The sequence below is a fragment of the Mytilus trossulus genome, chromosome 10 (genome assembly GCF_036588685.1).
Source record: "Mytilus trossulus isolate FHL-02 chromosome 10, PNRI_Mtr1.1.1.hap1, whole genome shotgun sequence".
Taxonomy (NCBI): domain Eukaryota; kingdom Metazoa; phylum Mollusca; class Bivalvia; order Mytilida; family Mytilidae; genus Mytilus; species Mytilus trossulus.
The window spans coordinates 39,880,858-39,952,946 of NC_086382.1; the positions used below are offsets into that span (position 1 = coordinate 39,880,858).

The window sequence follows — 72,089 nt, forward strand, 5'->3', positions numbered from 1 at the left end:
TTGACAACATATTGCGTTTGTCAGTGAATTTTGCATGTATTAGATTATACGTTGCATGTTAGAAAAAAATAATTTACAAACGTTGCATGCAGACAGCAACCTATAATAACCGTTGTATTGTTGGAACACTCGTAGAGGCATTTTGTGCATGTAAAAAATCCTTATGTATACGAAAGTGTAAATTGGTAGCAATAAGTAAAATCACAAAATTATTGAACTCAGAGGAAAATCAAATTTGAAAGTCCCTTATCACATCGGAAAATCAAATGGCAAAACACATAAACTAGAGGCTCTAAAGAGCCTGTGTCGCTCACCTTGGTCTATGTGCATATTAAACAAAGGACACAAATGGATTCATGACAAAATTGTATTTTGGTGATGGTGATGTGTTTGAAGTTCTTACTTTACTGAACGATTTTGCTTCTTACAATTATATCTATCATGAACTTTGCCCATTAGTAACAGAGAACTATATTTGGTAAAAATTTACATAAATTTACCAAATTAATGAAAATTGTTAAAAATTGACTATAAAGGGCAATAACTCCTTAAGGGGTCAATTGACCATTTAGGTCATGTTGACTTATTTGTAGATCTTACTTTGCTGAACATTATTGCTGTTTACAGTTTATCGCTATCTATAATAGTATTCAAGATAACCAAAAACGGCAAAATTTCTTTAAAAATTACCAATTGGAGGGCAGCAACCCAACAACCAGTTGTCCAATTCATCTGAAAAATTCAGGGCAGATAGATATTGACTTGATTAACAATTTAACTTCTTGTCTGTTTTGCTCTAGATGCTTTGGTTTCATAGTTATAAGCAAAAAACTGCATTTTACCCCTATGTTCTATTTTTAGCCGTGGCGGCCATCTTGGTTGAATGGCCAGGTCATCGGACACATTTTTCAAACTAGATACCCCAAAGATGATTGTGGCCTAGTATTTTCAGTGGAGATTTTGTAAAAGATTACTTAGATTTATGAAAAATGGTTAAAGATTGACTATAAAGTGCAATAACTCCTAAAGGGGTCAACTGACCATTTTGGTCATGTTGACTTATTTGTAGATCTTACTTTGCTGAACATTATTGCTGTTTACAATTTATCTCTATCTATAATAATATTCAAGATAATAACCAAAAACAGCAAAATTTCCTCAAAATTACCAATTCAGGGGCAGCAACCCAACAACCGATTGACCGATTCATCTGAAAATTTTAGGGCAGATAGATCTTGACCTGATAAACATTTTTATCCCATGTCAGATTTCCTCAAAATGCTTTGGTTTTTGAGTTATAAGCCAAAAACTGCATTTTACCCCTTTGTTCTATTTTTAGACGTGGCGGCACACTTGGTTGGTTGACCAGGTCACGCCACACATTTTTTAAACTAGATACCCCAAAGATGATTGTGGCCAAGTTTGGATTAATTTGGCCAAGTAGTTTCAGAGGAGAAGATTTTTGTAAAAGATTACTTTAATTAAAGAAAAATGGTTAAAAATTGACTATAAAGGGCAATAACTCCTAAACGGGTCAACTGACCATTTTGGTCATGTTGACTTATTTGTAGATCTTACTTTGCTGAACATTATTGCTGTTTACAGTTTATCTCTAACTATAATAATATTCAAGATAATAACCAAAAACAGCAAAATTTCTTCAAAATTACCAATTCAGGGGCAGCAACCCAACAACCGATTGACCGATTCATCTGAAAATTTCAGGGCAGATAGATCTTGACCTGATAAACATTTTTACCCCTTGTCAGATTTGCTCTAAATGCTTTGGTTTTTGAGTTATAAGCCAAAAACTGCATTTTACCCCTATTTTTAGCCGTGGCGGCCATCTTGGTTGGTTGACCGGGTCACGCCACACATTTTTTAAACTAGATACCCCAATGATGATTGTGGCCAAGTTTGGTTTGATTTGGCCCAGTAGTTTCAGAGGAGAAGATTTTTGTAAAAGTTAACGACGACGGACGACGACGACGACGACGGACGACGGACGCCAAGTGATGAGAAAAGCTCACTTGGCCCTTCGGGCCAGGTGAGCTAAAAACGAATGGACAACAACTATCATATTCCTGACTTGGTACAGGCATTTTCAAATGTAAAAAATGGTGGATTAAACCTTGTGTGATAGCGTTTAACCTCTCACTTTGTACGACAGTCCCATCAAATTCCGTTATATTTACAATGATGCGTGATCTAAACAGACATAATAAATAAAATAGTCCAAATATGGGAACAATAGTCGTGTTCGTGTTACTATTTCAAAAAGAAACAATTTAAGAGAACACAAAAGCATCTATCAAATTAAAAACTCATTCAAAACTCGACAGATCCATAATATGGCTAAGCAGACATGTACACACGTCCGATTTCTAATTGGATACAATTTTTGAAAGTGTATACGTGACAGTCAATATACGGGTAGGGTGGTGGGTTGGGTGACCGCTAACATGTTTAGTCCCGTCATATTCTGTATGTGCCTGTCTAAAAACAGGAGCGTGTAATTCAGTAGTTATATATATTTGTTATTCACTATTTTGTGTATAAATTAGTTTTCTCGTATGCATTGTTTTTAACTTGTAAGTTCGGTGTGTTTTATAGCTGACTATGCGGTATGGGATTTGTTCAATGTTGAAGGCCGTACACTAACCTATTGTTCATTTTGCGTCGTTTGGTCTTTTCAAAGGCGAAGAGTTGTTTCAATACCACATCTTCTTTTTAATATATACAGCGATAAACAACCATCAATGGATTATAGACTTTTGGTCTAAATCTCAAAGGCGAATCCTAGTGGGTTATAGATTACAGTAGAGTTACATTAAGGCTACAGAATATGTGTATACAATGACCACGCAACTTATAGCCACCAATAGTAATACAGTTTCTTTTATGTGAAGATGTAAAGATTAAGAGATAATTTTTGATATTCAACTGGTTTGCTTTTTTCAATTATGTTTTTTGTTTGTTTAATTTTTAAGGTTTAAAGATTGTGCTTAATTTGCTCGAACATTACAGTCTTTCTACTGTGATGGCAAAATCTAAACGATTCGTAATTCTTGTTACTTTTAACACCTTAATATCTACCCACCCATATGCATTTCATTCAAATTTTGACTTATTTTGGAGAAGACAGAAGGGACCGTATTTATATTCCCAAGTTACCCTTTGCGTCATCGGTAAATTATGCGGTTGAGCTAAGCATCAATCATCAACTTAAACCTTAGTCATTTGCTTAGTTTCTTCTTTCATGTCTTAAAAGTTATCAATAAAAAATGAAACGTTTCACAGATGGTACTGACCAATTTCTGCACCCCATTTTTTGTTAATGACACGCGTACGTAATGGCTGAATTTTGGTTGCTTACATGAAGTTCACTTGCCAATATGTCATGCGTGTTCAGGATAATCACATAAGTAGCAACACATATTAAATGTAGGTCCTGGAAGGAGGCCCTCCGAAATTAAGCCAGAGAAGTTTGGACTGCCACTGGATTCAATGAGGTAAATTGAATAAGGACACAAATGTTGCCTTTCAACAGGCCATTTATGGACCTCTCATAAAGTTTTTGCAAGGGTTTGCATTGGACATTGGATCTAATGTTCCCATTCGGATTGGACGTGACTGCGTACTTTTACATCCCACACAACTAAACGGTTGGCCAACTTCAGTCAGGTTTTACTGCCGGTCGGAAAAGAAGACCAAAGTGTCCATATCTAATAGTATATATCCCAGTCACCATTCACAAAATTCTTTCATTAAATGAAATTAAAAAAATAAAATTTGGCTACAATATAGAAAGTTTTGCTGTACCTGTTAAATTAAAACATTACTTAACATTATTACAATATCAGCATACTTATGACAATTCATAAGATCGTACATTCTCTTGATACTGTTTACTTATAACTATTTGGAATTGCACAAGTTCATGCATTTTATTACGTTTTGACCTAAAACCGTTAGATATATACTGACTGTCGATATGTAATGTATATGGTTTTTGTGCATTGTACCAACATTATGAGTTGAGTTAATTGCAACTGTACAGGTTGTTTTGTATCGTGTTGTGCTGTTACGCGAGTGTCCAGTGTAAAGAAGATGGTTGGGTGCTCGCTTGTTTAATCCCGCCGCATTTTTTTTGTGTGTCGGTCCAACGTAAGTAGCCTGTAGTACATTGGTTATACAGATCTGTCATATTTTTTTTCTTCTTTAATACATAATTTTTAAGTTATCAATATATAACCGTTAGTTTCCTCGTTTTAATGCTTTTTTTTTTATATCGGGCCCTTTTTTTATCAGACGATATGGTATAGGTTTTCCTCATTGTGAAATGTTTTATAAAAACACCCATTTCATTTAAACTTAGGTGGAAAGTTGTCTCACCGGCCATCACACCACATCTGCAAAGCTTTAGATGTGAAAAATAAATAAGTTAAGAAAAATGCTTTCGTCTAGGCGAATTTGGACAAACATCGGTATTTGGAAGAGCCTTAAATTGTGAAAAGTAAGTCATTAAAGTTTTATTGACTGTACTTTACTTTCTCTGGAATATATTTTTAACTGTTCATTTCATCTGGAATAACGTTGAAAGTCCCAATTTTCAATAGAAAAATTCCTATCTGATGTAAGTTGGTTTAACATTGAAATTTTAGCTTTGTATGACTGATATTTTGAGTTCAACTAATTTGACTAAGTAAACAGATAAAAATTTACAATAAAATACAGAAAAAGAGTCGTCGAAACTATCTCGAATACCTTGACAAGAAAGTGATTTGTGAAGGTTTTTGTCAACGAACTGTACAGTGATTATTTAAAAACGCACAACGAACGCGACACATTTGTTGGAACGAACAATACAGTTAAAGAAAACTTATTTAGTATGATATTGCGTTTATTCTAAGTTATACGAAACATTTGAAGGCATGGAGTAATGCAACGTACAGTTATTTATTATTGCCTAAGGTATAAATACGCAAATGTGTATGTACGAAAAGACATTCAGCATTGTTTGTCTCATTAAACGTATGAAATTGCACCATATCTGTGCGTTTTGCATCGAGCAGTTTTATCAAACGTTCTATGCACTATATAAAACTTACAACAAATGTAAAATTGAATAAATAAACTATCATGCACATTGACATGTTTATATTTCATCGTATAAGTTCTAGAGAGGCAATCGAAATTGTTGTCATCCCAAATGTTGTCCTGATTATCGCTTCGAACGCGTCAACGTCCGGATTCATTTGTATCGGGGTTAAACGGGGTGATAACTGTATATACGCAAATTTGCAGATCTAACAATGTTTCGGTATACGTTATTAATTTCTGATGTTGCCATGTATAACTGCAGTCTATAAGATTGGGAACTGCTGTCGTTAAATTGTCACATATCTAAATGTATGTAATAAATATATAACTACATCACATGTATGTTTTATCAAATCCGTAATTTTTATTGGTTGACAGCATTTGTGAGGCACCTCCATTTCAAATAGTATTTCCGTATGAAATATGACATGTTCAACATCTCTAACCGCACGTACATTTTCGTGACATTGTTAAAACAATGCACAGAAAAAAACACACAGCTTTATAACTCTCAATTTCGTGGTTTTAGTTATGAAAATTGAATGCATCTGTTTACAAGTTGAAAAGATCGAGAAGGCGTTTATCGTCTGCACTTTGTAAGTAAACGCAATTCCGCATTTCATACATAATGTTCGTCCGTCAATGCCATTACACCGAAATAAACATAATTATGTATAACAAAATTTAACATTCAATTTTAACAAATTTTAATAAAAAAAAGATAAAAAAAAACAACCTACGGAACGTTTACCTATATATTTATGTATAGGACATGTGTAATGTTAATTTAGTTTAAATAAAAACAGAAGGTTTATAAAAACAAAACGTAAACATTCTTAAAACATATGGATTGATTTTGATCAAATCTAACAAACAGTAACAAAATTAAAGATAATATATTTTATAATTGAATACCGTTACCGTAACGGTAACAATAACAATAACAACAACGACATAAGAAAAAGCACAAATTTGGTCAATATTTTCAAATTCACTGATTGTTATAATAAACTGTTTATATTAAACTGATAATCTTGGCCTCACAACTTTTTAATTATTTTGGTCCTCGTCGATCTTCAACTTTGTAGTTGTTATGGCTTTCAAACTTTTTACATCTGGCGTATAAAAATATTTTTTTAACCTGTTACCTTTTGATGGCTATTTTTCGTTTGTTTCTATGTACTATATTTTCTCTCGTTATCTGTTTATTTATTGTAACCCTGTCGTGTAATGTTGTCATTTTAATGTTAATTAACACTGCCATTAAAGCGGGAGGTTTTGCATGTCACAAGACCAGGTTCAACCCACCATATTTTCATAAGATGCCCTGAACTAATTAAGTTTATCATATAAGGATAAACTGTTTTAATAAAAGTTTAACTACATTTTCCGGAATCAATCCTAATTGATTCTTAATTTAATCACATCAATAATACGTCATTTCGTGACGTCATTCATGCGTTATCATTCGAGTGCAAAACTGTCAACATAGCTAACGAAAATTCCTACCTCCCTCCCCATCCACCACCAAAAAATAAAGATAAGAAAAATTCTGCTGCTGTGTTTGTATTGTTTCAGGTTTTGTTGTGAAAGATGCAGCTATGCAGAGGAGTTGTGCTAATATACTTGCCACTGGACTATAAACAGCTAAGCTTGAAAAGACGGTGCCTTATTGTCCGTGGATGAGAAACCAGTTTATCCGCATAGAATACTTGTTTGATGGACTTATTTTCAAGATTATAAACATTTGTTATTTAACTATTTCTACAAGACATTAACTTTTAATTCAGAATTTTATCATTTAAAATTTATTGTAAATTTGAAATAAATAGTCGTTACAGTATAGCTGGCGGGATATGGCAAGATGAAAATGGAACATGTCCCCACATTGTACGTTAGCTTTTATTTGGGGTTATTTTCTTCTGTGTTCCCACAGAGATTAGATTAGGTCTTCTTTGAATGTACCAAAGAGACCGGTTCCTGAATTGGTCCCAGTTTGGAACTTAAGGTGTTCTCTTTGAATTTAATAATTAATAAGCTGCAATGGAAACCAAAGAGTTCTTGGGGGGAATATTTGCTACGTATCGGGGTTCATTTTTCATACGATCTCTCTATTTAGCATTTAACGTAGAGGATTGTAGCTTTCATTGCCTACCAGTGAAGCACAGGCTTGCCAAAAATAATGGTTCGGCGGTTTGTACGTTCATCTTGCCTTATCTTGTCTGCGCAAAAAATTTAATACTGTAGCCATATCATTCCACATTCTTTGTTGATTATTATATTTATCTTTGAAAACAAAAGGAGCCGATTTTACATTTCACACATACTACTACTATGGTAAAGAAAGGGTTTGATTGCACATGAGACATAATTAAGTAGAAAACAAAAAATGGTTGATCGCCCATGAGACATGTATATAATATGAAGCAGTTCGGATCTTTGATTAAGTAAGGAATATGGCCATTGTTACATTATAGTTCGTTTCTGTGTGTGTTACGTTTCGGTGTTGTGTCTCTGTTGTGTCGTAGTTCTCTTATATTTCATACGTTTCCCTCAGTTTTAGTTTGTCACCCTGATTTATCATTTCTCTATCGATTAATGAATTTTGAACAGCGGTATACTACTGTTGCCTTTATTTACAGTCACGCATATTTCAGATAATATTTTAGCCAAACATGTTTTGCATTTTTTAACACTTTAAAGCATACGACGATTGGAATATTGTCCGTACATAATATGTATTCCATGACTTCAAATTGAGGTAAACAATCATCGTAACCTCGTCACAGCGCCGTGTAGTACTTGTAGACGTTGCGTTTAGAATCGGTTGCGATTGAATGCTGTACTTTGCTTGATTATATTTGAAATATTTACCTATTATGTCTTTTTGTTTTGTACTCATACTATTGTCAATACGTTTAGAATTTTCGTTAGGTTTTATTTTTGTTATTTAACTTTTATGCGTATTCACATTTATAATTCGGGAAAATGTACCTGAACATTCTAATAGACAATTTATTAATTACATTTATTCATGTCCAAGAAATATTTAAGTGCAAGATAGTCTTCCCTTTTACCAGCAGTTCGATATGTCTTTTTTTTTATTTTTAGACATGGCGTTGTCAGTTTGTTTACGATTAATGAGTTTGACTTTCCCTTTGCTATCTTTCGTCCCTCTTTTCTTTGACAGAAAACAGTTACACAAATTTAACGACATCGACCTTCAAAAATGGTAATGACAGTTTAACATTTTTGTGATTACTAGTTCGATTCCACTGCTGGTTGGTCCGTTAGTCCGGACATCTGCGTTATAATAAATATCGTTGGAATGTTAATTTCTGTTAATTAACTGTATATTGATGTATACCGAATATTAAGGGTTTTTTCAATAAGTTATAGATAAAAATATAGGATTTTAAGGTCTACAATTTTGTACTTAATTCAGCGTTCTATCTGTTTCAATTCAAGTGACCTATGTACACAATTGCAAGCCAGGTATCGTTGATAAATTTTTAGTTACGATGTATATAGCTTTCTTATTGACCAATCGTGATCTAATGATTGCGCCGTTACACTTGGAAGAGACTACTTCGTTTATTCAATATTTTCCTTGTACGTAGAATTCACTGACACAGTACATTCTGAAAAAAAAATAAAGCTCTATGCCAATACATATATACGAAAAACTGCATTAAAGTACTAATATGTTTGAAATAATTTTAAATTTGATGAATAAGACGACAACAAATGGTCATAATTTTAAAGACCGTTATTATGGTTAAGAAAAATCTGTTACAAATGACCAAAAATATGTTCCAGTGGTTATAGTAACAATTCCATGAATTCAGTCGTCATTTCCACATATGTTCCAGTGGTTATTGTTACAATTCAGTCGTCATCTTGTAGATTATGAAATCAACAATTGATTTCTTTGCATAACCATCACGAGGGGTTCTACCACGTGGAGCAGGATATGCCTTAACATTTGAAAAACTTGACAAAATTCGCAAATGGTCCGAGAACACAATTAATTCGTAGTGCATTTCTCTTAGAACATAAATGAAAATAAAAAAATCCCACCTGCGCTTTATCAAAGAAACTTTTACAGTGTGTTGTACTACTTTTGGGACAAATAATATCAAATTTATAGAAAACTTCATCGCCTCTAACTCAAAATATGGACAATTTTATGTTTAGGGCGTCTTGAAATCTTTTGACAGCTTCCGAAGTGCTCATTTTCAACCTTTTTCAGCTGGACCAAATCACTACTTTCCTTTAAAATTCTGGACCCAAATTTTTTTACAGTGTAATTTCATCCCCCTACTTGCAATTTGAGGCATTGAACACGGAGAAATAAATTTGGAAGGGGTATAAAAATTAATGGCTAGTAACCCACTGTCAACACTAGGGACTATATTTGTAAACAACGAAAATCAAGGGACGACAATGGTGGTCTCGGACCAAATGTTGACTGGGTATAAGTTATCAAATTTCTGCATAGTTTGTTGTAGATTGCTGTTTGTCTTTTCGTCGATTCCCTTCACCATGAAATTGTTATAATTCAACTTTAACTCGCCCTTAGATATAACTATCTGATGGCCGGTAAATTGCTACATCTTCCAAAAAATAAATACACATATAATGAGACAACTATCGATTTTACTAAAAAAATAACTAGAATCTTAAAGATGCCATACGTTATCTAATAAGTTTTGCTTAAATTTATCTTAGGAAGTATGGAATCTAACAGAGAACATAATGTTCAAAGCTAACTTCTCGAATATACTTTTGTACAATTCTATCATTAAGATAACGTTTTTATCGATGACGTCTAGATATAAAAAGTGTACTTGCGATTACTTTAATTATGTACATTTGTCATAGCTTAATATACGAAGCTAATTTATGATAAAACAATTAACATCGTAAAAGTAGGACTAACATACATTTAATTATGCAGACTTGCTTCCTACAATTGAAAAATCTGCTTACATATAGTGTTTATGTGTTATATGTACGTACGTTTGATTAATTACATATTACATCATTTCACGATGACGTCATGCAAATTTTACAATGATTAATATTATACGAATTCCATATTTTTATTAAGATATCTATTCTAGTCTACCTTTTCATTTGATACAAATAAGTAAATACACAACTTATGTGATCATTTAAGCACCGATCTCAGTGGTTTTAAAATGCCACAATATCCACCAAAAGAAGTCAGAGATCTTAATAAAAAATATACTTATAGATGCATAGTATATGTATTTATAAGGTGTGTGTGGAATGGGTGAGAACGAATTGATCAAATTAAATTGCATTGAAAGTACGATAACATTGATGAATATCTAAGTATTGTCTACTTGATATAATGACGTCAACAAAACTTATGGATAACATAATATGTATATCTCATATCATATGACTAATTTTCTCATATTTCGACACCGTTTTACTGCAAGCCCTTTTCTAGTATAACAGCAGTTATGTGACAAGTGGGTCCTTTTCATTGAATATATAGCAGTTGATTTTAGGGGGAGTTTAATGGATGATTACAGATTAACACACATGATTTAACTGCAATGGTGTTATTCTTATAAAATTTCGAGGAAAAAATTAAAACAGAGAATATACTTCTATGATAAATATCTGTTTATAAATAACAGTAAAATCACGACCCTGTACTTGTATAGTAACTACTAATTAAATTAAAATACGATTACAGTGTAAATTTTCCAAATTAACATAACATTTTACTTGCAAGATGGTTTATTACATATAAGCATGTAAACATACAGAAGTTGAATAACATGATAAAAGCTGTCAGAGGCATATTAATAGGTCCTGTTTATTGTTGAAAATACATTGTTTCATAATAGTTACAAATTAAATATACATCATCATTGCTCACCTGGTGAAAAACAAAGAGCTATAATGTGTATTTGTTTCTTAACCAGGATCATTGTCGTAAGGTGCACTATACGACATATAAAAATGAACAATCCATAGAAATCTCCCATCCAGACAGTCAAATATTGTTTTGAAAGTTTGGTGTCCGTTTTGCTTTGTCATATTTATTAATCCACTGTCAAATCCGATCGAAATTAAGTCTGATTTTTCGTGTTGGACGATATTTACGCTCTATATATGTTAAACAACCCACGGAATTTACACTTCCCCTGTCCATCATGTTTAGTGGCAGTCCAAATATTGCGCCCCAGATCCCGTTCAGGTTTTTTACGGAACGGATATTTTGTTTTAGTTGTTCATTTGTTTAGCATGTTTAGTCTTAAATATGCACGATACATTTCTGCCAGACGTTAAACAACAAAATCCATTGATCTTCATTAGTTTTCGGTTTGTATGCCACCGTTATGCCTTTCAAAAGCACGGCAATAATGGCAATCCTTTGGTAGACGAATTTGTATGCACATTGCATAGACGAATGGCAAATAGATTTATAATACTTTATTTTTTCCACTGGTATGATACCACTTCAAATGAATGATTATCTTACATTCATTTAGTTTTTGGCCTGGAACGTTCAATCCACCATTTTTTTCTGAAAATGTCATGTACCAAGTCAGGTAAAGGGCAGTTGTTATCTTGTAGTTCTTTTCTGTGTGTTGCATTGTCTTTGTTTTTCACTTCAGTGTTTCTGTTCCTTCGTTGTTTTCTTCTTATATTTGATGTGTTTCCCTCGGTTTTAGTAACACGGACTTGTTTTTGTCCCAAACGAACAGTTGAATACTACTGTTGCCTTTATTGATAAGGTAAAATCGAGAGATATATTTAAGAAGGCCGGAAAAAGTTTGCATTCCATGTTAAAAAGGTGTTTTTTTTGGCAATAACTAACATTATAGTAATAGTTTTCGTTGTATAGTATATATTTTTTGGTTAACAATATCACAAAATTTCGAAACATCTTATTATCCATTGGTGTTTTAATTTACAAAATCTGTCAGTGATGCCTTACAATTTCAGAGTTAGGTAATGCGTGTTTGCTAAACACTGAACAAAACAAGTATAAATATTCTGGATAAAGATATTATCAAAGGACATGCCATTTATAGATTAGTTTTCTGGTAATCCTACGAACAGTAGCACACATAATTATTTGTACAGCAGAGTGATATTTAAAGGTTTCATAACGATTGAAAATGGTATACCGCTTGATATACACTCGAGTTGTTATCTAAATTTGTTTAAAATGGTAACCAAGCATAAAATAAGTTTATTATCAGTATGAAAAAGTCAATGATTTATTGACAACACCATCATGACCATGACAGAAAACCAAAACGTAAAATAAACCCAAATAAACAACAGTATAAAACACCACATACACAATTGAAGACTGAAGAACACGACCGTCATATAAAAAAGACTAAGATGATATATGTTGCTCTAGTAAGTGAATAAAACAATGAAAATTACATAAAAAAATCAATTCCAAGTGAACTTGTTGCAAGGTATGCGAAAAGAACAAGGATATACATTGTTTATAATATGATAATTTGTTTATATTAGCATAAATGAACATTTTAGTAAAAAATACTTTATAATAGCTTTTTATCTGTTGAAATTGATGGACGCTTTGACATTTAACATTTAATAGGATTCATTGTGTTAATTAAGATGTATGCGTAATGCAAAACAAACTAGGAAACTTAAGAATACAAGAGAAATTCTCGCGAGATAAGGAAATTGTACAAATATAACGGATATAGCATGAACCGGAAAAGGAATAAATAGCTTGAAACAAATCATACTACAGCATTATTGTGGATAATTCTTTCTTAATTTGAACGTAAGTTTAAATTATATTGTCAAAACAATTGAGTTTCTTTTTTATAAGAATTTATAATATATGTTATGGTAAATCTTTGTGTTTTGATTTATAAGATCTTATTTCAAATCAAATTCTACGTTTTGAAGGAAGAAGATTTAAGGAACCCATATTTACAATTTTTAACCATGTTTATATTGTTCGGAATATTCTTGTATGTCCAACATTATACTATATAACGATGCATAGATGTATGAAACTTCATTTTATTCCACTGGGATAACACCACGTCAGATAAATGGTTATCCCAGACACGTTAAGTTTGGGGCATCAAACGTTTGTGATAAAGTGAAATCGTGAGTTGAAATTCTAGAAAACAAGAAAAATGGTGCGTTTTCAATTGTTTGCATTCACTGTTTATTGTTTCTGGGTTTTTTCCTGTTTTAACAAACATTAACATATTGATTTTTGTTTGTATATGTTCCGGACCATATGAGTATTTGGACCATACGCGTATGGTCATGACCATATAGGTATATACTCATATGGTCCGACCATACGCGTATGGTCCGACCATACGCGTATGGTCCGACCGTACGCGTATGGTCGGGGTAATTAACACTCTGTTACAGTTTACTTTTTATACTTCTAAACTATTTATATGGTATGACTGTTAATCAAAAAGACGCTATCATATAGGAAATTTTATTATTATATTATAATAAAAAGATAAGCTAAATAAAATTAGAAGTTTCATCTAGTTAATTTTTTACCAGTCTTACTTTACTATAATAAATTGTATACTTATGGTCATTATCGATGGTCAATACCGATTTGTTATCACGAGTGAATGGCAATATTTCGACTTAAAAAAATGAACTGAACAACATTACACAATTAAGAAGTTATTGGAAAGTAACATAGTTTATTTGAATGGTTTGTGAATATGATGTGTTGCAGTCATGTCATTTTTTTGTATTTAATTGAAACTTTGATAAAATTATTTAAAAAAAAATATACCTATATGGTCAAAATACTCATATGGTCCGGCCCGTTAATGACCAAACGAGTATTATACTCATATGGTCCGACCATACGCGTACGGTCGGACCATACGCATATGGTCATGACCATACGTGTATGGTCCAAATATTCATATGGTCCGGAACATATATAATATCACAGATGTAGCAGAACTTCAATTAATATTGTATCTTTTGGTATCGTAATTTATAAAATAGTCAGTGATGACTGACAATTTCATTCGTAGGTAACTTGCTATAATTGCACACTGAACCTATTTGGTACAATCGCTCTTGATAAAGACATTACAAAAGTGTATACCCTTGATAAATAATTTTAGCTATTCTACGAACAGTAGCACACATAACTTTCATTTGTAAAGCAGAGTGATATTTAAAGGTTTCGTACCGATTTAAAAATGACATGCTGTATGATATTAACTCCAGTTATATAAAATCGTAATAATGGTAACCGAGCATTCAACGAGTTTATAATCAGTATGGACAAGTCAATGATTTATTACCAACACCATCAAAACCATGACAGAAAACGAAAACGTAAATCAAACAAAAATAAACAACAGTATAAAACACCCCATAACCAAATGAAGACTGAGGAACACGACCCTCATCAAAAAGAAAGGGGATAACTGTTGCTCTAGTAAGTGAATAAAACAATAAAAATTACATAAAAAAATAATCAAAAATTTCAAATTAACTTGTTGCAAGGTATGCGAAAAGAACAAGGATATTCATTGTTTATAATATGATAATTTGTTTATATTAGCATAAATGAACATTTAGTAAAAAATACTTTATAATTGCTTTTTATATGATTAAATTGATGGACAATTTTAACATTTAACATATCATAGGATTCATTGTTTTAATCTAAATGTATGCGTAATGCAAAACAAACTAGGAAATCAAAAATAAGAATAAAAAAGAAATTCTCGCGATATAAGGAAATTGTACAAGAATAACGGATACAGCATGACCCGGAAAAAGAATAAATAACTTGAAAGAAATCATACTACAGCATTATCGTGGATAATTCATTCTTAATTTGAATGTAAGTTTTTGTATCATATAATCATAATAACTTAATAGACATTTTTTTATTAGAACATATAAAATATTGTATGTAAAATATACAAATACGTTCATAAAACTGGGAGGAGGGGGGAGATGAACGAAAACTACGTTTAAAGTTGTTAAGATTTCTTTTTATGAAATTTGAACATAAGCAAGCTAATGTTGGTGTCTAATAGAAGGACGGCGATTCATTGTAAACAAATTGTTTGATGTGAATTTAAAGTAATCTGATAACGAATAAGATTGAACGGTGAAGTAATGTCTGTTTTCCCGTTATCTAATATAAGTAATTTAAAAGTAATTATCAAACATTTGGCTAGTAAGTAACTGCAAATAATCCTTTGCATATTTATCATCATTGTCATTTTGTTCAATTTCTTTTGTTACCTTTTCTGAAATCGTACTCGGACTTCTTTTAAACAGATTTTTACTTACCGTTTGGCTATGTGTTTGGTAATTATACATTGGCAAGAGGTGAAGAAGGGGGTTGAGATCTAAAAAAATATGTATAAGAAGATTCGGTATTAGTTCCAATGACACAACTCTCTATCTAAGCCACAAATTGAACCATTATAATTCAAAGTACGGCCGTCAACATGGAGCCGTGTTAAAAGTTTAACCCGCCGCAATTTGTTTGAGCTTGTCCCAAGTCAGTAGCCTCTGACATTTGTTAGTCATGTATGTTTTTCTATTTATTTTAGTTCATATATATATGTTTTGGAGTTTAGTGTGTCGTCCATTTTCGATGAACTAGTACACATATTTTGTTAAGGGTACAACTAAAGTTCGCCTCCGTGTGCGAAGACCCATGGTGTCCTGTGGCTGTTTTTGTTCTTGAGTTAGGTTGTCTCTTTGATCATCCACCTTTTCCATTGCCTTTTTTTAAATGTCTGTCCTTTGAAAGACGCAATGGCCAGAAAACTACAGAAAGATGCACACAGAATATTTATTACTAAAAAAAACCCGAAACATACCAAAGAGGTACTCTAAGCTAATACAGTTTCACACATATCACAAGTCATAATTAACTATATTCAATTAGTAATCTATTTTCAAAAGTGAATTTAAGTTTTAAAAATGTTTTCTTGTTTTACAAGATTTATTCTATTTATAAATTGGAAATATAAAAGAAACTTGATATTATTTCAGCAGAGGGATAATTTTACATATACAACTGTGATCAGATTCTGTAATAATGAACATCTTTAGCTGCCTAGTAGTGATCATGGCAACAGTTCATAACATGTGTGCCTCAGTTTGGTAAGTAACATATTGCATAAACGCCAAAGTAAGTAAACACGTAGTATGACATTTGATCAGCCTGATTACCTAAGGGAAGAAGAATATTTTGACGAACATTTATTAAGTTGTATGTAATAAGAATACGCAATTAGGTCTAATAGAAGGTATATCTTTCAATCAGACACCTCGAAATTCAAAATTCTATAATCCCTGAACAATAATCCATTAGGGTTTCCTATACAAGTACTAGTACGACTTTTATTAATGTTAAATGTCTGTACATTTTTTCCTATATCAGTTCAAATTTCTAGGTTCACACCTTTTTTACTGAAGCTAGCTATTGACTTTATTCTCTCATCATCCATATGCGTGATGATTTCGCCAGAATCGTTCATCAAAAATCATTTAAGTACATATAAAACTACACATTGAAATAAATGAATATGTCAGAAAAAAATTTCAGAACTCCATGAAAAGTTCAAGTCGATAATAGAATACACAAAAAAAATCTAATGCTTTATATATATATGTATGTACTTTATTCTGATAAACTGCTAAAATACAAAGGTACACAAAAGAACATACACATTATAAAATATTACAAAGTAACATGTATAGAGGAAATAAACAATACAGTAGAGATACATTAAAATGTTAACAGTATCAATCAACGGAATGACAAGTACCTATAATGATAATAACTTTTTTAAAGGTTAAAACATTTCAAATAAAAGTAATATGGTACAGTTGATAAAACTACAAACATTAACTTTTTATGTGTGCTTATCCAGTTGATAAAACCTTATAAAACATTGTCTCACCACAATTGAAATATGGATTAATATTCAACTGGACAACATATGCATGGAACAGATTGTTTAAAATCCCATATACTACATTGGGGACTCTCTTTTTATAAAACATACCAATACTATTTTCATTAAACTGTAGCATAGGATTTTGACATATCAGGATATTGTGGCTTTTTTTAGCGGTTACTGCACATAGGTAAAAGTCAAATGAAGTATTAGCCGAGTAATTCAGTTAGTATTGATGATGGGGGGAATGTAAATTTAGAAACAGAGAAGTTATGTACATACTCATTTGTTGTACTAATTCTATAAAATGCTTCTATTTCCAATCAGAAACTGCAGATTATAAACATGCCTGTATAATATTTGGCAGAGACATTTGTTTACTTTTAAGTTGTCGGCGGCTCATTTTTATGGTCTGAGGGTTACTGATGACTGCTAAGTTATTTCTTAATTTGTTTTTTCGTTTTTAAACTTTTTGTGACTGAATATCATTTTCTATTTTAGTAATTCTGCTAACAAGGAAAAGGTCGGACGTATCGTGTTTGGTGAGGCGAGTGGGGAACCAGCAGACACACAACTTGCAGTTGCATTTACAATTATAAACAGAATGAACCACATGAGTTACCCTAATACACTAAATGGGGTAGTGTATCAAACACATACGTCAGGTGGGAGGACGCGTCATCTTTATAAAACACTAGACAACCCTGATCATGACAAAAGATGGGAAGCTGCTAAACCTGACAAAGCAGAAGAACATCTTGCGTATGAAGCTGCAATTACTGCAGCTGGGCATGCGCTCTGTGATACTGGTTCTGATCCCATGAGATGCGGACCGATCACTTTCTGTGCACTTAATCCCTGTTCATCTACAAGTAGTAACAGGTATTGGTGTGTGTCCGAAAAAAGCAAGATTGGAAATCATTGGTTTGCATGCTTCGAAAAACATTTTGGACAATGTTGAATTATGGAAGTTTAAGACTTTTAATCCTGATGTTTTTAATTTAATTCTATATCCAATTTGTATAAACTGTTTGACGTGAGGATACCCAAATTGCATGTATTTTGACGGTTTTATCACCTACGTTTATTTATGATCCAGACAAAAAATTCTAGACTATTCTTTGGAGTTTTTTTTATCATATGCGTCCTTATATACTGTATAGTTCCACAACTTTTTGAATCCTTATTGAATCATAGAAAAATGGGTTTGAAACAACCAACAAACAAGCCATGATTATGGAATGCAGATTACCCACATCATCATAAAATCCATGCTCAAATTCACGTCCTTGAAAATTGCAAAACATATTTTTTTGTTTTATTTCCTCCAGGAGTTGGATTAATTTGAAATAAGTCAATGCTTTCTATTGATTTTTTAAAAAAGAATTATGATTGTAACACATTCTATTTTTTTATTTTTAAATGACGACTTTTTTGGACGACGCATCATGACGTTTCCATAGATTTCCTTTGTCAGTGAATATTTACTTCATCTTCTAATATTTACTGTGCGAATTTTGTGCATATCTTCATATACATCGCTATTTTGAAAGACGTGCATAATTTCAAATCATAAATCATAAAAATGCAACTTGTTAAGTCTCCTTTGCTCTTTTGCTAAAAAGGTGCAATTAAGGTACTCGGTGTAATATGGTTACTTTGACGCAAGCATCGTAAAATTGTGAAATCCACAGTTATATCTATTTTAAATTATCATTCTGTATATGCTCATAACTTCATATGCATATATCAGATACATTTTCTCGTATTTGCGTTTGTTTATAATAAATTCTTACAATAAAAAAAACTTACCTCTTATTATATTTTAATGGTTTAAGATTTTTTTGTGCTCTACAATTTGGTTTTCATACGATTAGGATGGTTCTAGGTTATGTTATTGGAAATGGAATAAAAAAAAAAAAGGCATTGATCGTCATCCGGATGAATGAGCTTGTCCAAAATTGTAACCTAAATGAAACACTGCATAAGTCTGATTTTGACATAAAACAAATACTTCGACAGTTTTCAATTGGCTAAACATTCAGTATAGACATTTATACTTTTACAACAAATCTTTCTGTATCTGCATTGCATTCGACCCTAAGCGCACCTAGCGCAAAATGACATATCCCTGGGGAATGATCTTTCAGTTAATACCATAAAATCTTTACAGGTGTCACCAACAAAAACCAAACATCACAAACAGTCTACAAATAAATATCAATAAAATTGACACACATCCAGATTCACCGTCATGAAATGTTGTCGTTGAAGCGAATATATTTAACATGGCAATAAGGTTCGTAGGTTTGGCTAGCCATACACCGGGTTCAATCAAAATTCCTTTCTTGAAATATCCTTTACCATGTCAGGAATATGGCAGTTGGTATCTCATAGTTCGTTTCTATGTATGTTGCATTGTCGGTTGTATTTGTTTCACTTAAGTGTTTCATTGTTTTCCTCTTATGGTTGATGTATTTTCCTCGGTTTAAGCTTGTTACTAGATTGTTTTCTCTCAATCGATTCATGACTTTTAAATAGCGGTATATTACAGTTGCCTGTATTGGAACAAGAACAAAATATGAAGATGTCAAACCTGTTTATGAACGTATGAATACAATGATCCCCGTCGCCTTTAAATCATGTTTCGTTTAACACAAGTAACATAAACAGACTATATTATAAAATGCTAAAAGAAAATTGTGTGAGCTTTAGATATTGACATTTTGACAAACTTTCCGTTTTGATTTTTCCTCGGTGTTCGGTATTTTTTTTTTAACTTTTATATGCAATATTGACCAAATCATAATTTGGTTTGTTTAAATTCCTTGAAAAGCAGTATAATATTAAAAATATATAAAAGAAGAATGATTAGAAACGGATATTGTGCCAAAGAGATCAAAAAACAGTTTATACTATATCTGTGAAACAGACGCGGAACTTAACCTCAAACACATAAATGAAGTAACATTTCTATATAACACAGTGACAATGCAAGTAACAAAACTTCCAATTGCTGTAACAAATATTTTGTGCCTCTAAACATTGCCATACTATCATAAGATTTGAAAACTAACATTTTTTTTATATAAATCATACTATGAACAAATTATCAAAAACAAAAAACGAACAAAACAGATTTATATCACAACTAAGAGTAAAACAAACATTTACTAATGTTAAAATTTATCTTAATTTGGATCATAGAATAATTATTAACAACATATATTGAATGACATTGAAGGGAAATATGTACCGATCATATTTATTAAATTATTAAAGAAATCACATATACAGCTTTGCTACGACTAGGGCATCGCCTTGGCTACTAATGTCAACACTGGGGAGGTTGATTTGAGTGATCTTTTGATAAAGTCATTTAATGACGGACTTTCCGTATTGATATAAGTTACGTTATTGTTTTATAATACTTCAAAGGCAGTTGGGCCTCCGCGGCCAAGTGGTATATGGGGTTGCATTTCTGTACCACTAATATGTCAGCACTGAGGGTCGGGTGTTCATTTATCAGTAAAAATTTCAAAAAAAGTGCAATAGTGTTGAAAGGGCCTTGAAACTCCAATAAATCATTCAAAACAATGCAGTGTTAAAATACGATTATTGCTGGTCATTCTGTAAACATTTGAACAATTTCGTCTTGCATAAAAGCATAAACTATTGGAATATCTAGAGAAAAAAAATATTATCAAATATTATCCTTGAAGACACTTTACCAAGAATCCCTAAACACATTATGAATTTTAGTCGATGTCGGTTATAAACTTATTCATATATAAAAATAAATTGATTCATGCCAGGGGGGAATAACTCAAATTGAAGTATGGCCATAGTGTCATATATATCATATATCGGTAGAATTGAAATAAAGGTGGTTCATAATTTGCAAAATTAGTGTTCATAAAAAGTGGGAAACAGTAGTACTTGGGTTTATTATTTAAAGACATAGTTTGAGTTGGCAGTATTTGGTACAACATTTTTCAATGTTTGTTTTTAAGAAAAGTATTTATTTACTATTTTTTTAAAAACGATACGAGCGTTTAACCTACTACTATATAATCCTGGTATATCTTTTAAAAACTTTTTATTTAATTAATTGAAACATATTTAACAGAGATCTGAATATATCCATTGTAATGCAGTTTTGAACAGTTGTTGCAAAACACCTGCATGCCTCCTCTTGTATATTTGCATTACAAAATCGAATTCCATTTTCAGAGCTTAACTTATAATAATGAAATCAATCATCTTAGGTTGATTGAAATACTCTTTCTAAATGTATACCAAGAATATGTATCATGCCAGTCCAGCAGTATCGAAAATATTATACACTGAGAGAAAAAAAAGATTTAATTAATAGACCATTAAAGTGTCACCATCTTTAGAAGTGCACTTTATTTTTTCTGGAGCGAAAAAACCAGGTGCAACAGAGCATGCAGCGTATAATTCCGCTATAACACAAGCAGGGCATGCGCTTTGTGGAACAAAGTTTGATCCTATGAGTTGCGGTCCGGTCAATTTCTGCGCCACGAATCCTTTTTCCGCTACTAACAGCAATAAGTATTGGTGTGTGACCGAGAAAAAACAGATCGGATCTCATTGGTTTACTTGCATCAAGAAAAAAACAGGAACTTGCTGAACTTTTACTTTTAAAACTGTCTTATATTGAGTCTTCAATGTGAGAAAGATAAAAAAAAAAAAAAAAAAAGAAAGACTGAATATGATCTCATGTAAAGTCATACATTTACCCTTAAATCTTTATCAAGATGATCACTTATAACTTTCTCTGTAAATCATATATCAACATTTGTTTAATAAAATTGTTTATACTGCGTTTGTGTTTGAAAAGTACTCTTTTTGCTATCCTTTTGTCATTTAGAGACATCTGGATCGACTTGCTCCATAACTTTTACTGCCATACATTATCCGACTTATCTCAAGTAGATATATTACATTTTGACTGGTTAAATTCTAACAGTTTTTATGACTGCTCTAACCATTCCTTGGACAAACGTTAAGTTTACATTAAAAGCAAATTTGATTTTTAGTCAAATAAGTATTTTAATGTTTTCTCAAAATGTTACGTTTTGCAATTATAAAAAAGAAGGTGTTGTGTGACTGCCAATAAGACAACTCTTCACAAGAGACAAAATAATATAACAATAAACTATTGGTCTCCATACGATCTTCACGAATGAACTAAGCCTTCACCGCTTAGTCAGCTATAAAAGTTCAAAAATGATAAATGTAATCAATTCAAACGGGAAACTTACGGCCTAATTTATGTACAAATAATGAACAAAAACAACAGCAACAAGCGACAACCATTGAAATACAGGCTCCTGACCTGGGACAAGCAAATACATACATAATTTGGCGAGATTAAACATGTTTACATGATCCCAACCCTCCTCAACCTGTTTATTTGTACAATGTGTTTTAGTATTTTTCTTGTTCTTCGAGTATATTTGAATAACCAAGCCCTTCAACTCGGATTTCTACAGTTTCTTGCATTGTGCTATTCAAAGATGAGAAAATAATGCGCTCCAAAAATGTCTAAATTCTTAATTTTAGACCCATTGTACAAAACCTGGTATCTTTGACGACTATATTTATAATCTTTGGCTCTCTGCAGGTGTGTGTTTCTAAGAGGGTATATCTAGCTCAGTAATCAGTACTTCTGTGTTGACATGAATCTTTAATGATATGTTCATTTAACGTATTAACTAATTTAACAACCCATTCATTGCTTACTTATTGTTTGTATTATAAGTCAATTCATAAAGGATTGCAATATTTAAAGTCTTGTGACTGAATGACTAGGTTCACATCAACTCTGATGTAGAATCGTGTGTTTAAACAAGTTTTTATATACGGTTATGACAATACCACAAATGAATAAGTATTTATCAATCACAGTGTTTCCAATGTTAAGATATAAACATTCCTAGGTTTTCTGCGAAAATAACTTCGGACGCACGAAATGTACAAAGTTAGATTTGTTTTCATTTTCAAGCATTACTCACCAATCTGAACACAGGAAATTATTAACTATTTTGCAGGTCTGAAATTAAATCAGTTGACCTGATAAACTTTATCTAGTTATATTAAGAATTTGTATTGCAGACAGGTAAAACAAGAATACATGACATAAACTGTTAAAGGTCATATCAATATATCTTGTTAAAAGTTTGAAAACGTTGAAATAACATACATGTTGCAAAAAGGTGTGGACATTGTTAACCTATCCTTATCGCTAATATTACAAAAGAAGTGATATCATCAATGAAGACTTATAACACATGAAATTTAGAATGGAAGTGGGGAATATGTCAAAGAGACAACAACCTGACCAAAGAGCAGAAAGTCGCAGTCCAACAATTGGTCTTCAACGACAAAATCTCGCACAAAAAGGTGAACCTCAAATGGCCCCTAAATATGTGTACTAGTGATATTGGACGTCATACTAAACTCCAAAACATATAAAAGAACCAAAATTAAAGACTAAGATAAAACAGGGGCTTCCGACTTAGGACAGGTGGGAAAATGTCGCAGGGTGTTAAACATATTTTGTTTCAACCCTCCCCTATACATGTAGACAATGTAGAATAAAGAAACACACAGCAATACGCACAGTAAAACTCAAAAGTAGTCCGAGTCTGATGTCAGAGTAAGTAACAAAAGTAAACCAATTAAAACAGCAATGATATATACATTAACAATGGATTACTAGAAGTTACTGAAATGTCGGCTCCAGGACTCAAATAAACTGATTGAAAATTATATTTTCCTTATTTAAAACCAAGCACAGTCCCTCCCATTACGGGTTTAGTATCATAAAATCATAAAATATATGAGACGAACGAACATCACCCGTATCATGTAAACATCTAATTGAAATGAATGTGTTTTATTTCCGAGGCAAAGACCCAATGACCATGATGAGTAAATCAATTTTAATAACTTTCTCAATTGAAATGACTAAAGATGATCTCTTTTACGCTCATTTACTCCTGATGCAGTTGTGAATTTCATTGACAATGATACTTGTTGTGCTTATGCGGTTTAAAGCAACCAGCAATCAATCAATTGGCAATGACATGTACGCCCTTAATTTCTAGCGATTATTTTATCATATCACTTACTGTGCAGAAAAAGGAAATTATCAGTCAGTAAGATCAAACAAAAATTCGTAAAATAGCGATGAATAGCATATCGATTTTCATATCACATCAGTGTTAACCCCAGTTGCAAATATAAACCCACGAGCTATGTAGTTCATGTAGTGCTCCGGTTGCGATTCGAAGATAGAAAACTCAAAAAATTGAGATCAATGGTTTTTATCTCAAAAGAAGCAGTTATCAGCTGCTTACGTTTTTCTGGTGCGTTTGAATAATCGTTGTCATGCCATGTTCATTCCATCGACAAGTGAAAAGTCTTGTCGCTGAATTAGTAATGGACGAACATATGCACAAACTGGTTATTTTGAAAATATCAGTGCATATACGAAGTACTCACATCTGGGGTTGCCTTGCAGAGAAAAAACGTCTTTTATTTGAACAGATTTTCAGAATTGTTGTTTAGTTCCATGTGGGGTGTGATTTCCTCTTGTACAGGACGGTCACGATATGAGTTAACGACATATCACAATATTGACATTAGTGGAGTACTGATACACAGGACGTCAATTTGGACATCGTCACTAGTATATGCATGTTTATTTTAAAACATTTTCATTTTTACTAATTGCGAGATAGCAAAGCGTTGGTGATCCCTTTCACGAAACTTTGACAGAATTACGAAATTCAATGTCCGAAAAAGCAACATTTTTCTCAATATGAAAACCACGAATCTTTACAGGAAGTAATTTATAAAAACATGTTTGCTAAGGAGAGCATTCGTTTTGGCGTTTAGAAAATTCATTTAAGTTGACAATAGATGAAAGTATGAAATTAATTTCAAGTATTTCCATATCAATTTAATGCATGTATTTTCATTTCTAATTGAACAGAAAAGGATTTCACCATGATCATGTACCGTGTCAATTTTTTTTTTTTTTTTGTTTGGTACATATGACTGCAATGATAAACATATGAAGTGTTGAAATGATTTTCGGTAAATATAACAGACGATTAGAAAACTAAAAATGACAATGATATCTTTTTAAATTGACGACACAGTTTATACATTACTGGGTAGACATGAAGAAAAAACACACATATAAAATCGAAAGATGGTATAGAAAATATCATGCTTTGGTATAATTCCTCATTAACTTCTAAACAGGTGAACAATTAGTAAAAGTACAATATGTACATGTAATGATTGATAATGTGAATCTAAATGAGCACTGTTGGCAATTGTTGTTCAAATGTAGGTTAGACATTTATAAAATCCATCACCTACTTGTACATATCATTTGAGGATAGGGCTTGTTATATTTCAAAGGTAAGTGAAATCTTTTTGATTGCAATACTTTTTTTTTCAATTTTATTTTAAACAGATTTCCATCGATAATAATTATTGTAAATGAAGTCATCCATTCGATAGTTTTTCTGACATCATCAGGAGTTGGTTGACACATTTTATAACAGAGACTTTTTTCTAGAGACCTTTAAACTATCTTTTTCTTATAAACAATAATACATTAGTTTACAATATAGTTAAAGTCATAAGAAACCTCAAATAAAAACAAATAATGCATATGTTTTTTTTATAACTCATTGCATAGATTTCATTATTAAACTTATGTACAAATACTTTTTTCTGAAGAAAATTCTTTAATTTATTCATATTAAGAAGAAGTATACTTAACTTTAATTGCTTCTTTCCAGGAAACAATTCCCTCAACATATTTTCCGTATGCAAAGTGACCTCAGTGTGACCCATCACGTAAAAATCCGATGATCACAATACGCATGGATGTCCTTAAAATAAACTATTATCTGAATTTACATGTTAAACACGAGCTCAATTTCCGTGCTTTTTTGTAGATTTTTTGTTGATTGTTGAATAATAGGTGACAATCGTTAAACTTCGGCTTTAAAACACGAACTTTAATTACCTGCCATATTTTCACAACAACACTGACTGATGGAGAAAAAAAATTGACGATTATACGAAATTTACACGAAGAAAATGATAAATTCGTGCACAGAAGAGTAGGTTTATGATGTTTGTATGCATTGGTTCAGGAATTGAAAGAACATTATTTTTCACCGATGACTCGTTTCTTATGACTTTAACAAAAGACATATAACATATAGACATATGGATTCTCATAAATTCTACCTATAACTTTTGGACTAGTTTTAATATCGGTCTTTTTCTGTAATTTATTCTTACATACTTTTGATTTTTTAACCCTGTATGCTTACATTGCCTAGTATGTGAATTTTAAAACTGTTTGTTTGCACATTGAACGACAAATTTATGTGACGTATAAAATTTTCTGACGTCAGACACTCAAATCAAATAATGTGTTCGTAGATAGAAGAGTTTTTGTGTTCGGTTAAATTGTTCCCTTTTAAAAATTTTATACGATGATGACTGATGTACCCATATTTTGACTATTTTATTAATTGTGACTGCTTATTTAACGCATCATGTAAATATAACAGAATTTGACGAGACTATTATTAAAGTGAGAGGGTTAGCGCTATAGAACCAGGTTTAATCCACCATTTTCTACATTTGAAAATGCCTGTACCAAGTCAGGAATATGACAGTTCTTGTCCATGCGTTTTTGATGCGTCTTATTATTTGATTTTGCCATGTGATTATGGAATTTCCTAATGGATTTTCCTCTGAGTTCAGTATTTTTGTGATTTTACTTTTCACTTCTTTTTCTCTGTGCTGTGATGAGTTGTTTTGGTTTTTTTAAATTTTTATTTCAGTTTCACTTATCTTTTTTTTTTTAAGAAACGATCGACATACTAAACCTTTACAACAGCTAATGCAACTATGGAACTTTTATTGAGCTGGCTTGTCGTTTTTGTATCTGTTCATAGTATATGGGCTTCATTGTGGTAAGTACATGTAACATTTTCGTGAAATACAAATGTGTTTAACTTGACACTATTAAACGGAACTTTTTTTTTGTATTCTTAATTTGTCGGTTTTTTTTGGCTAATTTTACTGTTTCTGCATGCGGTTTTGCTTTTTCTGTTTCTTGGTTACACATGACGTGGCTCTGTACTAATACATTCCATCATAATCGCTTCTCTTTCGTTTTTGCTTATGTGCTTTGTCTGTGTACAATTTTGTGATTCTTTCTTGCATTGTATGCGAAGGGACTCTGTGCATGTGCATTCCGTTATTTTGTCATTGTAAACGTTTGTTTGTGTTTTTGGTTGTTTTTATAGCGATTTATAAAAAAAAAGTTGACTGCTGTACCCCTTTTTTTGTCATTTTTTCTACTGTTATGTCTGTTTGTTTTGTTCTCAAATTGTTGTCAATATAATGAAATTTTATACGACTGTCATACAGGTGAGAGATCCAGCTGCTGGCTATGAAACCAGGTTTGATTCACCATTGTATACATGAGAAAATGCTATAGCCAAGTTGAGTAAATGCCAGGTGTTGTCCCATCGTAATGCCTTAGCTGTATTTGGCAAAACTCTTACCAATGTTTGGTGTTTAGTGCTCTTCAACTTCGTAATTTATTTGGCCTTTAAACATTTTTTTATTCGAGCGTCACTGGTGAGTCTTTCCTACTTTGTAAAGGATCACTCTGATTCAAACAAAAAATTCTCTGAAACTGATATTATCAAGATGCTTTATTTTTTTATTGACAACATATTTGTTACGTTCGGAGGACGTGTTTTTCAACAGACTATCGGCCTTCCAATGGGAACAAACTGCCCCTCTACTTACCGACTTATTTTCTTTATTATTATGAGGCTGACTTCATGCAGGAATTTCGTAGGAAGAAAGATAAGAAGTTAGCAATATCCTTTAAGTCTTCTTTCCGCTATATAGATGATGTTCCTTCACTAAATAATTCAAAATTTTGTAACTATGTGGAACGCATTTATCCCATTGAACAAAAGATAAAGGATACTACAGATACAGTTAAGTAGGCTTCATATCTAGACTTCCGTCTGGAAATTGACAATGAGGGTCGGTTGAAAACAAAACTTTACGACAAAAGAGATGATTTCAGCTTTCCAATTGTGAACCTTCCATTTCTAAGTAGCAACATTCCAGCAGCACCTGCATACGGGGTATATATCTCCCAATTGATACGATATTCACGTGCTTGCATTTCCTATCTTTATTTTCTTGATAGGGGGTTGCTGCTTAAAAGGAAGTATTAAACCAAGAGTTTCAAATGGTGGAGTTGAAATCATCCCTTCGTAAATTTTACAGACGCCGTCACGAGTTGGTTGACCGTTATGGAATAACCGTTTCACAAATAATATCGGACATGTTCCTTACGTCGTAACTACAATCCACTTCCCTTTCATGAATGTGACCTACCGAATTAGACTATTTACTTGATTTGCAATCATATAAGCAACACGACGGGTGCCACATGTGCAGCCAGGATCTGTTACCCTTCCGGAGCACCTAAGATCACCCCTATTTTTTGGTGGGATTGTTTATTCTTTAGTTTTCTAAGTTGTGTCATGTGTACTATTGTTTTTCTGTTTTTGTCTTTTTCATTTTTAGCCATGGCGTTGTCAGTTTGTTTCAGATTTATGAGTTTGACTGTCCCTTTGGTTTCGTTCATCCCTCTTTTGCAGACGAAACGCGCGTCTGGCGTATATATAAAATTTTAATCCTGGTATCTATGATAAATTTATTTAATGTATTTGAGCTTTTGTTTTTGACATTTGATATGGGACTTTTAGTTTTCAGTTGTTATTGAAGTTCAGTATTTTTTCTGATTTTACTTTTTTCATTCGGTCAGGCTAAATATGGAATACGCAGCAACTTACGAACTAACAAAAATATCCTTTTCGCGTTGAATGATATGCTACTAAATTTAGTCATGGTATCTATGATGAGTTTATTTATATGTTGGTTTTTAAAAATAACATTGTCCTTTAATTTATCATAGAAGTAATACAAGATCTTCTTGGTAGGCCAAATTCAAGTCCGTTTCAACTTTTCAGGGTGTAAATTGTTTTATAAATTGTTAAACTATGACAAAGATCGTTTACTTATGTATTGCGCGAATTCCAGACCTGGTTACAACTTATATGATACCAATTGTACTGCACCAGATGCTTATTATATTTCTGTAACGTTTTCTTCTACTATTAAAGAAAAGGGACGAAAGATACCAGAAGGACAGTCAAACTCATAGATTGAAAATAAAGTGACATCTCCATGGCTAAAAATAAAAAATCAAACAGACACATAATAGTACAGAATACAGATCATTGAAAACTAAAGATTAAGAAACAAGAACCCCACCAAAAAACTAGGGGTGATTACTATCTCTCAAGTAATGCTTGGAGACAAAAAAATCAAAACATTGTAGAAACGTTTAAGAGATAATCAACCTAATTTTAAGTTTATTCAAATCTGGACGAGATGTATGCATGTAGTTTTACAAGCTTCTCGCGTTATTCATGCAACACCGGTCATGCAAATCTATTTGTTTGTCTGTATCACCCTGTATAATCCCGATACAAATGAATCTGAACTTTGATCCATACAATGAATGTCCCATATATATTCTTCATAGATTTTTCAAAAAGTTTTTATATGTTTTAAGACATATATACGGATATCATAGATCTGTTGTCACAAAATAAAGGTGCTGTAAGTTGCATATAGGAATAACGACACATATTTCATTGTATCTATATAGGATTGGGAAGCAATTACAACTTATATTAATCCCTTTTCATTTTGCTGGTACGAGCACTGCTTTTAAGCGGTATTAGCTTGCTCTTTTTCGAAATTACAAGAGGAAATTTTACATGAAAGATACATTCCTCTATCTTAAAACACGTGTAAGCCTTTTATCACCCACCTCCTACTAACTATCATCGTTTCTCTAGGCCGTACTCGCAAATGGTGTTAAGAGAGAATCGAAAAGTCACCCCATGAAATGTTCTTCCCGAAACGGGAATAAAACCAGGAACCGTTTTGTTTGAAGTTCGAGGCCTCACTATGAATTTTAGGGGAGGAATATAAAACAAAAGCGCTAGTCCTTTGCATTTTGTAAGTAGTTCTTTGATTTGCATGTTCTAATTTTGTATCATTGATGGACACCCCATTTTCTTTCGTATGCGTTTTTAAACTTTCATTTGTGTCAAGTAAAATTCAAAAGAGAAATTTATTTTAAACGCAGATAAAAAATGCTGTACAATATAAGCGAAAATGACCTACAGTAAGACAAACCATATTAAATAATCGATGTATTATTTTTGATTTTTTGTTGACAACTCATTTTTCATTTTTCCCAAAAAATTTGGAACTTTAAAATTATCAATGAATTAACAGATATACAATCTTCATGTTCAAGACATTTTTCTGTTGTTTGTCCGTTTCTGTATCTAGTAATTGATGGCAAGATGGTTTACCAATGATTATTAGATAAGATGATTAAATATATTAGTAAAATTCACGTTAAAACGCCAGAATGAAAGATGATATACTTTATCAGAAGGCTCGGTGGTAGACTATTTATAAGGTCACCCTCCCGACCAGATCAATTAAAATCGATTATTAAAAGCAAAATAGATTTAATTTGCATAAATGATTTCATGAACAAACGTTAAGTTCTATGTGTTGGTATGATACAATGTAGAAATGTGACTTTTACTGTTTTTGATTGTCTTCGAAAAGGAATTGTCAACCTTGGCTTGGCCTCAGTTGACAATTTTTTCTCGGATTAACAATCTGCTCTATTACACTCTATCACACAGCTATATATTATTTTATATTTACCTCTCGATTAAACAATGTCACCCGTGGCTTGGTTTCAATTTAAACATTTCTCCTTATACCCTGTTTACCTACTTCTTACGTATGCTTTTTACATTTTGACTTTTTGTAAAAATTAAGAGGCATAACACAAAACTATTTCCGAACACAATGCAAACATGTTGTTTCTATGGTATCTTTGAAAGACGAAATGCTATACTGGCGAAATTAATGAGTTTGTCTTGATTGTATTTTAAAGAGCCAGTACAAACTTAATCACTAAATACAGGAATTAATTTAAATTTCAGCTATACTGCTTACAAGGAAAAGGTTGGACGGGTTGTGTTTGGTGAAGCGAGTGGAGAATCATCCAACGCACAGTTAGAGGTTGCATATACTGTTGTGAATAGAATAAGCCATGCTGGATTCCCAAATTCTTTAGATGGAGTTGTAGACCAAACGTATAAATCGGGAGGCAAAACGTATCATCAGTATAAAACATTAGATAATGTTAGTCACGACTTAAGATGGAAAGGCTCAAAAACACCTGGAGCAAAGGAACATGCTGCGTATATTTCCGCTATAACTCAAGCCGAGCATGCGCTTTGTGCGACAAAATCTGATCCAATGAGTTGCGGTCCGGTCAATTTCTGTATCACAAATCCGTGTGCCTCTACTAATAGTAATAATACTTGGTGTGTGAGCGAGAAAAGACAGATCGGATCTCATTGGTTTACCTGCATCAAGAAAAACAGTGGAAAATGCAAACTTTAAAATATGAAAATGTTTTATGGACAGTTTTTGTTTCGAGATATATAAAAAGTAATTCAAAATGATGTATGATAATTATATCATATATTAAAATCAAGCAATCATAGATACCAGGATTACATTTTGTATTTAGGCCAGACTCGCGTTTCGTCTACAAAAGACTCTTCAGTGATGCTTGATTCCAAAAAAGTTAAAAACAAATAATAATAATAAAGTACGAAGTAAAATTTCATAGCCATGCATACATCATCAATCATTCTAATGTCTATCACCCACCACACATTTTTTTTTATAAAATCAAGCATCAATGTCTATAATTGTTTGAAATATCAGTATTCGTCTGTGTTTTGTCAGAAAAAATAGCTCTAAGTACTATGTGTTTTTTTCTTTCTTTTAAAGACGTCTAGGTCTGTACCAACTGCATAACTTGAGACTATTGTATATTTTACATAGAAATAAGAAGATGCGGTATGAGTGCCAATGAGACTAAACTAAATCCCAATGTGTAAAAGGTATACCATTACAGGCCAAAGACAGGCCTTCAACACTGATATTATGCTTTGACTATACAAATGAATTATTAACTGTTATGACTGCTCCAACTGCTTCTTGGACAATCTGGATTGGTTCTATGCATGTTTTAGTTTCCCACAAAAATTACACAAGTCCATATTTTAAGTTAGATTGGGGTAAAACTTAGTTACAAAACAGTTCTGCCTGCAAATGAACATCAAATAGAACTGTTATAGAGGTAACTTTTAGTCATGAAATGATGACCCGACAAGATCTATTCTTATTCCTCTATGCTGTAAGATATTCTTTTAATGTCCTTGCTATTCGATTTTAACATTCTCCCATACATAATACGAATTTATTTTTAAATTAAATTTAGTTATAACTATCCAGAGTTGGGGATATTGTAATTGTTATCGTTAATCAGCTGTAATTGATTACAATTGTTCAAGTAGTCATTGTAATCATTATCAGCCAAAAATCTGATTACATGTAATTTAATTTAATCAATTACTTTTCAAAATACCCTGTAATCCTTATTACTTTATGATTACATTCTGATTACAATGAAAAAAATCTTAATGTTAGCTTACATATTATTTAGGCGTGGTTTATTCGTGTTAAGAAGCTCGTGTCTGCATGTGCTTCTCTTATTGGTTGTTCCTTATTTAGAAGGGATACACGTGGCAGAACTCATCTTTGTTATTCTGTTTGGATAGAAGGACGTTATTTTATATTGTGAAGCAAAATTTTTCGTTTAATTGTGTTATATCGTCAGAGTACTTTTCTTTTATTCTACGATTTTAGACTTTTATATAATTAGTCGTCATCCAGATTGGAACTTTAAGCTTTAATTTAGTTTCCTTCCTTGGATTTAAGTAATCTTGGATATTTGTATTCCTTTTTCACACGTGAGTGGTAACTTTTATTGTAACATTATAATCAAGTTCCATCATTAACATTATGTCTACCAGAAATTCAAAGAGGCAACCGAAAAAGAAAATGCCGTACGATCGTCCGCCTGTAGACTCTAGCGAGGACCCATCCACGTGGAGTAAGACAAAACTCATACAAGAATTAAAGGAGTTGGGTATCGAAGTTCCTGTCGATCTTAGTAAGCCAATTCTCTTACAATTATTTAAAAGTAATATCAAACGAAAGGAGACATCCGTTGTTGAAGCAGAAGTAATTCCGGATATTGGAACTCTACAATCCCCTACCGGAGCAACGCCCATTCATCAACCCAGAACCGGAGGCGGGTATTCCAACGAGCAACATGTGTAATGCGTTCGTCGCTATGTCCCAATGCTTTACGGGTTTACACAGTACCGTCACCCAACTTCTTTTGAGGAATCCCGGAGAAAAGCAGAACACAATCAAAGACGGATTTATCCTTCAGCATTGTTACAACCAGTCTCCTACCGTTGATAACTATACCATTAATACTGCTTCTCATTCCGGAATACAGGAGAATTGTGTATCCGTAGACACCCACCAACAAGGGAGCCAGATCAGATGATTTTACCGGTATGGATATTGTATCATCATCACTGCAGCGACAGATTATTGACGGTAAGGATGTTAATATAGCTGCCTTGCTTATCCCTAATTATGAATGCCCACAATCACATACCGTAATTGCTGACAGCATTGAGGTTAATCTCCCAGGGAAACCCGACATATGATTAAACCGCACACTGACCATTCAGGAATTTATTAAGGCATTCGGCAAATATAAAAGAATAATGTCAAAAGCTTATCCAGAAAGACGAGTCGAATTAGATGCATACGAAGAAGACATTATTGATATTAGTAATTTTTACGGGTCTAAGTATTACGATTACCATAAAATGTTTTCAGCCAAAGCGTCATCACTATTAAAAGAACATCACGTTAAGGTAGACTGGAGTAAACGTGACCGTGATTTATTCACACTCGTAGCTGCAGGGCTTCAAATCAGCGTATGTAAATTATGCCACATGTGCGGTCCCACTACAGAATTTTGTCCACTGCAGCTCAGAAACACAGTAAATCACCAAGAGATTAATAGTACAAGAAATGATGATCGTGGCGATAAGTACGGCCGACCAAAATATTTTCAGGACGGTAAAGAGATTTGTAATAACTTTAATAGCATTAGAGGGTGTACAAAACGCACCTGTACTTTTGCACATGTTTTCACCAAATGCCGTTCGCCAGGACATTCACAGGTTCTATGTGGGAAACGCCCATTAGCAACGTCTTCATCCAATCAGACACCCCCGATTGATAAAGAAACTCCAAAGACATCTCGTAAACTGTGAATAACTAAATTTGATATTCACGCTACAACCCCGGTCAATGTCAAACTGCTTAAAAGTGAACTAATGAATCATCCAGACAAACATTTCGTTGATTATTTATGTAATGGGTTACAATATGGCTTTGATACTATGGTTAAATATGATAACATTAAAACAATGGAATGTAGAAATAGTTTAAGCGCTAGGTCACAGAACGATACAGTTTCAGATCTTATTAACAAAGAGCTACTTAACGGTTTCGTTTATGGTCCGTTTGAAAAATTACCTTTTAATGATTATCGAGTAAGTCCGTTAGGAGTTGCAGAAGGTAAATTTTCTTTAAAAGGCGTCTTATTTTAGACTTGTCCGCACCACACAACGATACAAACGTAAGCATCAACGATCTTATAGACAAAGATTTGTGCTCTATGACGTATGTCAAGATAGATGACGCAATTCGTCTCATTACTAATTACGGGAAAGGGACAAAACTCTGTAAGTTCGACATTCAAAATGCATTTAAAATATGCCCAGTGCTACCGAAACAATGGCCATTATTTTGTTTTAAATGGGAATCTCATTACTATTTTTATGTGCGATTGTCATTTGGATGCCGTAGTAGCCCTAAAGTATTTGATAATATCTCTACAGCGATTTGTTTTATAGCAGAACATAATTACAAAGTTAAACATATTCTACATTTACTGGATGACGTCCTTACTGTGGACCCTCCAGAGTTTGATGCCGAAAAAACAATGGCGTTAATGACCATGATATTTAATCGATTAAATGTTCCACTTGCGGCAAACAAAACTATGGGCCCCCTTACGTGCATTGAATATCTTGGTATTGTGTTAGATACAGATAAATTGGAGGCTAGATTACCTGCAAACAAAGTATACAGAATTTGCAAATTCATAATTTCCATAATTCAAAAGTCAACATGTACAAAAAGAGAACTACTTCAGCTTTTAGGCCATTTAAACTTTGCATCGCGTGTTATTGTGCCAGGTAGATCTTTTGTTTCATATCTAATAAAATTATCCACGAAGGTTAAAGAACTTCATTTCTATGTCAATTTGCGCAAGGAATCTCGAGTTGACCTAGAATTTTGGCACCGATTTCTACATAATTGGAACGGAATAAACATGTTTTACGACTGTAATTACACTTCTAATTTCGATATGCTACTATACACTGATGCTTTATCTACGATTGGGTACGGAGGTTATTATCAAGGAAAATGGTTTTGCTCGACGTGGCCAAATGAATTACCTTCTTTAAACAATAAATCGCTTTCAATGGCATTTTTAGAACTATATTCGATAGTAGTAGCTGCTCTTTTGTGGGGTAAAGAATGGAAATGCAAAAAAATCCTCTTTCTTTGTAAAAATGAGGCGACTGTAGCAATTGTTAAAAAGGGAAGATCAAAATGTATCGAAATTATGAAGCTTATGCGACAGTTATCGTGGTGCGCATGTGTAAACAACTTCCAGGTAACTGCAAAACATATTGAGGGTCGTAAACATAACATTAGTGACGCTTTATCTCGTTTGCAGATGGAAAAATTCCACCGCCTCGCTCCACATGCAGAGAAGCTGCCACACAACTGCCCGAGTGTCTACGAAGTAATGTGGTGTTGAATGAAACAGTCAAACAATTATGGACACATGCTGTTGCTAATACAACAAGATCTTTGTATAATATAGGTTTTTCTCACTTTGTTAGATTTTTGTTGCTAAATGGTATTACATATAATTCACACGATCTACCTCTTATATCAGAGGACGTTCTCATTTACTTTATAGCACATTGTTTTAAAGTTTTGAAACTCAAACACACTACTATGAAAATTTATTTATGTGGTATAAGACATGCATATTTGAAGTCAGGATATCATTATCCTCTAGAAACGCCTCATGGCGAATTTTTACCAAGACTCACTCTGATTTTAAAATCTGTTAAACGCATACAAGGCTCACAAACTAGAACCAGGTTACCGATTACTTTTCCAATTTTACAGGAAATCTGCCTAAGAATGAGAAAAGGCGTGTTTGATAAATATATTGATTGTTTGATAGAAACAACTTGCATAGTTGCGTTTTTCGCCTTTTTGAGATGTGGAGAATTTACCGTCATGAATGTTGATAAGTTTGACCCTCTAACTAGCTTATGCATATCTGATATTATTTTAAAGACTGATTATGCTATTCTGAGACTTAACGAATCTAAAACTGATCCATTCCGAAAGGGAATAGATATTAAACTGTTTAAGATAGATAACTCTATTTGCCCTTTTTTGGCTTTAAAAAGATATTTAAGTATTAGACATTCTGAATTTGGAATTGGATGTCCATCTGACCCGCTTTTTATAACAGGTAATAGAGAAGCTTTAACCAGACAATTTTTTCTAGTGAAATTGAAGAATATTTTAGAACTTTGCGGTTATGACGCAAACCTGTATAATGGTCATTCGTTCAGATCTGGTGCCGCAACTAGTGCGGGGAAAGCACGCGTAGAAGATCATATGATCAAAGTACTTGGTCGATGGAAATCAGATAGTTATTGTAGAATGTAGATATATCAAGATTTCCCAAACTTCTATCAAATATGCTCAACAAAGTTTAACTGAGTCGTAAATATATTTTTACATTTGTATATACTCATTGTGTTATATAGCTATAGGATTGTTTGCTTATGTAAACATATTAATACACTTTATTCTTAGTTTACGCGGTTAATTTCTCTTGTCTTTAAAACAAGTTTATAATCGTTGATATACCGTATAGCGGGTTATTTTCGCGGGGTGTAAATTTTCGCTTATTTTCGCGGATAGAACAAAATCGTTAAAATAAATTCCGCCAATTTAAAAGTGTACATGCAAAGGTAACGTTAAAAATGTTGAGTCCGCCAAAATAATAACCGCCAAAGTTTTTCGTATAACTTATTCAATGAAAAACGCGAAATTTTACACCCGCGAAAATAACACGCTATACGGTATTGAAGGCTAAACCACCTCACACCATCCTTGGGGGCACTCAGCTGATTCTCATCTGAGTTTTTGGACATTAATGAAATTTTATTGTCTGGATCTATAAACCAAATTTCATTTATTCCCCCAAGAATTCAGTTGTTTCATCACCACCGTCAGTTCAACTCGTTCGGCAGCCATGCTGCGCTGTCAAAGCAGTAGGGAGCCATGCTGTGCTCCCTCGGAACCATGCTGTGTTCCTTCGAACTGACGGGTGTGTCACTGCCTTGGAAGTTTGCTTCTCATGAATGCTAATAAACTTTTTAGGCAGGGACCGGTCAAAATTTATACACAGCTGAGATGATTCCCAAGGGCCAAAACATAATTGTATAATCATAAACTTATGTAAATCTATTGAATAAAATTTGGTAGTCTGTATTCTCAATTTTATGTTTAGAAGTACTTGATTTTCCACTGGGTGATGTTGACCACAAATCGCCAATGAGACATATTTATTACTTTCACGGTCTTTATCAATGATCTAAATATTTACTTGTTTTACAGTTCAACTCACACACATATTATGTTCTCTACAGATGTCTTTACTTTTGCGGTCAGTCAAAACTTTGATGTATCACTATTTAATTAGTATTTCGATAGGCACGTGCATAGTATGAAAGAGATGTTCCGGACATTAAGCTGTTCTCCATATAATTATAGAGTTCAAATGCACATGGCTCTTGGGTCATTTAAGGTCTTTCACCTCAAGGATTCCGGGATGATTGACAGGAATAAAACTGTGTTTATGTTCAATAAAGGAAACTTTTTGTTATTCTTTTCAATTTATATCGAACATGTGAAAGATAGTTTGGTTTACTTTTTTTTTTTATAAAGCATGTTGATAAATTTGTATACTTCAGTAAAAAATAAACTGTTACATTATTGAAAAGTTATCAATAGCCTAACAGAGACATATATAATACAATTATAATATATGTTTCTGGCCTTAGTAAAAGATATTGTACATATATTCACAATTTAAAGATGTACATATATATTTGATAATAACTGTTATATTCAAGTAATACTTTTCTTTTAACCCTTAATTATAATCTTTTGTTAATGTTGTGATTTTTGTCAACTTTGAATTGACAGGTAGGAAACCAATTAAGGTTTGTTTTTATTGCAATTACCAACTGAGTGTAGCTGTAGGACAATATGTATGGTCAAAATTGAATCAGACTTGTGATCATATACTAATTAGCACAAAATTTATTAAAAGTTGGACAAATATCTTGTTTAAAATAATATTTGTGTATGTATTTAGACTGGACATGTAAAATGCAATGATTTTTAGCACTTGTATACTGTCTACTATTTGATTAAACTGGTAACTTTGTTTCATCCATATTTTAACTCCACTAAACTGCCAGTTACAGTTACAGTTTAGAATATGTCAGAAGACAAACAACAAACGCTTTTTAAAAAGCTATATTCAATTGAAGTCAAAATAATTCAGAGATTAATGATGATAAAGTTCAATGGGTCGACATAACCAGTGACACAATGTTCATGTATGTATGAAGTGAACTTTTGAGGTTTATTAAATAGATGAAGTTTGAAGTTATTATTCTATTGCTATAGTTATATATTAAAGGTTTATTCATTCACATCATGCAAAATGGTTTTTTTTAATTTATTGTAATCAGATGTAATCATGATTTCTTTGCCAATGTAATCATTAATTTAATCAGACACTTTCAGAAATGATGTAATCATTAATTTAATTTAATCGTACAAATGACAAAGTAATTGTAGTTCAATCAATTACATTGAAAGTAATCGGACCAATCTCTATCTAATATATAGTTCAAAATAAACTCATCATAGATACCAGGAATAAATTAGGTATTTATGCCAGACGCGTATCTAGTTCAAACGATCGATTGTAAAAGTGTGTATGGAAATTTATGATAAAAAATAGACAGATAACTTTCTTGAATCATGTGTGACCTCGTAGTGAAAAATTTCATGTATGGTCAGCTTTATATCTTACAAGACTCCATAGGTACGTTTGGATAGATAAAGTCAATTTAGCTGATCTGTAACAATAACATCTCCAAGCCTTATATATCATGTACTGTAGTACGACGCTAGATTAAAACTGACGAGGAAAGGTAACACACGGCCACCGAAAGCTTTATTATTGTAGAGCCCAGGTGGTCGTGTTGCCTAGCGGGACGGCTGCAGTGCAGGCGATTTGGTGTCACGATATGACAGTAGCATGGGATCGAATCCCGGCGGCGAGGGAAGAACAAAAAAAATGCGAAAGCAAAGGAGTATGTCCGGTAAGACCCCTTTTTGGCCCCAAAATATAACAGTTTTACAAAATTGTTCAAATGTAAACTTTTAGTTATTTATTGGACAGTTGAATGCTTCTGCTTCATAAATATGGGCTGTTTTGACTATACAATACACATATATCGGGTTGTAGCACCATTTAGTCACGCTAAATTACTGAAATCTTCAAAATTCTATCATTTTAGTTTAATTTTAGACGGTTTCCGTGTAAAACGAAAGTGGCCGCATTCGTGTTCATCCTTAATATGGAAATGTAAGCTGTATTTTATGATAATACATAACATATATAACGGTTGTGGATGAACACGGATGCGGCCACTTTCATTTTTGACAAAAACCATCTGAAAAGTGACGTTTTTTGGCATTTTTGAAAGATTTTTCATATTTGAGCTTGAATCGGATCGTTTTTAATGACTAAATTAGTTAAAATCTTTCACAAAAACTAATTGAATCAAGTGAAATAGACACTTAAGTGTTTAAAAAGTGGTTAAAATCTTTCGTCAGATGAAACTGAAATTTTAGGTCAAAATGAGTCCTCACCGGACCTACTCCTTTACTGATCTATCATTGTTGGGTTGATGTTTAGACGAGTTGTATATACATAATGTACACAGCCATGTATCACCATCATTGATGTCGATCCAATGGATAAATCTGTTGTAGAGTTGTCACTGATTCAGACGTACTTATATATATGTTTCCGGCTTTAGTACTGGCTTTACAGTTCGAAATTATTTTTAAAAATAACAGTTTAAATTACATGGCTCCATTCATTTGGGATGGATTTGTAAAAACGCAGCCACGTTCAAATATTTAACCTTATTAGATACAACTTATTTTTCTAATAATTATTAGACTGCTATTCGTTTGGGAGGCTTAAATATGTAGTTTCTGTTGCAATTGCCCTACCGTTGTCAAATTTGAAATATTATACCAACTTGGATCGGTTAGGACATTTTTGATTTTTTTGTTAGAGGACTGCCCTCAATGCAGTTATAACATCTAAACTGTCACAACCTTTGGAAATTTAGAGTTGTGCCAGTTCACATCGAAAATAACTATTTTCATTTGGCACATCTTTGTAATCTTTGCGCTGTGTTTGAAAATTCTAAAATTGTATCAGCATCTGGTGTTCGCTTAAATTGTATAAATTCAATATTTAGTAAAAGTTTCTCAGTTTGAATATATTGACATGATTCATTTGACATCTTGCTATTATTGAAGATGGATATCTGTTATCCGAAATATCTAATATTTGTGCATTTTATAGTTATTTAATGGTGATGTTGTACCCTTGTTGACTTGTTATTTTTATATATATATATATATATACATATACAACTCGTCTAAAAATCAACCCAACAATGTTAGATCTGTAAATTTGCTTTCGCAAATGTTTTGTTAATCTGTTGTAGAGTTGTCACTGACTCAGACGTACTTATATATATAAATATATATACTTCTTTTATTATTTTTTATGCAATCATAAGAAAGTAACAGCATTTTAAAGGTTAGTGATTGGAAGTAAAAAAAATTGTATTGTGCTATAAACATATACATATATATACTTCTTTTATTATTTTTTATGCAATCATAAGAAAGTAACAGCCTTTTAAAGGTTAGTGATTGGAAGTAAAAGATCTTAGTATTGTGCTACCTTATATAAGCTTGCAACGAACATGCACTTTGATTAACAGTTTTATAAAGAACAACTGACAATCCTCCAGTTTATGGAACCCCGAAGGATGACTGGGGTATAGAAATATGGTCACTTGGTCTTCTCCCGACCGGCAGTAAAACGCGTGCCGAAGTGGGGCGTCCGATTGACTGTGCGGGATGTATAAGTTCGCAGTCACGTCCGGTCAGAAAGGGGATGTCTCGTGTAAAGAGAGTGCCACGCTCTTTGCACGTTAAGAACCCTTGCAACAACTCTTTGAGGGGTCCGTAGGTAGCCTGTTGCAAGGCAAAATGTCTGTCTCTATCCAAAATACCCTCATTTTCCTGTGGCAGTCCAAATTTCTCCGACCATGATCCTCTATTATAACAACCTACCTATTGTATTTATTGTTAATTTGTTCTCGTCCTGAATATGCATGAAATATTTGCCACTGGACGTTAAGCAACCAACAATCAATCAATCAATCAATCCAGTTGATGGACACATGAACTACAACATATAATATGATATGATTACAGAGATGCGTCTCGCGTTTGTAATTTTATGGTTTAACTAAAGTTTTAAAATAAGATGATAATATTTAAACTTGTAAACTCTTTTAAAGTCATTGGATCATGAATGAAGATGCAAGGCCGAATAAATAACTCCATATAAATTCCCTATTTAAATGGCAAAATTAAATGATAAAACAATTCAAACGAATGGACAACAACTGTAAATTTTCTGACATGGTAAAGGCATTTACAAATGTAGAAAGTGGTGGATTGAACTGGTTTCATAGCGCTAAATCTGTCACTTGTACGACAGTTGCATCAAACTCCATTATATCGACAACGATGCGTGATCAAAATGTCACTTAAAGGGGGACAACAACATGAACTAGATAATACATTATTTTGTAGTGATGCATTTGATACATGCAATCAAGAAGACATATATAAGGAAACGTAACATTGGCCAAATATATTTATGGCGCAATTAATCGATACATTGACGAACAAGAAGAATGTCCGTATCTTATAATGAAAAGATATTCTAAGTGTCGAGGTATATGCGAAACATGTAATCCTGTGTATTGAGGAAAGATATTGAATTAGATGACAGCTTTGAAAATAAACAATCTTTAGTGTAGAGAAAAGATGTTGAAAATCAATAAGTTAACTGCTTAATCATATGAATAATGAAGCAGAAAGTTTCCGATATTCAAGTCCGTAAAACATTAATTAATCGTGTAAACGTCACATTTGTTGTAAATGTAAAATGTCAACATTGGTAGTTAGTGATTTAAAAGGCAATTATATAGTCTTTAATTAGTACGCTTCGGAGCAATAGAAAGAATAACACTAATGAATACCTTTGTAAAATCTTTATTAAAACATTCAACATTCATCATACATAAAACACGAAAATAGTTACATTACAACATTATGCAATGATCAATTATGTTATGTCTTTCATCACCAAAACAAAAATTACATATTGAATGCCTTAACATACATCTGCGTTAGAAATGTTTTTTTAAACAGTACTTTTAAAACTTTGTCCATATTGTTTATAAACTGCACATAATTATATTTCAAAGCATGTTACATAATGTGTTAAGATGCATTTAACGAGTCTAATAAGGTCAGTTAAACTTCTTTTATTTTTGATTATAACGAAGTTACAGTATATAGTTTGAATAATAAATATCGAAATATTTTAACAAAACTAACACTGACACCTTTGCTGGTAAAAAAAGCAAATATAAATACATGTACTAAATACATTATGTCTAACAATTAGCTCGTCATAGTCACATTTAGAATCCTTTTCAAAACAGTGTGGACAACCGCAATACTTGTGTTGGTAATTGTACTGAATCATTTACATTTAACTTGCTTGTAAACGTCTTATAGTGATTTTACGATCACGTTGTCTGTCAGAGGCCTTCCAATTAGGTTTTAGATATAACAAAAGAGTAAATTACATACAGGATCATGAGAAGAATAAAAAATGAAAGTTTTAGTATTTTTAAAACTTTTGAATCAACACACAAGGTTTAGTTCTCAGCTAGTTTTCCTATTATTTGATTTATGCTTTAAGAACATTTGGCGATCCCACAGTTTAAATGTTTATAACACGAACGGTTTGACTGGCTGAGATTAGGCAAACGTTCTTTTGTATCAATTAGGCGTTACAGACAAACGTTCGGCTAATCTCAGCCAGTCAATTGCTAACCTGAGCAACTAACCATAAATACTGAACTACACGCTTCTGACTTAGGACAAGCTCATATGGCATGTGGCGAGGATGGAATTGTTGGTACCCCATGTCAGTGAAAGAGTTCATCGCTCATAAACACGTATAATTCCGCCACATTGTATGTGTGCCTGTACCAAGTCTGAAGTCTGGAATTCAGTGGTTATCACTAGTTAGCGTTAGTTTGTGTCTGTGATTTTTGTATTTTCTTCAACTAGCTACAGGTACAGGTAATTCATTGGGTTTTTTTTCTAAATTTTTGTTATCTTTTTTTAAATTTTTTATTCAACAACAAATTGCACTTTCTGCTGTTAACAATATACCTCACCAGTCCAGCATACCAGTGAAGAGTCCCTGTTTGTTAATACCAGAAATCCAGGGTTGTTTTCTGGTAAGCATCAATATATTAAATCAACATTAGTATTATAATCTAACAGCTAAGTTATAAAATAATCAGCAATGAAATAATAAACAAGTAAATATCAGCGAGATTTATTTGTTTACCTATACATATAAATAGGAAAAAATACTATTTGGATATCATCTAGCAATATAAATGATTTTTGAGTATAGTTTCCGAAAACTTTCCATATTTTTTCCGTTAACGTGTACATTGTTTTTCTATCGAATAACTTCCTGGTTTGAAACAAAATTGTCACACCGGTTTATGCGACTTTAAAAATAGAACAAACAGATGTGATATAGCATTATAACAGGTATGTCTAAATCAAAATTTATCAATAGTGTAAAGAAGATCAAGAGTAAGACTGGTTTCTTTTTCAAATCTACTTTTTGTAACGGTAAATTGATATAAATAGCCTCGATATTAATCTTAACATGTGGCGGTGAACAGTAAAATTTATATTACTTCATCAGTTCCTAATGTGTAATTTTTAAAATTTATATCTTTAATTAAGTTCTTTCATTTATTTTTGCTAGATCATATATTTCTCAAACAAACAAAAAATTATTTCAATTTGAAAGCTTTTTCTAGGAAACAATTACAATGTGTAGTCTTACATTTTGCCTGTAATTTGTAACTATACATAAATTCTGCTTTAAATACAGCATAAACATTTATAGCTTCTGTTTTCTGTTCAGACATGTAGTAAGCTTTATATATACAAAACATTATTAATGTAATCAAATAATTTATTTCATAATATTGTTCATCATTAATTTTATAACCAAATACTAGATTTTTCAATGTTAGAATACTATTATCAATATTCAGTTTTCCAAAAGGATTTTTAATTTTACTAAAGAAGTCATCAAGAAAATGACATTTCAGAAACATGTGATCTCAATCTTCAGTGGTATTGCAAAAATTACAATTTGAAGTATTGCAGATATTCCACTGTTTTAATAAAGTTTTACAAGGTAGAATAAAGTGTAACAATTTCCAACGAAACACTTTATACTTATTTTCTTTCAAATAATGGTGAACAAATTTCAATATATTACAGACTGAACTCTTAATATACTCAATATTTAACACTGTTTTCCATCGGTTAAAACCAACAGGAATTTGAATCTCATTCTGAATGAATGTGTTATAAATTTTTTTTGTTTCTAACTTGGCTAATGTTTCTGTATAATTACAATTTCTCTTAATAAATAAAACATAATCTGTTTTTACTTGAGTTTTCTTTGAATTTTCTTGTCTTAAAATGTTTATCCATTCTTTTGGTAAAGCTTTCTTCAATTGAGAAAATTCTGACAACCAATTACATTTAATATTGAGTTTTTGTAAAATATATTTCTCTGATATGTTACCATTTTCATCTATAATGTCATTTACATATATGATTTTGCTATTTATCCAGTTTTGAAATATAAGGCTTTTTTTTTTAATCTTGATAAATTGATTTCCCCAGATTACTTGTTGTCGAATAGTTCTAAAGTTTTCTGATTGCTCTATTTTTTTGTTTTTTACCCATGCTTTTAATATATTCAAATAAAATTCTGGCAGCTTATTTAACCAGGAATTGAGTTAATACCATCAATGTTCATATGAAAGATAAGGAAATTCTTGCCAAATTTATTAAAATAAAATAATGGTATTACTTTCCAGTTGGCAAAATCTCCATATATTAATCTTTTAATCCACCCAATTTTTAAAGATTCTATGTATTTATCTATGTCAATCATTTTTAAACCACCATCTAGCAATTCATAGCTTAATACATTACGTTTAACTTTTTCTGTTTTGCTTTTCCATAAGAATTGAAATACAATTTTTTTAAATTTATCAATATATTCTTTTTCTATGTGAGAAACAGATGCTAAAAAAGTAATATTGGGTAGAATCAGTGATTTAATAACTGTTATTTTTCCCAATAAGGTTAGATTTCTTTTCTCCCAGTTTTTAATTATCTTCTCAGATTTTTCTAATTGTTTTTCAGCATTGAGCTTTTGACAATCATTTTTATTACAACCAAAAAAAACTCCTAAACATTTTACTGGTTTGTTTGTAAAGTTAATGTTTTCATATTTTTCTTTAATATCAAAATAAAAAGCGAAATTATCTTAGAAAGACTTTTTTGTATGGATTTTGTAATCAACAGATTTGATATATTCGCCTCTCAAAGAATTCCGATCTTTTTGTTTCAAATAGATGTCTTAGGTTTTTGAGATTAGCATTACATAGCCAACTTAAATTTGTGATGTTTTTTTCCTCTTCAAAAAACTCATTACCTGTAAACAAGTTTTCATTATAAAACGTGTAACGTCAATAACCAAACTACAAAGGATAGATATCGTAGATAAATCTTCAAATATAAATGAATGAGTTCAAACAAAACACAACATGCCAATTACATATTCATGATATATAAACCTTCACATGGAAACCTTGGGTTAATCGTCTTTACTTTCAAATATCCCTACTGTTATTGTATAAGTAGTTTTTTTTTCTTCAAATATTGTATACATATTTAAACATTGAGCAAAGCGTTTGAACATACACACTTTAAATAATACGATATCAACTGATAAAACGGTTAAAATTTAACATTTAATACGCATAAATTGAAAATACAATGACAAACAGACATTTTTTTTTACAATAGTAATACATTTATGTCATACAGTATATATAAAATGTATAAATACAAAAATTTGTGATATGATTGCCAATGAGACAAATATGTAGCAAAGACCAAATGATGTACCAGTTAACAACTATGCGTCACCGTATGGTCTTCAAAATGACTCAATGTCTCTACACAATTTTTCTTTTATGTATCAACACTTAAAATGTGCATCCATATCGACCTAGTATTAAAAAATAACACTATTCTACCGTTTACCATTACTTTGATAATTATGAACGGCATTTCAAGCTAAGCAAGTCAATTTTTTATTGAAGATGGGAATTAAAAATGGTAGGTCAGTTTTATTTATTTGTGCCACTGATCCACGAAAACGAATCTAACACGAATCAGAAGAAAATCAATTCATATAATGCCAGTCGTGTACGCACAAGATAATTTGTTTAAAATACTGTATAGGTATTTCCTTTTTGCTTCAACTGAACATAAGTCATCATTATTTTCTGTATTATCATATATCTGCAGCTATTAGATATAATGAAAATGCACAAAATTAACGACACCCTCCTCTTATTTAGGAGACATAATCAAATAATTTCCGTTCATTTTTTGCACAAATTATTCTAAAATTATAACTTTTTTCATTCTAAATGAACACATTGTGATTCTTACACATGTTGAATTATTTACATAAGATGTTCAAATACACAAAACAGGTCATGTCTTAATCATATAGAAAACTTTTTTCATATTCTCATCAACCATAAACAAAATGATAGGGTCACTGCGGAGGGTCTCCCAACATTTGATTTTGAATTAAAAGTCGATGCAATCAAGGTAAGACCACGCTTAGGTATATTGAAAGATAGATAGATACTTTGTTCTAATAAAAACCATGCAAGTACAAAGTTTACAGAGAAGTTAAAAAATATTATACATAAAAATAAAAATGCATTAAAAAATGATGTCTTACTCTGACGTCTTTAAATTTTACTATGCTCATTATCATTTTAGTTTCGTCGTGTTCGTCACAACTCGAACGATTCCGTACATTCACTTAACGGATAGAAGAAGAGAAGCTGATTCACGATTGGGTTTTTCGATGCACAACAGTGTTGTAAAAAATTAAGAGCCAGAATTTAAGCCTAAACGAAGATGTGAATTTAACATTTAAACCTTCTTATTGCCAAAGGTTGAATCATTTTTAAATTTTATCTTAATAAGATAAATTAACTGGCAAGAAATTCACTGGTGTACCTCTATTGCCAGATAACTTCTATATTATTTTCATATGTCGTTAAATTTGAAATGTTATATTTTCATAAAACGATTACAGGTGGACATAATGGGACATTATGACATACATATCGAATTGCTACTGTTGAAGCTGATCCTTTAAATACAAACATGACTAATAATGTTACTTAATTTAAGATGTTGTTTTAAACTGGATTTGTCCACTTAAAAGTAGAATAACGAAAATATCGAACTTCAAGTAAAAGTCAAAACAGAATGCGCATAATCAGTATAAACATAAATTAACGGAAATTAGGTGTTGACATGAATATCATAAATGTGGTAATTTTTTATAAATTTCCTGTTTATGAAGGTTTGAATTTATCGAAAAACTACGAATTTTCTTATCCCAGGCATAGATTACCTTAGCCGTATTTGGCACAACTCTCTGGAATTTTAGATTCTCAATGCTTTCAACTTTGTACTTGATTGGCTTTATAAATATTTTGATATGAGCGTCATTGATGAGTCTTATGTAGACGAAACACGCGTCCGACGTATTAAATTATAATCATTGTTCTTTTGATTACTATTAAAAGATAATTAAACACAACAGTTACTCTTTTTTTTTTTAGAGCAAATGAATGTTAAAGATATAGTTCATTTGCCCAAAAGTGTTGTTTACAATATTGTACATTAATGTATTGTTATCAGTGATACAGCTGCAACACAATGTGAATTGTAACATGAAGTTGGCAGTGCAAATGAAAACAAATTTATAAATATATGTAATTGTTCAAAAAAGGTAAACAAACATTGTTCAATTTTAAAGACATATTACACTGCTTCAAATACAATTTAGGGTTTAAACTACTCGGAGAAAATGGAACGTAGTCAAATGTAACAAAGAGTTTAACAAACATTCAATTCTGTAAAACAACTTATTTTCGAGATTTATTTTCGCGACTTTCACTTGTAGAAAACTAACGACATTATAAATTGTAGCGAATATGTAAAACTCAAACAAACTATGTAATTAAATATGACAAAGTGAATAAAATAAACGGTTGTCCAGAAACTCACATAGACATCATGGCCCTAAATAATCTTTGAAATTGTTTGAATTATGCTGACAGAGTTATCATCAAAAATAGTAATTAATCATATATCATTGTATTCTTGGCAATTCATATATTCTGATTACTATATAAACTTCTCGTTTATCGTTTTATACATAAAACTGTTGGTTTTCCCGATTGTGGACCCTTTATACATGTAGCTCTCTGTTTGGTATGAGCTTCGTGATTATAGTGGTCAAATTTTTACTTGGATGGAGAGTTGTCTCTTTGGCATTCATATCACGTCTTCTTATATGTATTTAAGTTGAATTTGCACATTATGAAACATTTGAAAATAATGTTATAAATGGAATCGTAAATGTAAATCACAATTGAAGAGGTACATTCTAAGGTATAAAAACGCACAAAAATATGAAGCTAATGGTAGTGAGTTGATCCTTAGATTGTTCCTTACTTCTTTGTTCTTGATTTTTTGTTTTTCATATTCGTTGTCCTCCAGTTTCATCCATGAAGTGCCAATAAAAGAATTTGCCTTATAGCGACCACTTTTTTGTACATGACTCTATCACATATAATTATAAACATTTTTGAAAATCTTATTAAATCCATGCTATCATCTTTTTGTATTTCTAAAATCTAATGTCTATGTTAAGTAATAACAAGCTATTTTAGAAATTAAATAATAATTACTTCAAACAACATTTTTAAATTGTTTAATTGGAAACAATTTTAGTATGCATAAAAGAGCGATCGTAAAGTTCGTACTTTCTGACATATTCAAATGCAAAGTTATCGTTAAATGTAGGTGTACATTGCAAGTTGTATATAATCATCCATATTTTATATGTATATAATATATGGGTAATTGTGGGATTTTTTTCCTAAAACAGGACTATATTATCATATTTACATTTTTTTATAAATTTATTATTGGTGTTTCATGGCCACTTTTAAGCGCCATATTTGGGCTATTTCGTGGCGGCCGGTATTTGATTTGCTGAGTAAGCCGGAGTACAGCTTAGCAACAAACCAGTGCCATTTGATAGGAAAACTGACAATCCTAGTCAATAAAGATTGGAGTCGAGTGCACCTGCATTAACGGGGTTCGAACTCACAACCACGTGCACTTGGCCACCGAGGACCATATTACATTTCTTAACTGATACATGAAGTACTAATACCTTATCCCGGCTTCCCTACCATTCATACAGTTAAATATTTTGTCCCATCGACCGACTCTTCTATTCGTTGAGGACTTAAATATATCATAGAAAGGACTACAATTAAGTATAAAAAAAATATACGATTGGAGACCAAACAAATGTGGCATTGACAATGACATGAATGAAGGATATATGAAACATAAAAGTCCGAATCCGATTTCTCCATCATTTTTTTAAATCAAATATCTGAAAAGGGAATTCCATATTAACCTATCAATATATTTCGCTTATTTTGTTCTCTAAATAATGCCCTTGTGACTTAAATTATCAATTTGATTTTTTTTTCATTCTGAACTTCACTTTACTACATCTTTCAGGTTGATTAATTCAGTCACTACTTTTCGACTTTAGTAAACGTGCACGATTGGTAGTCATATTTGCAACAGAAACACAAAGTCCTTGAAGTCCACACAGAATTGTAAAACCGTAGTCCAACCATCTGGAATCAAATATGGCCGCAAGAATTCCTACTATCCAAAATACTCCTGATAAGAAAACAATTCTGAGGTATATTTGTGCATCTTGGTAGACATTTAGCTTATGCCAGTGTTGAGTTGCAATACGTACCCTACAAATCTGAGTTATACCGTGTATCATACAGATAAAATCCACTCCAACTGCAAACACAACCGGTCCAGAAAAGAAGACTACATTTGCAGGATACTGATTAGGAAAGCATACTGAACCATCGTACCCTAGAGACCAATAGTCCGAACCAAACTGATCAATTATTATCCCAGGTACAACAATCAACAATGGTATAAACAATCCTACAAAAGTCGAAAAACGACGTTTTTGCTCAACTTCTTCATTTGTTACTGAACGTTGAGACTTTAAGTGTGAAAGATTAGACACAATCTTTGCAACAACTATTGTCATGAAAGAAAAAACAACCAACCACAAATAGTGAAGAACTATACCAACAACGTAGCATACGGTAGGATTAATCGAGGCTCCAATACCAAACATAAACATTATATTGGCCAGTAATAGTGAGATGGACAGGTTCTCCATATTTGAACCAGGAATACTATTATGAAATCTATTTCTCCTGCTAAAAACAATGAAAATACCCAGGGAAACAATTGATACAGAGAAACAAACATATGTTAGTATGGCTAAAAACTTCGTAAAGTTTAAAACAAAACTGTTACTCAATGACAATGTAATGTAATCACAAAGAATCTTCTCAGAATCGATGTGAAATGCACCATTCGGAAAAATATCGACCACTATCTCATGGTTATTACAAAATTTGTCATTTGTGTCAGGAGTGTAGATTTGGAATTGATCTAAATAATCTTTCAAAGGTTTTCTTCTGTAAACCCTAAAAATAATTTTGTTGAAACGGATCGAGGAATTTGCCATTTCTGGGATCGAATTTTTGTTTTCAAAAATATTGATACTTGCTGTGTCATTATCTCTCAAAACAATCCCAATTTTACGTTCGTTAAACATATTTTCAGTTACCTCCATTTCGTTCCTAAATATCTTTTTTATGATATAAAATCCTGAGGTTACTTTAACTATCTTTTTACTGTCACTTGCTTCCAAGGTAATTCTGCCAGTACTGAGTGTAAAGTTTGTAACATCAAGTGTCCATAGCGACAAAAGTCCTATTCTAAGAAGTTCCCCAACTGTGCGATTTTCATTTGTTACCATATAGTATACTATCTCAAATTGATAATTGGTGTATGTTTCCAAATGTCCGCACAAGTTATTCCTTTCCACCTGCAAAGAACAAAACAATATGTCGATAACGATTTTCAAATCCACGCTTATTTATAGATAGATAGATAGATAGATAGATAGATAGATAGATAGATAGATAGATAGATAGATAGATAGATAGATAGATAGATAGATAGATAGATAGATAGATAGATAGATAGATAGATAGATAGATAGATAGATAGATAGATAGATAGATAGATAGATAGATAGATAGATAGATAGATAGATAGATAGATAGATAGATAGATAGATAGATAGATAGATAGATAGATAGATAGATAGATAGATAGATAGATAGATAGATAGATAGATAGATAGATAGATAGATAGATAGATAGATAGATAGATAGATAGATAGATAGATAGATAGATAGATAGATAGATAGATAGATAGATAGATAGATAGATAGATAGATAGATAGATAGATAGATAGATAGATAGATAGATAGATAGATAGATAGATAGATAGATAGATAGATAGATAGATAGATAGATAGATAGATAGATAGATAGATAGATAGATAGATAGATAGATAGATAGATAGATAGATAGATAAAGTTCGCAGTCGCGTCCGGTCAGAAGGGGGACGTTATATCCGAGGCCTCGTGTAAAGAGAATGCCACGCTCTTTGCACGTTAAGAACCCTTGCAACAACTCATTGAGGGGTCCGTAGGTGGCCTGTTGCAAGGCAAAATTTCTGTCCCTATCCAATATACCCTCATTTTCTAGTGGCAGTCCAAATTTCCCCGACCATCATCCCAGATGGCCTCTTTTATATCAACCCACCTATTGTATTTATTGTGAACTTGTTCTCGTCCTGAATATGCATGAAATATTTGCCACTGGACGTTAGGCAACCAACAATCAATCAACAATCAATAGTTTATCACTATTTGAAAAGGCTTTTAATTTTTCATATATTTATATTTTGGAATAGCTATTTCATAATTGTGACCTTTCCAACCATGTTTTCGATTCTTACAGAAAAATTTAAAAATCTACCTCTTCGGACCATGTTTTACACTCAATCCTACCCTCCTCCGTGGACTGTGGTTTCCTGAAGGAGAATATGATAGACAGGGCGAAGATGTCATTCACACTACCAATGAGTCTCATATGATTTGCCAGACATTGTCCAATACGCTGTTGTTCGCTGTCAGTCATACAGAAATGATTCCTGAACACTGTGATCACCCTTTGGTAGACTGTCATTCTTGGATTAACATACGTCTGACAGAGAGGATGATTGTTTTCTATCAAATTTGCAATGCATATCCTTACATTTATACTTGGAGGTGGTACAAGTTCGTAATCAGCATATTTCAAAATAGTACGCAATTTTGACGTTTTAGTTTGATTTTGAAAATGTGCATACTCTTCAGGCTTCATTCTAAGATTGTAAAATCTCACATCAAAAGAAATGTATATACCTACATCATTGCAAAGAGCACAGTATTTGTTTTTGAAAACCACGCTTTTACTCGAGGCAACAGGAGGGCCATGTTCCAGTAAGTTGTCATGAAGACAGTTTTCTTCAACGGTTTTATTGTCATATTCCAAAGAACACTTAGAAACTGCTTGGAAACCCATATACGAATTACGTGTTTCGGTATTTCTTTTGATACATCCATATACATGGTCTGAAATGGGTGATGTTGAGTTGAACTGAAGGCAGCAATCATTGTACTTGGTGCAGTCGTTGTCGCAGTTGCAGTACCAGTCTAAATCACTAAAGGCTTCTGGTGGAGTGCATCCGCCATGTGAAAAGCACACATCTTGCAAAACGCTCAGGGTGGTAGACGTTTGAACGCCAGGTTGTGTTGTTTTATCAGTTAATTTTGTTTCACTTATATCCGTCTGTTTGTCACCAATTTGTTTAGCCTCTTCTGAATGAGTTACTTCCATAATACCATTAATAGTAGTTATTTCATATCCCGGGTCACTTGTCAATGTTTGTCCATGTGGCAAAACATTTATATGAAAACCAATAATAATGGTTAACAGAAGTTGCTTGACTGTCATTGTCTCGACGATGTAAAGTGTGCTCAGTTATCTCTAAATGACTCTATATATCTGAAAACTAAAAACAATCTATTGGTCTGTATCGGTAGCAATTAGATACGAGAAATAAACATTTTCATAATTTGACGAAAACATCTTGTATCATGTGGTTATTAATGACGTCATCTTATCCATTGTTCCTAACTTATCAAACAGTATAACATATCATCAATACAAAACTATGATTTGTTAAATTATGATGTGAAACATCTAATTAATCTATTTTAGTTGTTGTCTTTTCTCTATAAATCATGAGTTTTTGTGAAACAGACATGTCAATCAAATCATTCAGTTCCCAATGGCTAGAATTAAACTTATAGTAAAATAAGTTGCAGAATAACCAATTTTATCTGCTAATTGAAAAAGACAGCAGAGAAGATAAGTCTGTTTAGATTGTTTATTACTAAGACTTAAAAAGTTAAATCACAAACATTCTGAACTCAAATGTAAATCCAATCGGAAAGTCCATAATCACATAGCAAAATCAATTGACAAAACACATCAAAAACGAATGAACAAGAACTGTAAATAAAGAGTGACCTATTTATACTGTAAATGTATGATGTCTTTAATCTGGTCAAATGGTCAGAGTGTCCTTCTTAATTTAACGGTAAATTGTTGAAATGAAATAAGATATTTCACGGGCATAGAAATTTCACTTATATTCTAATTCGTCTCACAAACGAATATAAATTATTTAATAAATAAAACAACACATAAATAGGATAAGTGTGCGTACAGCTGTAGCAGCCTTTATTATTAACTTTACATTCAATTTCATTCTCAAACTAAAGTCCTTCACTTTAAATCCAGGCACACTACCACCAGTCCAATCATACAATAGCACAGTTATATACAGTAACAGTAACACAATCAAAATCTATCTACAAAAGAGGACAAATTCATATTGATATAATGTACTAATGCATATACTCCCATTAACGATAACCATCTCATAAAATGGGGGGGGGGGGCATAGTAACGAATGCTGCTACGTTGAACTATAGGCAAACTTCGAATAACTTAATGTCTCAAGCTACCCCATTAAGTAATACTTAATCATGCTTTTCACGAAAATCATGAGGGCATATACCCGTAACACCGGCAGTACGGGTATATTCCATCCAATCAAATAGAACGTAAACACACACCATGTGCTTGATATAAACACACACACGTGTTTATAGTAAACAATCACTTGACCGTTACAACGTCATGTGACTTAATACCTTTAATAAATATATTTATGACCAATGCATTATTGGTCAATGATCTTCCGGGTGAGCACGAATTCACGTCTTAATGCGTTGTGGTCACTTCATTAGCATTTGACGTGTAAACTGGGGATTCTTATCAAACACTCTTTTTTAAATTCCCACCCACAGACCTCCGTTTATGTTATCTTTTGAAGAAGATATGTATATATGTTTATTTTGTGGGGCAGATTTATCAAAATACCTAGTTTGCTATTCTTTGTCATTTATTCAATTGATATGATATTAGTTGATGTAATTTCGTATTATTTATGTATTAGTTTACTTTCATATTAAATATGAACATTTATGAAAAATTTCTTTTTTACATTTTATGATTTTGAAAAAATTACCTTTTTCGTCATTTTAGTTTGTATAGCATAAAGCAAATCAAGCTCAGACTCTGGCCAGTGTATACATAGTATGTTTATGGTATTTAGCTGTCTGTCTCAAAACAATTACTAGATCAAAAGTGTTTCAATGTTTCAATGGAAGAATTGTCCAACTGTTTTTATAAACAATAAAGATGAAGCTATTCTTGAAATATATTGCGTTTTATTCTCATCATATTGTGAATATTCAATATATTTACATACCAAAATGTGTTTTAATTAACACTGTTATGCATTATATCATTCCATTTTTACATTAAACTGTGCATCGATTTATCCATACTGAAAAGAAAAGATATGCATATAAAGGCAACTGTAGTATACCGTTTTTCAAAAGTTATCAATCGATTGAGGGGAAACAAATCCGGGTTACAAACTAAAACCAAGGGAAACACGTCAACTATAAGAGGAAAACAATAGAACAATAGTGACAAGGAAATGCAACGAAAACAAACGCCAATGCATCATTCCTAGTAACTGTCATATCCCTTACTTTGTACAGAAAATTTTATGAAAACAATGGTTGGTTGAACCTGGCTTTATTGCTAGACAAAAATCTCGCTTATATGGCAATGTAAAAAATTCCAAATATTGTAATCTGTGTTGCTATTTATGAATATAAAATATGTCATGTATTCATAAAGGACTATTTCAACACTTCTCGAATTGAGATAAGATATTGGTCATTACTTTTTTAAGTTTGACTAAAATTTATAGAAGTAAAGCTTTGCTAGAGCAGCTATTAGACTTTCTCGGTCGCCCTAGAGGATGTTTATATATATATATATATAAATATGGTACATATATATCAGTGTACAGGGAGTATCATGTGCGGTCACATGTAACTTTCTTAGTATAAGAAAGAACAATATAAATAAAAGATTCATATCCAACGCATAAAATGTGTACCAACAATTATTTATTTTCGCCATTTATGATGAAATTTATGATTTAAAACTAGATTTTACCTCTGTGTCCATAACACTAAAGAGAGGCAAAAAAAATCAAGGCGACATTCAAACTCAGAGGTCGAAAAAAAATTGACAACGCCATGGTTATATAATAAGTAAATGAGCACATAAAACTCTATATAGAAAACTATAGACTGAGACACACAAACGGATGATGTTCTCAGGTGCTCCGGGGGAAAGGGTAGGTAGATCAAGCTCCACATATGGCACGTCCTCGTGTTTCTCATGTTTGTACGAAACTAGTAAAAAGTCTAATTTGGGTGGTCACATTTGGGAAAAAAATTTGTAAGGGTTCCACGGAACCCAGTGTCTCGCCTACTTTTGCTGTAAATCGCAGGCTCAACAAAAAATGAGGAAAAAAATCAATAAAAAAAATCCTCTTGATACTCTCTTTTGATTGTAAGAAGCTTCTGTCCAAGTTTGGTAAAAATCTAGGATAGTTAATGAATCTAATTAATGTTTTGAAAACTTAAACTGCCGACTGTATGTAATGTTAACTGGAAGAAAATCTAAGTCCATTTAAAAGTAAAATACAGAAAAAATGGAGTTATCTTTTTACAATATTTACTTCTGGATACTATCTTATGATCATAAATAAGCTTCTGTCCAAGTTTGGTACAAACCCAGGATAGTTGAAGAAAGTTATTAAAATTTTAAAAACTTAAACCACAGAGTGAATGTTATGTTTCCCCGCAGAAAAACTAAGTCCATTTAAAAGTAAAATACGGAAAAAATGGATTAATTTTTTTACAAAATTTACTTCTGAATACTATCTTACGATCATAAACAAGCTTCTGTCAAAATTTGGTTCAAACCAAGGATAGTTTAAGAAAGTTATTAAAATTCTAAAAACTTTAACCACAGAGTGAATGTAATGTTTCCCCGCAGAAAAAACTAAGTCCATTTATAAGTAAAATACGGAAAAAATAGAATTTTATTTTTACAAAATTTACTTCTGGATACTATCTTATGATCATAAATAAGATTCTGTCCAAGTTTGGTACAAACCCAGGATAGTTTAAGAAAGTTATCAAAATTTTAAAAACTTTAACCACAGAGTGAATGTAATGTTTCCCCACAGAAAAACTAAGTCCATTTAAAAGTAAAATACGGAAAAAATGGATTTATTTTTTTACAAAATTTACTTCTGGATACTATCTTACGATCATAAACAAGCTTCTGTCAAAATTTGGTTCAAACCAAGGATAGTTTAAGAAAGTTATTAAAATTCTAAAAACTTTAACCACAGAGTGAATGTAATGTTTCCCCGCAGAAAAAAACTAAGTCCATTTATAAGTAAAATACGGAAAAAATGGAATTTTATTTTTACAAAATTTACTTCTGGATACTATCTTATGATCATAAACAAGCTTCTGTCTAAGTTTGGTAGAAATTCAGTATAGTTTAAGAAAGTTATTAAAATTTCAAAAACTTTAACCACAGAGTGAATATTTGTGGACGCCGCCGACGACGACGCCGACGGAAAGTAGGATCGCTTAGTCTCGCTTTTTCGACTTAAGTCGAAGGCTCGACAAAAAGGAACTGGATTGCAATGACAACATTTGGCTAAATGTACCTCTCAGATAACAAAATTTTTAATACGCACCATTTAGTTTGGGTTAGGAAATACAATTCACAACTTCTCCATCTTTTTGTCCTTATTTTCATTTATGAGAACTATATATTGAGTACTTTTTAAAGTATCTGCTTACCCTTTCAGATCACATGAATTCACCCCCAGTTGTGGTGGGGTTTGTGTTTATATTGTGTTTTTTTTACTATTGTTTGTCTGGTTTTCCTATTCTGTTTTTAAAACCATGATGGCTTCAGTTTTTTTTTTACTTATAAGTTGGAATAACCCTTTGGCATCTTTTTGTCCCACTTTTAAATAGTTGCTTTTCAATTTTCGAAAAATAAAGCGAAACCCGATGTCCACCAGTTCCCAACTTATCTGTAATCAATTTCTGCTTATTTGTGCTAAAGTGCATAGTTCGTGTATCGAACCCAATTGTTCTCAACTAATCGTCAGACAGATATCTTTTTGAATAATCTATGTTGTGTTTATAAAGAGATATACCACAGCTGATAATAATATGTCATACTTCTATGCATAATATTCATTACTTTTCAATTATATTTTAGCATCAATCCAATTAGAACAAACAAAACCCAACATCTACGAATTCCCACCACATGTTCATACAATATTTTTTTCTTCTGCAAAGTACATGGTTTGTGTACGGAATCCTATTGAACATACTAGTGTGTCTGATGTCCTAAAGGAACGCTGTGTTACATTATCTATAATTATGTTTATAAATATAGATGGATTCCTATTCATAAGAAATTTCTATTAATAATATCTGCTGTCTTTCAATTATCTGTTTGCATCAATCATCGTCATATACTGTATTTCCCGCGGAGAAATAGATTTAATTTAAAGATAGGTTAGGATTGAAAGACACAAAATTCTTTTAAAAAATGTCAAGGAACAAAGAAGTAAAGAAGAAATAAACCTAATTGTCTTTGTGTGAATAAAGAGGAATTAGCTGTCAACTTCATGTTCAACTATTTGACTCAACTGATAACATACTTAAACATAGCCAACAAAATATCCCTTTAAAAAATATTTAACAATTAATGGACTGATTATGACGTCATTCATGAATGCCAGTATATGACTTTATATAGAAATAAATATAAATGACCATATATAGAAACGAGCGTCCAAGACTATAACGAGGATTTACTTTAGGTTTGAATGATTTCTGAACTTTTTGTTTGTGATTAAACAATTGGTAAAACAATGCATGAAAAGAAAAATGTTAGGCCGAATGGTGATCAAATTGTTCTTAATTTGGTTTTTTCTTAATAATTTAAAGGTCTTATCGCATGCGTATCTTATCTCCAGCTAATAAGACAATGACAGGTTGAATGAATACAAACACAAAATAGGTTGAATTATTGACATACAGGCAAAATTCAAAACAGCGTTTTAGCTTATGCCGGTCCACTGAATCAACCTTGCTACTCACAGCACAATAGTTTGTTTACAATAATCAACTTGAATAAATGTTTGAAACTAAAAGAATCATATTTTTAGATAATTCTTAGTGTTAGTTCATGTCCTTTCTGAAATATTTAATCAAAATCAAAGAAATTAATAGATCAAAAGAGAACTCATAAATATCTTATATCTGGCTTTATATGGCACTACAACTAAAATAACCCAAAATAACCATATAAATTTAAAAAAAAAAACCATAGGGAAATTACTGTACCAAGTCAAAAATAATACAGTTCTTTTCCATCCGTTTGATGTGTTTGTGCTTTTGATTTTGTCATTTGATAAGGGAACGATTCGAATTGTCCTTGGAGTTCGGTATATTTTTTTCATCTTATTACAAACTGTTATTTTAGAAAAGACAAAGGAATAAGTACAAATGACTGTATTAAAGGAAAATCAAATGATTACAAAATAAGTTTAAATTATTAGTTCCACGTTTGAAAGGAAGCACTAATAACCGAAAATGATTTAAATTATAGATAAGATGAAGATTATACATCATAATTTTCATATTAATTCCTGTAAATGAAATAAAATTGGAGATGCCTACTCGTTAGCTGTTATTATCTAAAGCTATAAATAAGTAAGGATATCATGTTGATCTCAGTTATATGAATACAATGTGGTTGCTCTTTGAAACGTAATATTGTTTTAAGAAATCTAAGGTAGCCTTCCCATTTATCATAATTAACTTAAATTTTCTCATTTGATATCATAATCGTAATAAAGCAAATGAGTAACATAGATTTGCGTTGAACTGAATTTGTCAAGGGTTCTATGCTATGAATTGAATTTCAAAGAATCAATTTCAATCAATTTCAATACTCTTAAGATTTTGAAAAATTTAAATACAATTATAAAATTAATTTCTTTGATATCTGGTACTATGCATTACTATTTCTAGCTGTCGACTTGATACATTTGTAAAATTAAAAAGAATGTTTTATAAAAGTTATGCATTAGAAGGGGCAATACGGATATTCAGTTGGAATGTTATACAACAAAAAATAGCATCACATCTGTAGGATTTTAGTGTTGTTGTCTACATCTACATCTACATCGTACGACGATCCATCAGAACATTCATGACTATACGTTGGTGTATCGCAAACAGACACCTAATAAAATATAAGAATTTATGAGTGCAATAATTCAAAAAAAATTTGTGCAAAAACAAAAATTAACACATTTACATATTTACAAACAGGTTGGGTATCTAAATATACTGACTCTGGATCAGTATTTTAAACTGATCCACGGAGTTTACACTGATGATGTTTTGTGGAAGTGATTTCCACTGTACAATTGTGAATGGAAAAAAGCTGTACTTGAAGTAATCTGTTTTTTGTGCTAAATGTTTGGTATTGTAATGAGTAAGTGAATCTGGTGTTTTGACTGGTTGTGGTAAAAGGTAAAGGTTTGGATCTAACGCAATGAGATTGTGTGAAATTTATTACAGCATAGTTACTCGATTAATGTTTGAAGTGACTTCTACTGAAGATGGTCAATCATGGAAGTGGTCCTACTGGTGTTGTGGTATCTGTTGGTGACGAAGCGTGCTGCCCTTCTTTGTACTTTTTCAAAGTTGTTTGTTTCGTTTTTAAATGTGAGATGACCAAACTGAAGAGCAGTATTCTAAATTTGATCGTACCATGGATTCGTATACCAAACTTTTTGTTTCTTCCTGGTTATTTTTTAAGTTTCTTTTAAGAAAGCCATAGATTTTATTTGCTTTTGCAGTAATGCTGTTGATATGTGTATCCCAATACATGTTGTTATATAGATAGGGTTTTACGGTGATATTTTGCAGTGCTGGCGGATTCTAAAATGTGGCCTTTTGATATATAATCATGTACTACGCTAGATTAAAAAAAAACCTGCACAATAATCGGCTGTCTAAAATTATCCTAGATGAAATTGCACCTGTTAAATGTAATGATTGGACATATATAGAAAATATCGAAACTATTTTACAGACTGCGGGTCTTGACCATTATGCAAATGGAAACATAACGTTAATATCTTTAATAAATTTTATGGTAACGAAACGACCAATACTCAATTATGCAATATTTTAGGAAAGGAAAGAGTACCCCAAACTTGTACCAATCCTTTTGGTTGTTAGTCGTAAGCAGCCGTATCTATCAAATGTTGACGACTTCCGCTCATCAAGGCTAAAAATAAATTGGCAAGAACGAATTGTCTGCCTATATATGCAACGCTTCAACGAATGAATCTGACAACAAATACAAGTGTAAGCTATGTTCCTCAAATGCGATTGAAAATATCTTTCACTTTATGTCAGATTGTCCTTTTTTCTCGGCTATCAGAAAAGAACAATTACTAACATACAAGCATGTTTCGAGAATTTGAAAATGGATATCTGTTTTTCAGAGTTGCCACCCTTATCACAAATACAGTTCATGATAGGTGATCTGGGCTACTTGTATTCTCCAGACTAAGGTAATAGATCGTTAAAAATTTCCTTGTAAACGTAATGAATGAACGTTCCAATGTATAATATCTTGAACTGTGTGTGAAATTTTTAGTTTTTTATGATATATTAGCGTTAATATATTTAAAAGACTTTTAGAGCCTTTTGCAAGTATCTTATACCATTTTTACTATAATCATATAATGTTGTTTGTAAATACTATGATGTGCATTTTTGATGACGCAGGTGTCAGTATCCCGTTGGCGCTTGTCCCCGTTGTAAAGGGGTAGTTTCACAATAATATATATATATATGCTTGAAGGGTGAATGTGATCTTGTTACAGTGAGATAGTTGCATTTTTCTGGATGGAATTGCATACCCCAAGTTTGTTCCCAATTTGCTAGGTAGTTTTGGTAATTTTGTAGTATGGTAGTCCTATAACATATGACCTCGGGGGCATTATTTACTATTTCTATTTACTGTTCTGATAAAAAATTTCACTACCAATGTGCCACCCGAGCATTAAATAAAAAATTAAAAATGAAAATATCAGTATAAAAACGTTAAAAATTGAATAAGAATGCGAAGTCATATGTTATAGAACTAGTGGTCTGGTACAGTCTTGGTGATTTGTTATGTTTCTGTGTAAGATACAGTCATCTGCAAACAAGCGTGTTTTTGATGTTACTACTGCAGGTAGGTCATTTATGAAGATGTGAAAAAGTAGTTGACCACAGACTGAGTCTTGGGGCATCTCACTCACCACAGGCATTTGTGTAGATACATCTCCGTCAAGGACAACATATTGCGTTCTGTTATTAAAGAAGGCTGATACCCAATTCCAGGTATTCCCCCTTATGCCATAGTTATTCATCTTCCTTAATAATGTTTTGTGAGGTACCTTGAAACTTGTCTGGGAAAATTCTTAAATAATAAGATTAGTTTGTACGCCATTATGGAGGTTAGTAAGTAATTCATGACTTAAAGTAAGAAGCTGTGTTGCACAGCTGCGTTTTGATCTGAAGCCATGCTGAATATCTACAATATAAAAAAGAAGATGTGGTATGATTGCCAATGATACAACTGTCCACAAGAGACCAAAATGACCACAAGGATGTTATGTGTGTTCAGATGTTTCAGAGTGTTATTTACAACAATGTGTTTAAGTAGTTCGCAGCATATGCAGGTTAGGGAGACAGGTCTGTAGTTACTGGCTAGGTATTTTTTGCTTTTTTTTAAAATAGGGATCATATTTTACTGTCTCCAGTCTGTTGGTACATCTCTTTTCAAGAAAGATGTGTTAAAAATGAAAGTCAGATGTGGTTCAAATTCAGGTGCAAATTGTTTTAAAATGCTTGCTGGTATTTCATCTGGACCTGTAGTTTTAGATGGATCGGGATTTCTAAAAAGTTTTTCTATGCCATTTGAGGTTACATGTATTTCTGCTATAGATGGATAGTTGTCTGAAAGTCTTGGTATATGTTCTTTGTCATTTTCGAGTGTAAATGTAAAGTGTGATGTTTGTAAGCTTTCGTCGTAACAAATTGTGTTTTCAAGATATGTCCAATAAGCTTTTCTTTTCTCTTTCTGAAGAAGTGTGTTGATTTCCCTGTACTGTTTATTGATTTTATTGTGCGAGTCTGTTTTCATTTTTTCGAACATTTTTTTCCTTTTTCTAATCAGTGACTTTATCTCTGTATTAACCCATCATGGTAGTTTCTGTTTGGTGTCATTTATCATTTTAGAAGAGATTGACTCTTCCATGGTGTTTAATACCTTTGTTTTGAAATTATCACAAAGTTCATCCATTGTAAGGTTTTCTAGGTTTGTAACATCGTGAAGGTTAATGTCTTTTAACTTTTCTTTAATTTGTTCAGTATTTGCTTTGTTGTATAGGAAAACTTTTCTAGGTTTTTTTTTATCTTCTAGGTTTAAGTTTGGATTCAATATAAAGATATTAGCGTGCCTACCGTATTCCCTGAGCAATGAAAGGTCTTGGGTTTGATCAACAGCCAATAACATCCCATTTGGTGTTTGTTTTCATTCTTTCAGACATGTGTATGGAGGTTAGAAGTCTATGAAGAAAAAGCAGTGTGATGTGTAGTTCATCTTAATGTTACTTTGAGCGCTATCAAAATCAACAGTGTTCACAAAAATAAGTATAGAATAGGAATAAGATATAGGCTACAGGGCATTATAACTTATATATATAATTATATAGGCATTCTTTAATTATCATTTTTTGTTTCGTTTTATTTTTATTCAGGGTTATGATTTGTCACATCATTTCATTGTTTGACCTCTAGTTGATAGTTGTCTCATTGACAATCATAACACATCTTCTTACTTTTATATTTGTATTGAATACCTTCAATGTCAGTGTGGGTTTTCTCTTTCTTAATCGCACAGTCATTAGATGAAATGCAGAAGAGCAGATGTAGTTTTAATTTGTGTATCGCATTAAACATCAATTTACAAATAAACTATATCTTATAAAAAAAGAAGAGGTGGTATGATTGCCAATGAGATAACCGTCCACAAGACACCAAAATGACACAGAAATAAATATCTATTGGTCACTGTACGGCCTTCAACAATGAGCAAAGCCCATACCGCATAGTCATATATAAAATGCCCCGAAATGACATTGTAAAACAATTCTAACGAGAAAACTAATGGCTTAACTTATATAAACAAATGAACGAAAAACAAATATGTAACACATAAACAAACGACAACCACTAAATTACAGGCTCCTGACTTGGGACAGGCACATACATTCATAATGTGGCGGGGTTAAACAGATTAGTGGGATCCTAACCCTTCCCATAATATTAAAAGTGGTATTACAGTTCAGCATAAGAACAAACTATAAAAATCAGTTGGAAAAGACTTAACTCATCAGATGGACAAAAGTACAAGTGGACTCGGCCGGGTACTGGTACATCCCGACAACAAAAAGACACTAGGAACAGATCTGAGAGTACTCGCAGTTATCTGACAGTCTAGCTAGTTAAAAGCTTCTAACCTCTAATAAAAAAAACCTGCATCTAAAAGTTATCAAAGGTACCAGGATTATAAGACTAAATTATCAATCCGTACACATCCAATATCCAATGGATTTAGTGTAAAGACGTAATAAACAGCAAGACAAAAACATGACCTTGGGCAATGCCAAGTTACAGGTATCGACAGATTGTAGATCCATGAATGTGTATATAACATATTAGTTATATTTAGTTTGCTTTAAATTAACTGATAACAAAATCAATATGTATACTAATAAAAACAATATCCAATAACCCTATTAAAGTGTTAAATTGGTAACCTTTTATAATAACTGTATTTAAAGGAGCGATAAGTTAACAAGGACCAATGAATTTCCGGGCACGGTTAATATTTCATCTACTTTATGTTTTACATATGAGAACCAAAAATAAATTCCTGCCGAGTCTAAGTTTTGAGACAAAATAAAGGATTTTTTAAAAGAGGATTAATTTCATCAGAATATAATCTAATAAGAAACAATATAGATTCAAATTTAATATTAAGTTCCAGCGGATATCTCTCCAGATCAGCCCTTGTACCTAAATTGGATGAAGTTATTTATGTTTATGTTTATTTATTTATATTTCTTTTTTTGGGAGGTAGGAGGAGTTAGAATTTAAAAATAAAATCATTTAAACATAAATTGCATTAAAAAGGGTTGAAGAGAGAGAAAAAAAAGAAAAAAAGGAATGAAATTACTCTTGATTTATAATTTTTGTATGATTTCTTAAAATCAAAAACCAAATAATATCTCATTTATGAAGAATTGTTTATTTTTTGTTTGTTATATTAGATAGTTATCCAAGGTACCAGGATTATAATTTAGTACGCCAGACGCGCGTTTCGTCTACACAAGACTTACCAGTGAAGCTTAGACATTTATGTTGAACCATCTTTATATTTGTAAGCATTTAACTTACATGTATTAAAACCGGTATATTATATATATATATTTAATGGCTATTACTCACAACCACTAACTCCTGTATATATAAATATCATTACTAATGTTAACGAGGTTGGGATAAGGTACCGGTAATCGATGTTTCAAACTAACAAATGTTAAGATTTTAATAAATATATTAACAAAAACTTCTCTATAGGTGTTAAGTAAAACATAGACCAGACCAAATTTTTTTATAACAAAGATATTTTCTACTTTGGAAACAACTGAAAAAAGCTGTTAAAAAGAAAAAGAGAGATTATAATCAAATGATTTATGACTAATTAACAAATAAAATAGATAAAGACCCAAACGATTATTTGAGAATATATGAAAATCATTAAAATTAAAAAATGCCTGAAATATCAGGAAGAATGAAATATAAAAAACATATCCATATCAGGGCAATCCTCCAAGAGAAGATATTGAGTTCCAAAATAACATTAAAACTATTTTAAGTAAGCTGGGGGGAAAATGATCAACCTATAACATTTTCAGAAATTTAACAAGTAATTTCCCAATAAAAACTGGAAAATCAACAGGACCAGGCAGAATTTAAATTATTAAATATACATATCCAGTTTTTAATCTTATTTTAAAATCAGGTAAATATCCAATTACAAGACAAAATCTTTTGTGATAGCTCTTTATAAATAAGAAGATCTTAATGATCTTAATAATTACAGGGTATTTCTTTAATTTATTGTCTTCCACAAATTTTGATAGATGTGCAACTCAATGAAAACCAGTTTGGTTTTCGAGAAAAATCATAGGACTTCTGACAGCATGTTTGTATTTTAATCTTTAATAAATAAATGCATTCATAAAAAGAAAAAAAAAGGTTATATATGTGTTTTGTTGACTTCCGTTAAGTATTTGATTCTGTATGGAGAATAGGTCTTTTGTAAAAATTAGTGAAAACAGGTGTTGGAAAACAATTTTTCACTGTTATAAAAGAGGAATATAATAAAACAGAATCTTCAATTAAATATAAAAGTCGAATTTTCTTAATATTTTAACATTTAAAGATGGGTAAAACAAGGGGATCCATTGAGTCCAACATTGTTTAACTTTTTTTATTATTGATGTAATCAAAGAGTAAGATAAAAGAAATTCAGATCCAATTTCATTAGTTTCTTCAAATATAAACTCTCTTCTATTTGCAGATGATCTTCTTTTACTATCTGAAAATAAAGAGAGATAACAAAATACTTTAAACAATTGAAGTGCTTTTTGTGATAATTGGCAATTAAGTGAAAATGTAAATAAAACTTAAACTATGATTTTAAAGCAAAACTGTTCCAAAACAGCTCACTCATTTGCAACATACAAAAATATTCCAATATCAGAAACAAATGAGTATAAATTTTTATGAATGTTGATTAAAAATAATGGAAATCTGTCGCACGGTACTATAGATCTAACTAAAAAAGCTAAAAGAGTTCTCTGTGCGATGAAGTCATATACTAGTCCATTAAATAATATACCAGTTAAAATTGCAAATAATCTCTTTGATTCATTAGTTAAACCTATAACGTTATATAATTCAGTAGTTACATTTTTAGACTCCTACATAACATATTTTAGGGCCAAAAAAGAGAGCAAATAACTCTGGAAAACAATTGGACCCCTTTTATTTCATTGATAAAACACCTATAGAAAAGTAACACCTTCAGTTTTGTAAATACATGTACACTTGGTATAAGGAAAACTTCATCAAATTGAGGTGCAAAAGCTGATCTGGGGAGACTTCCTCTGGAACTTAATATTAAATTTCAATCTATATTGTATCTAATTAGATTATATTCTGATGAAATTAATCCTCTTTTAAAAGAATCCTTTATTTTTGTCTCAAAACTTAGTGTCGGCAGGAATTTATTCTTGGTTCTCATATGTAAAACATATAGTAGAAGAAACTGGTTTGGATTTGGACACTTTGAAAATATATTCCTCCCAAATTATAAATTAAAATATAAGTGAACAAAAAGAATTAAAATTGAAGCATTTTTATGAAAAACTAGTACATGTAAATGATAAACTATCAGATATAAAGGATAACAGCAAACTCACTATTTATAAACATGTAAAAATAAATAATACAGAAGAAAAATATTTAACTTGCTCAAAACTTGAATTCAGAAAACTGATAGCAAAATTTAGATTTAGTGACCATAATTTATTAATAGAAAAGGGAAGATACCTTGAAATACCAAGAAAAGAAAGATTATGCAAAAACTGTAACCCAATTGAAGATCAAATTCATTTCTTTTTATATTGTAATAGGAACCATAATAAAAGAAAAGTATGTTTTAATTTTTTAATAAATGAGAATATCAAATTTAAAAAAATTAAATGACATAGATAAAATAACATATATACTCAACCCAATTTCACACCTTCATGTAAATAAGCAAGGATTCTTTTTAAAACAGTCTATTGAACTGAGGACAGGAGACTCTAAAAATATTTTACTTTTATTGTGTATATTAATGATCTTTTAGTTATTTTTTTATTTTCATTTTGTTATGTTGTGTCACATACTATAGATTTGTAGCTTTATGTCAATAAAAATTTGAATTGAATTGAATTGTTAACAACATTGAAAATGAGGATGTGCTTACCCGTTTGAAATAAGTTTTCTACAGGTACAACCAAACTTTAAAACCAAATCTTTATATCTATGGAAAAATTTAGTAAAGGTTTTAAGTAATTTATGTTAACAATATCCCTGGTTTAATAATTTACCAGTAATTCATATATTGCGTTCGTTAAAATCAAAAACGTCACAACAGACACGGGCATAGCGAACGAGCTGTGAAATATAAACACCGTAAGATGATGTCAAAGGAAAAACACCATCTAAAAATGGGTAATTAACATTAGTGAACGAAAAATCGTACCTTTTGTCGTAAATTTTAGTGTGGAGCTTCCCGTTTAAAACCAAAATATCTAAATCCAGGAAAGGACCGTTATTACCGTTTAACTTCAATTTATATAAAGTAAGTTCCTTGATGTAAATTTCAACAGTATATTGAGAAAATTCTTGATTAACGATAAGTTTTGTTGAATTTATCAATTAAATGCAATTTCGACGGGTCTTTACTTAGTTTAGTCATAAACTGTGATTCGTAACAGTAGAAACCAAGTCTGCTAATAAAGGGGCACAAAAAGTGCCCATAGGGATACCTACAACCTGTCGTTAAATGTTATTGCCGAAACGTAAATAAATATTTTCAGGGAGAAAATTAACAGCTTCAATCATCTCAACACACCTCCAGTAGGTATGTCTTGATATTTACCTTTCTCATTAGAGAAGAAGGCTTTAAATGAGTTGCAGTAAATATATTTGCATTCAGCTTTACCAAAAGACCATTTAATCAAATAGAAAAACGTTTGTTTAGTAAGATAGTGTGGAAGTGTAGTGTAAAGAGTAGAAAAATCAAAACTGTCAACAGAATCAAAAGGACCATCAAAAGCACGTAATATATCTAAAATATCGAAAGACACTCCAAAAATAGTTTATACCAGTATGTTCGTATTGGAATACAGTAGTTTATGATAAGCTCTTTAATAGTAGTTAATGAACTTGTTAAAAGCACTGAAAGATTAGTTGAAGAACCCTTACTAAAGGCCGAGATTAAGCGATGTTTAAATGTTGTTTTTTTTGTAGTTTAGGTAAACAATACATAGTAGGGACCTTGAAATGTTCGATGAAAGCCTTAAGCTTTGATGTGGTTGTGATATGTTTGTTATCAATATGACACTTGTGGGGCGGATGTACTTGAATGTTGATGGGTTTAAAATTTTATTCCTAAGACCGTCCGTGTAGTATTTACGGCATACCACCACCGCATTCATGGCTGCCTTGTCGGCCGGTACAAACACAAACCGCTTTGAAAGTTCTTGAAATTTATTTCTTATTCTGAAAACAGGTGTATTATGTACTCTTTTATTTACCTCTAAATTATTTTCGAAATGTGATATTCTCTTATCTACCACATTCGTTCATATATCTAAATAAGAATCAAGAGATTTCCCCCGTTTACACCACATTTTACCAAACTAGGAAAGAGCGTCTTTTGGTGACTTGACGCCACTCTTCCCAATCTATTTTAGATGGAGGACGATATGTTGGTCCTTTTTTTCAATTTTTTTTTAACCCCTCTGTACTGGACGATATTGAGGTCCCCTGTAATAGCATGGTCATATGGAAAATGTCTATAACTTCGCTCATATTCGTATTGAAAAGACGTAAGAGAATGTAATTATATTCTGTATTTTTATTCGAAATTCGTGAGACAAACTTATGTTGTAAATAGATTGTTCACGAACAACTGATATTATTGAAGGTTTTTTTTTAGATCTCTTATACATGTCAGATCTTTAGATTCCTATTATTAATTTAACCGGTTTCGAGTTTTGTAAATCAATAATTTGCAAACTCCTCCAGATTTTTTTTAATGAAACTATGGTCTATGATTAATGTGAAGACCGTACGATGACCTTTACAGTTGTGTGAACTCTGCTGGATAGTGGAAACTCCAATTGTTATGAAAATAAATATTCTTGTTCTTCAAATCTATTATTTATTTTTTTAAATACAATTATCTTAAACATTAATTTATAAGGTTTCAATGCGTAATGATTAGTTTCTAAAATTACATTTTATCCAAGGACTTCTAGCACCAATTGCGCTATTTTTATTTCAAATTTATTTGCAGATGTGAAATCAGTTGATTCTTATTACCGTGCCAGATGATCTCCAGTAACCTTAAACAAAGATGAAAAACATTCTGTAAATAATTCGTCGAGAGGTTTAGCGCGTTGGGCACAGTGCAATGCGATTTGATGCCACTGTGAATATATCTTCTCAGTAGTACGAGTTCTAATCACGGCCAAGAAATAAAAAAAACACTTTTGCAAATTTACAGATCTAACATTATTGGTCTGTTTAAATATTAAAATGAATGATAAACATAATGTGGTTTCAGACTTGTATCATCATCACTGGTGATCCGATGGACTCATATATAATATGGTGCTATTCAAAATGCAGTAATATTGAAAAAAAGGTTCTATCAACAAATTGTTTAGTTCATTGATAACATTGAAACACAGATACAAACAAAGAAACAAAAATTGATAAGGGTACTATCGTTCAGTTGAAATGGGGGCTAGTGTGATTTTGAAATATTGAAAACACAAGAGCAACAAGCATTCATGCAGCATTGTCTTAAATAAACTTAGTTAAATCAATATACTCATGTTGTGTGTTAATTAACCACATATAATGGAGTTATTCCTACTCTATCGTTAACAAACAATATAGATTATGTTTCTTCCGTTTTCAGGAAATGTATAGTAACAATAATGTTTCAAATATAGTTATTCTTAGTAATTAAGTGAAAATAATAGTTTCTGTCTAATGAGACTATTGTGATTGAACACTAAGGATGCACAAAAATTCCTCAAGTATCTTACAACAGACACTGTGTTTGCATGGTGTTTTTTGCTATCTGAGTGAATAGCATTAAAGATCATATCAATGTTTCTACACGACAAGGTACACTCTTCGACAATTCAGTAAAGCTCAAAGTATTTGAAAATCTAGAAATTTGTTTTGTAAAAAAGTGACCGAGCACGACATATTCTCCAGGACGTAATTAAATTAAAGGTACAAAAAAGAGGGTTTTGTGATAACATATATAAATACATTGTTTTGGAATGCACATCTCAACAGTCGCAGATACCCTTTTATAATTTATGACAAAAAATTGAAGTAACGATGTTTCAAGTCA

The 72,089-nt window shown here is 31.8% G+C and overlaps 3 protein-coding genes across 3 annotated transcripts; all 3 read left to right on the plus strand.

Moving 5' to 3' along the window:
• The first annotated feature begins 12,700 nt into the window (after positions 1–12,700).
• Positions 12,701–18,878, plus strand: LOC134686233 (uncharacterized). The gene is made up of 3 exons (XM_063545911.1): positions 12,701–12,922; positions 16,168–16,278; positions 17,580–18,878. The coding sequence occupies exons 2-3, from the start codon at positions 16,214–16,216 to the stop codon at positions 18,037–18,039; spliced, it is 525 nt and encodes a 174-aa protein (XP_063401981.1). The 5' UTR covers positions 12,701–12,922; positions 16,168–16,213; the 3' UTR covers positions 18,040–18,878.
• Positions 18,879–25,336: 6,458 nt separating this feature from the next.
• On the plus strand, positions 25,337–31,856 carry LOC134686234 (uncharacterized). The gene is made up of 3 exons (XM_063545912.1): positions 25,337–25,541; positions 27,015–27,121; positions 31,286–31,856. Exons 2-3 carry the CDS (start codon positions 27,057–27,059, stop codon positions 31,749–31,751), a joined length of 531 nt encoding a protein of 176 aa, XP_063401982.1. The 5' UTR covers positions 25,337–25,541; positions 27,015–27,056; the 3' UTR covers positions 31,752–31,856.
• A 1,903-nt stretch (positions 31,857–33,759) lies between these two features.
• Positions 33,760–37,264, plus strand: LOC134687337 (uncharacterized). The gene is made up of 2 exons (XM_063547549.1): positions 33,760–33,833; positions 36,103–37,264. Exons 1-2 carry the CDS (start codon positions 33,791–33,793, stop codon positions 37,119–37,121), a joined length of 1,062 nt encoding a protein of 353 aa, XP_063403619.1. The 5' UTR covers positions 33,760–33,790; the 3' UTR covers positions 37,122–37,264.
• The last annotated feature ends 34,825 nt before the right edge of the window (positions 37,265–72,089 follow it).

What these genes read in the sequence shown, in the direction of transcription:
- LOC134686233 (XM_063545911.1), top strand. Translation starts at nt 16,214, where the DNA reads ATGAACATCTTTAGCTGCCTAGTAGTGATCATGGCAACAGTTCATAAC. An exon ending in AACATGTGTGCCTCAGTTTG is followed by an intron (nt 16,279 to 17,579) that starts GTAAGTAACATA and finishes TTTCTATTTTAG; the next exon opens with TAATTCTGCTAACAAGGAAA.
- LOC134686234 (XM_063545912.1), top strand. Translation starts at nt 27,057, where the DNA reads ATGGAACTTTTATTGAGCTGGCTTGTCGTTTTTGTATCTGTTCATAGT. An exon ending in AGTATATGGGCTTCATTGTG is followed by an intron (nt 27,122 to 31,285) that starts GTAAGTACATGT and finishes TTTAAATTTCAG; the next exon opens with CTATACTGCTTACAAGGAAA.
- LOC134687337 (XM_063547549.1), top strand. Translation starts at nt 33,791, where the DNA reads ATGGATATTGTATCATCATCACTGCAGCGACAGATTATTGACG. An exon ending in GCAGCGACAGATTATTGACG is followed by an intron (nt 33,834 to 36,102) that starts GTAAGGATGTTA and finishes TCTCGTTTGCAG; the next exon opens with ATGGAAAAATTCCACCGCCT.